The following is a 70,908-nucleotide window of genomic DNA, read 5'->3' on the forward strand; positions in this document are numbered from 1 at the left end:
GCATTTGTATTTCTTTAAATTTTGCTCCAACTTTGGTATCACTTTTTATGCAGGCCTTTTCCTATAAGAAATAGTTCCATATGTTTCTACTACATTTAACTTGTCAGATTTTCCTATTCACAAAGCTCATTGAAGGCAGGGGCTGGATCTTAGCACCTGTACATCCCAGGGCTTGGTATATAGTAAGCGTTGAATAAGCATTTCACTGAACGAATAAATTACTTTTATATTTTTGTTTTACATAAGAGCATGATATTTTGAATGGTGTGCTATAATTCATGCTTCCTGGACAAGTATAATATTGTTAGCACAATCCCCAAGCCAGGTAAGATTGTTTAGTTGGAGACAGTTATTGGAATGATCAGCCCAGAATGTAGTAGGACAGAGCCATATAGAGACATTGCTAAACTAAACTTATGAACTCCCAGGCTGTGCTGTAAACCCATTAGGCTGTGCTGCTTTAAACTCGGGGTCAGTCAACCAAAGGTGGATGCAAAAGACTTTAAACAAGCCTGCAGCTTGAGACTTGAAATAGAACAGAAAGGGAATTCACAGGACTCAACCTTGTCTTCTGGCTGGAGCCCTTGAGACCTGAGGATGCTGGCTGGGCTAACTCTGTTGAGATAAGAAACGGCAGCTTCTTTAAGGTTTATTTTGTTTTTGGAGCCACCAGATCCAGTGGGCGGATCATGCCTTGAAATAGAAGCATCTCGAAAGGCCTGTGAATCATTTCTTAGCGCCAGCCTGCGAGGTTTCATATCCTGTTCTCGGAGTTACCTTGGGTGTTGTGTGCGTGCATGTGTGTGAGTGTGTGTGTATTGTTTTCAGGGGTGTTTGCTTAGGATTGGGTTTTGAAACTTTTACTTTCTTTTAATAGCTTTTTTTTTAAGCTGGAGGAATTTTTCAAATGGCTTTTGCGAGAAAGTTCAAACCCTGGAATGACTAAGTCTCTGGAAGAATTTGGACTTTGTAAGGGGACTTTGTATCTGGTAAGATCACCCAGTCACTGATCTCTGCAGCTAGAAGATCTTTTGGAAAGCTTTTAGGTCAACCCCCTCATTGGACACATGGGGAAACTGAGGCTGGGGGAGGGAAAGGGGTTCAGCTAAGGCCACACACAGTGTCAGCGGAAGTGATGGGACCAGAACGCAGGTCTGACTCCTGAAGCCAGCTTCGGCTTTGCAAGAGGCTCTCAAGCACCCAGTCTACATTTAGGTGAGCACATCTTCCAGATCTGTAAAGGAACAGAAAGATAAAGAGGGTTCTGAGGAGGCAGAATTCACCCAGTATAGGCATAGAAGGATGGGAAAAGGAATGTATGGAAGTATCTTAGATGCATTACCTCATTTAATCCTCCCCAGATCCTATTAGAGCAAGAGTTCTCAGTCAGGGTTGACTGTGCCCCCAGGAGACACTGGGCAGTGTTTGGAGACATTGTCATTAGGAGGGGAGGTTGCCACCAGCATCTCATGGGTAGAGGCCAGGGATACGGCTTAACATCCTACAATGGACAAGACAGCCCTCACAACAAAGAATTATCTGGCCCCAAATGTCAGTAGTGCCAGAGCTGAGAAACTCTGTTATTTGGAGGGCACTCTTCTATAATACAACCCAATTGAACAGACAAGAAAGCTGAGGCTCAGAAGGTACAGCCATTCACTAAGTGTGTGGTCCTGGGAAAATTACTTAACCTCTCTGTGCCTCAGTTTCCTCATCTATAATATAAAATAGAGATAACAGTACTTCTGTCAATGGTTGTTATGATGATTAAACAAATTAATATTTGTAAAGTACTTAGAACAGTGCCTTAACACCTATTATTATATGAGTATTTGCTAAAAATAATAAAATAAAGATAAATAAACAAACTTGTCCAAAATACACAGAAAATAAGTGAAAGGATTGTGGTGAAATCCTAAAGACATTTAAGGGTATGGAAACTAGAAGATGGGAGACCTTCTGGGGGTGTAGGGCCCTGAGATCAGGTGAGTCATGTGGCCATCCACGTGGCATCCTACATCTCCCTGGCCACGAGGTTTTCCTTCTCAGACACTGCTACCTGAAATGCAACTTCATCGTTTTATGTAGAAGTGATATGCACTATTAAACATGAATAGTTTTGGCAAGTCTGACACGGTAAGCCAAAGCAGTCATAACTGTTCAGGATAAATTAGTTTAGCTCCCTCCCAGCAAGTCAGGCTACTGCCCACCCTCGGGACTCCTAACCTTCAGTCATGCCCATGGTGGCCAGCACCACCTCGAACAGGCCTCCAGCCTGGACCAACTCTGTGCCCTGTCCCACCTTGCACCCCACTTCAGGGCCTGCTACTGATCCTCCCACCTGCAGCTCTAGGGCCGTTTCACCCAGCCAGGGGCCTAGTCCTTGCTTTTCTGCTTTGACCCTCTAACCCTGTCCTCAATCAGGAATCAGATGGCTCCACTGGCTGCTGACACCTGCTAACTCTCTGAGTGTTCACCATGTACATCCTCCAAGACCTAGCTGCTCTCTCAGCGAGCACTGGGCTCTGGGAAGGAAACCAGGCAGAGGAGTGTTATGAGAGCAGACAGAGGAAAAGCCAAAGCAAGAACCCCCCACGTCTCCCCTCTGCCTGAGCCCACCTGACAAGCCTATTCCTTATAACAATCGATGGCATTTCTTTTTTTTAAGAATCAATTTTATTTATTTATTTTTTGGCTGCATTGGGTCTTCGTTGCTGCGTGTGGGCTTTTCTCTAGTTGCAGCGAGCGGGGGCTACTCTTCGTTGCGGTGTGCGGGCTTCTCGCGGTGGCTTCTCTTGTTGTGGAGCACGGGTTCTAGGTGCGCAGGCTTCAGTAGTTGTGGCTCGCGGGTTCAGGAGTTGTTAGGTGCCATTTTTTGAGCATCTTAAGCTAAGTGTCTTACATACTTACAAGAGCCCTTGCCTGCTGTGCCCCACTCCCCCATCCCCAGAGACCTAAGAGACCCCCCCCCATATAAACTGTATTAGTTTTCTCTTATTGCCATAACAAATTACTACATTTTAGCAGCTTAAAATGACACATATTTATTATCTTACAGTTCTGTAGATTAGAAGTTTGACAAAGATCTCACTGGGACAGAATCAAGGTGTCTACAGGGCTGTGTTTCTTTCTGGAGGCTCTAGAGGAGCATCCATTTCTTTGCTTTTTCCAACTTCTAGAGGCTGCTGACATTCCTTGTTCTGTGACCTCTTCCTCCATTTTCAAAGCAAGCAACATGACACCTCTCTGACACCCTACTTCCATTGTTATATATCTGACTCTCCTTCTGTCTCCCTCTTCCACTTTTTTTTTTTTTTTTTTGCGGTACGCGGGCCTCTCACTGTTGTGGCCTCTCCCGTTGTGGAGCATAGGCTCCGGACACGCAGGCTCAGTGGCCATGGTTCATGGGCCCAGCCGCTCCGCGGCATGTAGGATCTTCCCAGCCCGGGGCACGAACCCGTGTCCCCTGCATCGGCAGGTGGACTCTCAACCACTGCGCCACCAGGGAAGCCCTCCCTCTTCCACTTTTTAAGGACCCTTGTGATTACATTGAACCCAACAAAAAATCCAGGACAACCTCCCTACTTTAAGATCAGCTGATTAACAACCTTAACTCCATCTGCAAACTTGATTCCCGTTTGCCATGTAATGTAACATATTCACATAACATATTCATGTTCCAGGGGTTAGGAGGTGGATGCCTTCTTTTTTTATTGAAGTATAGTTGATTTACAATGTTGTGTTAATTTCTGCTATACAGCAAAGTGATTCATTTATACATATATACACATTCTTTTTTTATATTCTTTTCCATTATGGTTTATCATAAGATACTCAATATAGTTTTCTGTGCTATACAGTAGGACCTTGTTGTTTATCCATTCCATATATAATAGCTTACACCTGCTAACCCCAGCCTCCCAATCCACCCCTCCTCCAACCCCCGCCCCCTTGGCAACACCAAGTCTGTTCTCTATATCTGTGTCTGTTTCTATTTCGTAGATAAGTTCATTTGTGTCATATTATAGATTCCACATATAAGTGATATCATATGGTATTTGTCTTTCTTGTTCTGACTTACTTCACTTAGTATGATAATCTCTAGTCGCACCCACATTGCTGCAAATGTCATTATTTTGTTCTTTTTTATGGCTGAGTAGTATTCCATTGTATATATATACCACATCTTCTTGATCCATTCATCTGTCGATGGATATTTAGGTTGTTTCCATGTCTTGGCTATTGTGAATAGTGCTGCTCTGAACATAGGGGTGCATGTACCTTTTTGGATTAGAGTTTTGTCTGGATATATGCCCAGGAGTGGGATTGCTGGATCATATGGTAACTCAATTTTTAGTTTTCTGAGGAACCTCAATACTGTTCCATAGTGGCTGCACTAAATTACATTCCCACAGACAGTGTAGGAGGGTTCCCTTTTCTAGGATGTGGATACCTTCGAAGCAGCCACTAATCTGCCTACCACATTAACCAACAGGGAGTGGTGGAGACCATGACAATCCAGAGAGTACACACCCCTTCTAAAGGGGGCACCTACTCAGCCCCAGATGATCTCATCATTCATGCATGAATAGAGAGGTTCAGTGTGGCTGGATCTGCCAATATTTCAAGCTGGAAAATTAGATTTTTCAAGTGAAGTTTTCCAATTTTGAAATCACTGGGCAGGCCAAAAAATTTTTTTTGTGGGCTAGATTTGGCCTGAGGCGACCCAGGTGTGACCTCTGAATTCAGCTCCACCCGGTCAACCGTGGTGAGATGATGAGATGTTCTCTGGCATTTACAGGCTCTGCAGGCTCTGGGGGATGAGGAACCAGCTGGGTCTGGAGGTGGGAGGGAACGTGGTCAGGAGCATAGCAGACACTGCAGGGGGTGCCTCGGGGGAAAGTTTAGAGGGAGAAGGGACCAACCATTTCCCTACGAGACCAACCATCACCTGCAGGAAGCAGTGGTGCATCAAAGGGTACAGGAAATCAGACAGAGGCAGACCTGAAGAAATCAACCAGACTGAGGTAGGCTTTATGCCTTGTGGCTTCAGAACAAATCAAGCAGACCCTTTCTAATTTCAAAAGGTATCAGTTCTTCCCTTCCCCCTGAAAGCACTAGCGATACTGGCTGGCTGTGTGGAGACTGGTGGGCTGGGGCATGGCAGGGGTGGGGTGAAGAGGAGGCTTTTCATGAAAGATTTTTGAATTTTGAACCAGGTGAAGGTACTACCTATTTAAAACATTGAAGTGAAATCCTTTTATTCATTTAAAAATATTTTAAACTACTATAGTTTATGTTAAAGGTAAAAACATGAATGCAGTTGTCATGGAGACTCTACTGCACTTTCGTGAAGATGGGATGTGTGACCTCACTGCAGGAAGAAATGGAAATGTGAATAAATGTGAATAAATTTGGCCAATTACTTTGGATCCATCGTCTTTTTAAATTTTAATTAATTTATTTATTTTTGGTTGTGTTGGTTCTTTGTTGTTGAGCGCGGGCTTTCTCTAGTTGCGGCAAGTGGGGGCTTCTCTTCACTGCAGTGTGTGGGATTCTCATTGCAGTGGCTTCTCTTGCTGCGGAGCACGGGCTCTAGGTGTGTGGGCTTCAGTAGCTGTGGCATGCAGACTCAGCATTTGTAGCTCACGGGCCCTAGAGAGCAGGCTCAGTAGTTGTGGCCCACGGGCTTAGTTGCTCCGCGGCATGTGGGATCTTCCCAGACCCAAGGGATCGAACCCATGTCCCCTGCATTGGCAGGTGGATTCCTAACCACTGCGCCACTAGGTAAGTCCCCTGTATCCATCATCTTAACTGCTGCTTTCCTTATCCTCACACACCGGGACTCAGTAAACCAGATTGGTGTCTTAAGTTCTATTCTATTCCATTCTGAATTACAAAAAGCTAAGACTCTATAGAGTCAGTCAGCTTGCCCCTTCCACACTGGTGACCTTGAGTCAATGTGCTTAACCTCTCTGAGCCTCAGTTTCTACATCTGTAAAATGGGGGTAATAATGATACCAATTTCATGGGTTGTTATGAAGATTAATGAGTTAATGCCTGTAAAGCACTTGAAACAGCACAAAATCAGTGTCCAAAAATACTGACTCTTCCTATTAACTATTTTTACTATTCTCTTTTAACCTTGTTTCTTTTGAGTGGGGCAATTATTAAAACCATAACAACTTAAGACATGTAATATAGGTGATCTAAAATGAAGTGAGTTTAACCTTTGGTCCCCCAAATTCTTACAACCACACTCTGAAGGGAATATCATTGTCTCCATTTCATAGATAAGGAAACTGAGGCCTGGAGAATGTAAGCAAGTTGCTCAAGGACATTGAGTTTGGACACAGAGAAGATAGAGGCTTGAACCAGGATATCAAGATTCCAGTTCCCATGACTTTCAATTCAAGCCTGTCCTATGGTGTGATTATATGGTGTGATCATAAAATAACAGGGCTGAGTGGGGCAGTTGGATTTCAGTTTGTTAGTGGTTTGGGGACAGCCCCTCCCCTGTCATAGCCCCAGATCCAGTAGATTCTAAGGTGGGGGTCAGGTCAGGTCTCTGACGCACATTTGGGCCTCAGCTTTGGAGCCAAGTTCCTCTCTCCCCTGGGAGGGATACAGGGTTGGGGAAGGGGTGTCAGAGCATGGGGGTTGCCGTGGATGACCCCGGCCCAGCTGCTGCCTGAGCTTTCTCACGAAGGAGGCTCTCCCAGTGTCCCAAATCCACCCTAGGCCCTCTGCCGCATCCCCCCGACCCTCGTCATCTAAGGAGCAGTTGTTGCAGCTTGAAAACATGTCTGGCACCAAACATGGGAGTTAAATGCCCTGGAAAGATGGAAGGCACTGCCCAAGCCAACTTCAGGAAGTGGGAGCGCCCACCGATCAAGAGCACGGCCTTGTAGGTTTCCAACCTGGCTTCTCCACTTCCTAGCTGAGTAGCCGTGGGATTCACCTTTCTGAGGTTTCCACATATGTGAAATGGGATAGCCATGGTATCTATTGCAAATGTTTTGGGGATGCTTTTCTTTTTTAAAAGCACTTTACTGAGGTATAATTTATATACCATAATATTTACCTGCTTTAAGTATACAATTAAGTGATTATTAGCATATTTGAAGAATTGCACAATCATCACCACATCAGCCTTAGAATATTTTCATCACCCCTCCAAAAAAACCCTGTACCCGTTAGCAGCCATTCCCCTTTTTCTTTTCAGCCTTAGGCAACCACTAATCTACATTCTGTCTCTAAAATTTACCTTTTCTGGAAATTTCATGTAAATGGAATTATACAACATGTGGTCCTTTGTGCCTTGCTCCTTCCACTTAGTCTAATATTTTTGAGGTCCATCTATGGATTGTATATATCAGTAGTTTGTTCCTTTTTTTTTTTTTTGGCCACGCCACATCGCTTGCGGGATCTTAGTTCCCAGACCAGAAACTGAACCCAGACCCAAGACAGTGAAAGCACTGAGTCCTAACCACTGAACCGCCAAACTAGGAATTCCCTAGTTTGCTCCTTTTTATTGCTGAATAATATTCCATCATATGACTATACTACATTTTATTTATGCATTTATCAGATAGACATTTGGGTTGTTTCCAGTTTGGGGCTACAATGAACAATGCTGCTATGACTATCCCCCTACAAGGTTTTGAGTAGACATATATTTTCACTTCTCTTGGGTAAATACCCAGAAGAATTGCTAAGTCATATGGTCAATTTATAGTTAACTTTTTAAGAAACTGCCAAACAGTGTTTCAAAGTTTTACATTCCCATCAGTAATGTGTGAGGATTTGTTGAGAGAATTAAATGAGATAATTAACATGAAATGCTTAGCATTGTGCCTGAGTCATCAATAAATGATAGCTAGTATTAATAGAGGTCTTAATAGAATCAGCTGTAGTGCTAGAAACCACAGTACTGTTGCCTCCTTCCCTGAAAAGAAAGTGGATCTCCAAGAGGCAGTCACTCTGCAGTATTAATGCCCACATCCTATATGCTCTTAGCCTGGCATTCAAGGCTCTCCACACCCCCACCTCCATCTACCTGTCCAATCTTGGCCAGCATTCACTTTACCCTCTAGCTTCTGCCCAGCCAAGCTGATCAGCACCTCTGCTCATACCATTCTCTGCCCTCTCCCCCACTGCCTTCCTCCTGCCTTCTCTTTGAGTATTAAAATCCCACTTGGCTTTCAAGACTCAACTCAGGTGTCCTTTCCTCTCCAAGGTCTATCTTGACTTTCTAACTAACTAGACCAGTGCTGTCTACGGGCTGTTGAACACCTGAAATGTGGCTAGTCTGAACTAAGGTGTGCTGAATTATAAAATATACACCAGATTTTGAGGACTTAGTATGAAAATAATATAAAATTAATAGTTTTTTTGTATTAATTACATGTTCAAATAGTATTTGGGGTATATGGGTTAGGTAAAATACATTATTGAAATTAATTTCACTTGTTCTTTTTAAAAATGTGGCTGCTAGAAAACCTTAAGTTACACATGTGGCTCACGTCTGTGGCTAAATTTTAGTTCTACTGGACAGCATTGGTATAGAGTATCAACATCCTAACAGTCGCTATTTATTGAGCACCTAATTTCTTACACTGGTGTATCTGTTATCTGACATAATGCTCAGCGCAATCCTGTGGGGTTGGTATTATGAATATCTCCTTTTTACAGATAAGGATACAGAGGGAGGGTGTGACCTCCCCCAAAGTCACACAGCTGGACACTAGCAGACTCAGGATTCAAATCCAAGTTGTCTGCCTCCAAAGCCCATAGCCTTCCATGGGGTTTTGCTGCACAGACTACTAAAGCACCAAGGGCTTTGGGGGTCTCCTGGGGTGCCTTTGGCTGGAATTAGAACAGCTCTGCATGGTAATGAATCATGCTAATCAGAAACTCTGACTGAATGCTTGCCTTTCATAAATACAAAATGAGAAAGCAGATTAATTAGTATAAACAATGCATTTGGAATAAATCAGATCTTGGGACCTGTGGGTGTAGTAAAAGGTGGAAGGCCACTGATCTAAATATCTCATTTGACAAGTGGGGAACCTGATGCCCAAAAAGGAGAAGATTTGTCCAGGGCTGTCAGAAAGTGGGAGAGCCAAAAGCAAAAGCCCGGTTTCTAGGCTTCCAGGCTGAGTGTCTTGCATGTACCTCACTGTCTGTACATGGAAGGTCCCTGCCCCCAGCCACCTGGAAGCCTTTTGTCTTGAAGCAGCCCCCTTCCTCTCCCAAGCCTGTCCCAAAGACTAGAGAGGAGGGGGCCAGGAGACCCAACCCATTTCCCATCAGGGTCCCAAGGCCACCATCCGGTCCTGGGCCGGGAATTCCTTTCACAGACTGAATTAAACTGAGCCGAAAATAATTCTGAACCCTTGGAAGCCTCCAAGAGCTCCTATTCCTACTCCACCCGGGTCCAGCAGGCCAGGCCTCCCCAGATCTCCTCTCTGCCATCTTCTGGGCTCCCCCAGACTTCCCCTGCCAGCTCCCATCTCCACTCACACGTGTGTAGGGAGAGGGATGTTTAAACAGACTGCCCACATCCCTGTTCCCTCTTCCCAGCCTCTCCAAACAGGCAGGAGAAAGGGCGACCAGAGAGACGTATTAAACCCAGCACCATCCCTATGAGCCAACCCAGGAGGGCCCTAGCCAGAGGCACAGAGAAGGAGCCGCCAAGAAGCAGAGAGACACACACACAAAGGGGCAGAGAGTGTGTCCAAGACAAAGAGAAGAAAAAGGATGGATGTTTAGATCAAGAGAAAGGCACGGAGCGAGAGACGAAGAGACGAGAAATAAGAAAAAGTGGAAAAGGAGGCGGAGATGAAAAAGGGATGCCTGAAAAGGAAAATTAGAAGAAGGGAAAGTAGAGAGAAGATAGAGGAATTAGAATTTGAGGGAGAGATCGAAGGAACAGGGGCGCGATGGGGGAGAGTAGGAGGGGGGACAAGGAGAGCGCGAGGGGAGACGCGCAGCGATCTGAGGTGCCCTGGCCGCGGGGGTCCCGGGGGGCGGGCCCTCCTCCCGGCGCCTCTCCCCGCCGCGGCGGTGCGAGTAGCCACATTCCTCCGGGTTTCCCACACACTTGCCATCAAAGAGTCCCCAAAGCCCCGGCTTTTCCCGCGCCCCTCCCCCGCCAGGGCCGGAGAAACTATTTTTCACCCCCTCCTGGTCTTTAATCTGTTGTGGGGAAAGAAAGCGGCTTTTGTTGGGCAAGGGGCTGCGCGGAGGGCGGGGCGGGGGCGCCGGCGATTGTGTGTCCCGCAGCTGCGCGCCTGGGGCCGCCGGGGTGGGGCCGCTGGGGCGCGGGGCCGGAGCGCGGGCGCGGAGGGCCCGGAGGTCGAGCCGGGCAGGGGTGGGGCGCAGGGGCGCGGGCGCGGACGGCCTGGGCAGGTCGACAGGCCGGAGTGGGGGCAGCCGGGGCGCGGGGTGCGGGCGGGAGGGTCGCAGGGGCTGAGGGGGCGGAGAAAAAGGCCACCCGGGCGCGCAAGCCCATTGTCCTCTTGGCCCTGTTCTGCACCAGGGCCGGAGATTGGGGAAAAATGGACACTCGTTGAAAGGGCAGATGGGCAGAAGGCTGCACACCCGGAGGAGGTCGTATACTCAGGCAGGGGGCCACGAGAACTCTGGGAAACACACCACACATTTAAGCAACAATCAAGGAGACAAACACACACACACACTCACTCTCTCTCACTCTCATCGGGGACACAGACACACAACCCTGAGGAAGGGTCCCACAGCCAGAGAGAGGCCAACAACACACACTCAGGGAGGAACACACATTCAGAGAACAACCCACTTACTCAGACACACACACAGACACACACACACACACACAGCCTAAAACCATAAAGCTCTGTTGAACAAAATGGATTTCCGATATGAATTTCCTTCTCCTTCCAACCCCAATTTCTCCTTAAGACAGGCCCCCATTCTCCAGCATTTGCTTCCTTTCTCCCTCCAGTTGGTAGCCTGGCTCATGCTTCAAAGCACAAGCTCTGGACTCAGGCAGCCCTGCTCTGCCTCCCAACAGCTGTGTGACCTTGGGCAAGTCACCTCACTACTCTGAGCTTCAATCGATACGAGGGTTGAGAGAGAGAATATAAACAAGATGCCTGACTCGTTGTTGGCACTTGGCAAAAGTTATCCCTTATGAGCCTGCTGATGGCGTGGGCTGCTGTAATGATGACACTCAAGGGCGGCTTTGGCCGGCAGGAGGCTCTCTGTGCTGCAGCCTCTGCCTCTGCTTTCTGGCACCCCTGCATTTCCACCTCAGTGCCCCATTGGGCATGGGGGAGACTTTTCCTCTCTGACAGGGTCAGCTCTGTCCCCAGGCCGGATCCCTCCCATATCTACCCTCGCAGCTTTTGAACTGCTGCTGGGATCTAGGCCAACACAAGACAATATCTGAGCAGGGTGAATGTTGCTTTTCAAGGCCTTTTTTTTTTGCCTTCATCTTTTCTTGCCTTGGATTCCATCATCTTTCTAAAGCCTTTCCTGAACCCCATTAGTGGGAGACCAAATCCAACTGTCAGCCTCTGTCTGCGACAAAGAACATCCCCTAAGTGGTCTCCCAAAAGTGATTACTGGGGTGGAACTTAATTCAGTACATCTTTACTAATTGCCCACTCTGTGCCAGGTACTGTGAGGGATACTGAGACCAGGAAGACAGATACGACATGATTACAAAGCAGGTGAGCTATAAGTCCCATATGGTGGTTGGAAGTGTTCAATGAAACCATGAATAAAAGTGCTTCAGAAATAGCAAAACCTCTGCAACATATTCTTTGCCTTTTTGTATTTGTTAAATCAGAGTTAAACTCCTACATAACTTACTGATGCTCTGCAAAGTCTAGAAGTTCCAAACTTTTCTTAACAGGGAAATGAGGTTGTCCCTGTCTGTCCTCATTAGCCTAGAAATGCGAGGGTGAGGAAACTAGTCCTTGTGTGTCTGGACGCTGTGTGCAGTTTGAATGTTTGTCTCCATCCTTGTATGCACCAGTGTTTGAGCCACAGGCTTGAGTTCAAATTTTGATTATTGGAGTTTTGTGCCTGCTAGCTCTGTGGACAAATCTCTATGACCTCAATACCTTTGTCATGATATCTACCCCCAAAAGACTCTAGAGAAGATCATATAAGACAGAATTTATAAAGCAGCAGCACAAGATAGGTTCTCAGAAAACAAACTCTTTTCCTACTTTCCTGTGGTTGTCCACCCACACACACCCCAGATGCCAAGCCAGCCCCTGGACATCCCATGGTCACTGCCTACCTGCTGACATAAGGGGTTAGTTAACTTCAGGGTGGTATGGCTGGACCAAGTAGTCTGGCTTTGGGTTGAAAGAAGGAGAGAGGGAGGAAACTCAACTCCCAAGTTGACTCCTAAAAACAGGAGTAGTCAGCCTGCACTTTGTTTAAGAATAAACATCCCTGAAAGCATGGACAGGAAGGTTTTTTAGGGGGGAAAATTTTTTCCAAGAAATTTCCAATGCTCTCTGAGTCTCTCTACTTAGAAGACATTTCCTAATACCTTAGTGTCTGTCTTCCAACCTAATGCACGCTCCCCCTTGCTTTTCTCTATCCGGTGGAATAAAACCCTCTCAGGTCCAAACTACCTTCCTAGGAGGTCCCTTGAAAGGGCAGAAGGAAAAGCATAAACACAGAAAGATAAAAGTTTTGAGACGGGCAGACCTGGGTGCAAATCTTAGATCTGCAACTTATTAGCATGTGACTGTGGGCAAGCACATTAACCTCTCTGAGCCTCAGTCTCCTGGTGCGTAAAATGGGTCAATGAGATAATGTATGAGAAGGCAAGTGGGACCTGGCAAATAGTTAAGATTCAATGATGGATGATGATGATGATGGTGGTGGTGGCGGCGGCAGTGGCGGCACCAAGTCCTCTGAACTGTAGAGTAGCCCATCTTGGAGACCCCTGAAATCCCCATTCCTATAAGGACTCATGCCTTAGATCCAGATGCTCACCATAGTCCCCTTCGCAGTATTTCACATGTTCCTGAGACCAGACTCAGCAGGAACCATTAAGCTCCCTTGGTACCACCTATCTCACTCACTAGGGGCTACATTATATCATAGCACATGAAAATAACGAATTGGTTACTACAGCACTTTCCATCCCTTGTCCTCTTGATCCTCCCAGCTGTAAATAAGGTCGGTGGATATTATTTTTCACCCCATTTTACAAGGAGACAACTGAGGCAGAGGGACGAATAAGTAGTCCATCCAAGGGTTTGAGCCTTGATTCTGAATTCCCCGTGCTCTTCTTGTATCACATGAGTCTCAAGCAGTAGTTTGAGGTCTAGCCTTGCTTGGAGGAGGAGAAGGGGTATGTTCTAAGTGTATGGCTGGGAAGTCCTCCGCACACCTTTACATGTACTTTGTGAGCAAACAGTTACATATTAAAAAATGCAGCATCTGGGGATGTCCTGAGACCTCAGCAGACCACCCTAATGCTAAGGAGAGTTAGAGGGCAGAATGGACAGGAAGCCAAATGAGGGGGAGTTCTGGGTCCTGGCTACAGGTCAGCAACTGACATCCAGAGTAACCTTGGGCAAGATTTGGAAGTTCCCTTGATCCCCACTTTCAACATTAATGGCAAAAAATAGAAAGGTAGACAAATAGATAGAAGCTCAGTTTAGGCAAAAAGACATCTGCAATTCTCATCATCATTACTTTGGCTTTGAAATCGACAGCTCAGAGACCCCCGACCACTTTTCAAAATTTTAAAGACAAAGCAGTATAACTTAATAGTTCTGCCAACTCTTAAAAAAATCAGAGAGCACAACACTGACTTTTTTTCCTTTTCTTCTTCTTCTTCTTCTTTTTTTTTTTTTTTTAATTTTGGCAAAGAAAGATTCAGTTCCTGGAAATGCTTACAAAATGATTCCTGACACTGGGAGGAGATAGTTAAAAAAGGAAGAAGACGAAAACTTATAAACATATATAGATAAAGGCAGACGGTGGCAAGAAAGAGAATAAACAAAAGAAAGAAAAGAAAGAACTAAAAGAGATAGAGAGAAGGAAAAAAGACTTTAAAGGGCCCCAATTCAAGGAACGTTATCAAGTTCTCAGCATCTGCAATTCACAAGCCGCTTGCGGGTCGGGGCGGCGCAGACCCCTCCCCTTTCTCGGGTGTCGGACGCTCATTGGTGGGGACGGCAGTCGCCGGCCGGTGACTGCCCGAGGAAAGGTTGCCTGGGACACGCATCCCTGTGTGAACGCATGACGTCCCACCCTGGCGCCAGGCTGTCTGGGGCTGAGTCTTAGATCAACACAGCTGTGGGACCGGGACCCACAGCTGGGCAAAGGAGCGGATTCCTCAACAAAAAATAGGATTGTGAGAAAAGTTCTGAAACAAAAACAGCGCAGACAAAAGCCTTAATGACATCCTTTCATAAAAATAAAAAATGCAAGAGGGGGGAAAAAGCTGGTAAAAGGAGCAGAACTGGGAACAGAAAGTTCAGAGGCATTTGGAATAAGAGACTGAGGCCCCACCACCGCTAAACAAGTTGCAGAAGGCCTGAGCTAGCCCTCCAGTCCGCTGTTGGGAAAAAGAAGGCTTTTGGGCTCAAACTTTATTCAGTGTTCTCAACCGTAACCCATTTCTTTCAGAATTAGATTCGTACATTGGAGAGCACCCTTAGAGGTCATTTGTTCCCCCCTCCCTCAATTTTACAGAAAATGAAGCCCAGGAAGGAAAGAAATTCTTCCAAGGCCACATTGCAAGTTACTGACATGACCAGGTCAGAATTCTGCTTGCTGATCCCGGCATCCCTCTCCTGCCTATGTCACCCAGCTCATCATGCGCATTTCACCCTGAAAGTATCTTGGGAGATAATGTGAAGGTGCTTTGCAAATGGCTGCACAAGCCTGAGGCAGCAGTGGGTAGTAATGGGGGAGGCAAAAGGAGAGAGGGGAATCTGTGTGGTCCTGTGGACTGAGCACAGACCACTCAACCGGCCACTTGCTGGGTCCTCGGGCACCAAGGAGACTAATGGATGTGAGGGAGAGAGTATGTCAAGCGCCTTGCAGAGAAGAGGCGTTTAGTGATTATTTGTTGAAGGAATGAGGTAGGTCTAGTTAGCTCCATTTTATAAATTGGAAAATTGAGGCACAGAGGTGACTTACCCAAAGTTCACATTATTAGTAAAAAAGAATGGGAATTTGAACATAAATCTGCCTAGCTCTGAAGGCCGTGATATTTTCCAGGACCTGGGCTTGACTATTTTGCACAAACCACGGAAGTCTGCGTGACAGAAAAGTGTTTTCTATTTGGTCATTCAGGAGTCCACATAGCCACTATATTCCCTTCCCAAGACCAAATAGCTGGCATGCTCTTCACTTGACATCTGTAGCCTATATAGACTGATCTGTCCATTCATGGGATATTTTCTTATACCAAAGAGGCTGTCCTGGAAAACGTTTATATTTCAGGAAGAAGTCTTTCGACTCTTTCTTGGGACGCAGAGTCCTGTGGTATGACAGCAAAGAACAAGGATTCAGGGTTGGCTCTATCATTACTTGTGGTGTGACCTTGGAAATATTTTATAACTCCTTTCTGTACCCTTTACCATCCCACACCTGCCTGTCCAAATTTCATAAAGCATTAGACTTCTAGAGCTGGAAAGGATTTTAAATAATCACTTAGCACCATTTCCCCATTTTGTTCACAAGGCGACTAAGGCCAGGGTACCTGGGCTTATTCAAGATCACATGACAAATTATTGGCAAGGCTGGTATGTTGAAGCTAGGATTCCTAATTCCCAGTCCAGTGTCCTTTTTACTATGACTATTTTGAGACTCTCCTAGCTCTGAGCTCCCATTGTCCTGTTAATCAGTGCCACATACTATAGAACTCTTAATTGTTTCCTGTGTTAATCTTGTCTCCCCAAATTGTGAGATTCTTGAGAGCAGGAGCCACTGTTTTATGTGAAGCGACTCCATAAATATTTACCAACTGACTGATTAAGGAAGCAACCATTGGGGGATCCCACCTGGCCAGTTCCATGATGGAAACCAGCATTCTGAGGCTGCAGAATCCCAAAAGTCCTTGGAAATGACAAGATGACAAGCAAAGAATACTGAATGCAATGTCCCGTTGCGATACGGGGCTTACTTGCCTGTCCCGTGGTCCCTTTCCTGGACTCTCAGATAGAGCTGGAGCCATTTCAGCAAGGCTAAGAATAATCCAGTCCAGGTGGCCTGCCCTTCCATAGCAGAGAGGGATAGACAATAGAGTGATGAAATTACCAAACTATTGTTTTCCGCATAGAGGTGTGTGGAGAATGGGGGAAGGGAGAAGTGAGAGTTAAAAGAGATTTGCTGACCTAACGGGAACTCCTAAAAAGGTTATTTAGAAATCATCCCTTCTGCACCCCAACTCAAAACCCTGTCCAAAATTCTAATCAAACTCGCTTCCAAAATATAACTGGGCATATATTTGGCTCCTTATGGAGTGCATGGGGCCAGAGAATGGGAGCTCTCTTCCTTCCCCATGCAAAAAGCACGATTCAGGCTGCTTTCTTTCTTTTTTTTTTCTTTCCCCCTGTTGCTCAAATAAATAGTGTTCTTTGCTCAAACCCCCTTCCCCTCCTCCTTCTGCAATCTCAGCGCCTAGCCCAAATCTGTTTTCTTCATTGTAACCTCAGCTTCACCGCAATTAATTTTTTTCCCCTCTGGTCACAAGATAATTCCTGACGCCAGTGAGTCTGGAGGTCAGACGAACAGCAAATTGGGGAACAAGGCGGCACTAATTCCTTACAAGTTTCCCTTGAAAAATCTTTTGCTTACCAAAAAAAAAAAAAAAAGCTTCTTTGCTGTTCGGGGATTTACGACCTCGGAGGACTGTGAGTTCGAACCAGTGTTGGGCTGTGGGTGGACTGGCAGGGGGCAGGGGAGCTCTAAGATCTGGGGCGCTGCCAGGAAAAGGCAAATTCTTAAAGTTAATGGTTTTAAGTGATTTTTTAAATCCTTTCTGGCAAAGAGGCCCGCCTCTCCTCTGTATCAGCGCTTCCTCATTCTTTGAATCCGCGGCTCCGCGGTATTCGGCGTCAGACCCGCCAGAGGAAGCCTGTTTGCAATTTACCCGGGCTGTGAACGCCTAGGGTCGACGGAGGCGGGGCCAAGGCGGGCTGTTTTGCATAAGGGGGCGTGCCTTCCAGGCGGGCTCTATAACTGCGGACCTCCGTGAGAGTGCCCGCGTTGCTAGCTGCTCAAGGGATTCTTTGGCTTTTTGCTTCTTTCGGCACTTCCAACCTCATTCCTCAATATGAAGGCGCTGAGCCCGGTGCGCGGCTGCTACGAGGCGGTGTGCTGCCTGTCGGAACGCAGCCTGGCCATCGCGCGGGGCCGCGGCAAGAGCCCGGCAGCTGAGGAGCCGCTGAGCCTGCTTGACGACATGAACCACTGCTACTCGCGTCTGCGGGAACTGGTACCCGGAGTCCCGCGAGGCACTCAGCTTAGCCAGGTGGAAATCCTGCAGCGCGTCATCGACTACATCCTCGACCTTCAGGTGGTCCTGGCCGAGCCCGCTCCTGGACCCCCAGACGGCCCGCATCTTCCCATCCAGGTGCGCGTGGGCGTGCTTGGAGCAGGGGCGGGGCTGAGCTCCAGGGCTGGGATGCTGCGGGACCCCTAGAACTTCCTAGCGTCGTGCATAACTCTCCCGTTTTCCTTCTCTCAGACAGCCGAGCTTGCTCCGGAACTTGTGATCTCCAACGACCAAAGGAGCTTCTGCCACTGACCTGGACGTCCTGGCGCCTCCAGGTGAGTATCCACGCCTTCTCCCGGGAGCGGGGAAGGGGAGCAGCTGGTGCTTAAGTGGCAAATCCTGGAGTTGGTAGGCCTTTTAAGGGATTACCGCGCCCCCTCGGTTTAGGCAAACCGAGTCCAGAGAGGTGCAAGTGACTTGCCCGTGGTCACATCAAATGAATGACGGAACTAATTCCCATCCAGTGTTCGTTTCAACCTTAAACACACGGTGTCCCTGCCTTCCCTAGTGGCCAAAGACGCGAGAAAGTAGGCGCGGGTCCGACTAAATAAAGTAGCCAGTCTGTTTGTAGCTTGGAGTCCTTAAAGGATCCGTGTTTTCCTCAGCCCCCTCCCAGCTAGTGTTAATTCCAAGAGGGAGGGATGGTGCAAGCTCCGCCTGTGGTCCTTTGGCGCCAACTGGGTGGGGGCAGCGTGGGGCGCGGAGTTATCAGCTGGAGGTAGAGACCAAGTTTCCTCCTTGGCGCCGGCCAGTCTGCGGCCGGCCCCCGCCTCGGCGCGCTCGGCGGAAACTGACGGCTCCCTGGTCTTCTTTCCTCCCCCGCCCAGAACGCAGGTGCTGGCGCCCGTTCCGCCTGGGACCCGGGACCCTCTACGGCCGGAAGCCCGAGGGCATGGATGGGCCCCAACCTCGCCCTGCCCACTTGACTTCCCCAAACCCCTGCCTCGAGGCTGGACCTGCGCCCGGGAGCGAAGGACTGTGAACTTGGGTGGCCTAAAGAGCCAGAGCTAGCTCTGGGCACCAGCTGGGCAACCTCCCCCAGCCCTCACCCCACCCCCAAGTTTAAAGACTGTCTTTCAGTGTGTGGAGGTGTATGGGGGGCGGGGCTGGCTGCTCTCCAAACTCTGGCAAGGCAGCGGTAGAGCTGGTCTTCTGGTCTCCTTGGAGAAAGGCTCTGTTGCCCTGATTATGAACTCTATAATAGAGTATTTAGCTTTTGTACCTTTTTTGCAGGAAGGTGACTTTCTGTAACCATGCGATGTATATTAAACTTTTTATAAAAGTTAACATTTTGCATAATAAACGGTTTTTAAACACTTGTGTATGTAATTTGATTCCTTAAGTGCTAACACTTTCTCACAAGACTGAATTTAGGGGGACTAAATTAATGTCTTGGAGCTTGGGAAAAGCAAACTTGCTTATTCCCTTAAAAGGGAGATGGGAGAATACCCAGCTAAGGCCGGGGAAGGGGGGGAGCCCCACATCCATTGGGTGCAAAGAAGAGCCTTGTCCTGTCTCATTTAACAAGTGAGGGAAGACTGGAGAAGGGAAGTGACTGGCACAAGCTCACCCAGCAAGTTGGGGGCTCAGGATAGAAATTGGGTCTCCTGAGTCTCAGTTCTTAGGTATTTTGAGAGCTGTTTTGCTAACTAGCAGATGGCTGTCTTCTTCAACGCCATTAACTATTCATGATGTCTTTCTAGCAGGGGATGTGGAAGAGAAGCCTCACCTGGTGCCCAGGCAGGGTTGGTGGTTGATAGACCCATTTCAGAACTGAATAAATGGATCATTGGGCTTGGTTTCATTTCCCTTTTCACGTTCTCTGTTTTAATTTTTTCTTGGGCTTTCAAAGTTGGAGAAAATAGGAGAGGGGTCTCTTCCCTCAAATCCTCAGCCAATCTGATCAGGATTTTGGTGCTGGTTGGGAAATATGGGAACAAATCCCTCTACCACCAGGTAGTTGAAGACTCTGAGCCTAGACTGGGAATTTGAGGAAGAGGCCCTACAGCCCTTATTTCTGGTATATCCTCCTCGTATCTCCATTGGGAGCCTATTCTGTAAGCATCTTTAGCCCTATTTCAGAAATGGAAAAATTGAGGCTCATGGATAATGGGTTGGAGCCAGGTTCACACAACCCCTTGAGAGGCAGAGATGGGATTTTAACCTTAACTACAGTGACTATGATAGCAGTGGACAGGAGCAGGGTCTGAGACTGGCTATTCCATGGAGCCAGGCCTGAGAGGCAGGCAGAGGGCAAGACCCCCAAACCATGCCATCCTCCTTTGCCCCCACCTGGCACTTCCCCAGGTGGGTTCCACCAGGCACCTGGCCTCACGAGATTCCCGTTTATGATATGATCTCATGTGTGTTGGCCACTGGCATGAGTTACTTCAATATTCCATAACAAACAGGTCACGTCATCACCCACCTTCATGCCTTAACCCTGGTGAGCTTTCAGGGGCGAACAGGGGCACGTGGAGGGGAGGCAACCTTTGTCTCTGCAAACCACCCTCCTAGCTGACCAGTGTTCTTAGCCTGTTTCCTGGTCTTCTCTGATGATCTGATGTAAGGTATGAATGCTCTCTTCAGAAGATACACACACACACACACACACAAACTTTGCAGAGCAATAGTATACCTCCAATGCCCTGGGAAGCCCTCACACCCCATGTGAGGAACTCTTGCTTCAAACCAAGTAAGTACAAGACCCAGGCTGGGTCTACCTTGGATCATTTGTTCGGTGTCCTCTGGTGGCTCTGGAGTCAGCCACACAAGGGTGCAAATCCTTGTCTGCCACATACTAGCAGTTTGACTGCAAGCTAGCAACTGCGTCTATTCAGCCTCGGTTTCCACATCTGTATGAGAATGCTGATATTGAGAAAACAATTCTGAGGCACCCGGCCCCACATTACACCATTAATTGCAGTAAAGCCAGGCACTGAACTCAACGTCCTGTGCCCTTTCTGCCACAGTATGCTGCTTCCTGCTCGGAAGTTGCGGGACTGTGGAAGGCTAGGAAGAGCTGAATCGCTCATCTGCCATGTGAGCTTGAGCAAGACACCTCACCTCTCCCAGCCTCTCTCCTCCCTTGCCCAGCAGCTGGCGGTTCTTGCACTGCTACCTCCCTGGACAGAGATAATGGTGGGAAAGTCCTTTGAAATGCATCACACACCTACAAGGTATTATTAAGCTAATTCCAAGGAAATTGCCTGTAAGGTCCTCCGAGACTGAGCTGGTCAGGTGGCTGGGACAAACGTTGAAACCAGTACACCAATTCATTAGTCATTAGGGAGTGAAAGCAATTTGACCTTAGGTGAGAAAACTCAGGATAGTTGTCTTCTGCCATAAACACCTATCAAATGCCTACCAGGTGCCAGGCTCTATTTTATCTTAATTTTTTCTAATCCTCACCACAACCCAGCAAAGTGGGTATCATTATTCCCATTTTACAGAGGAAACAGATTCAGAGAGGCTGATTAACTTGATCCAGGTCACAAAGCAAGGGAGTGCCACAGCAAGGCACCATCCAGCACCATCTAGTCCATGTTCTTACCTCTACTCCAGGCCAATTTTTTCCCCTCACCATTCCCTTTACCTGGCACATATTTGGTCCCCAGTAAGTGCTTGCTGAATGAAAGACCTAAGCCCACCCCAGGTCTCCCTCTTATTTGTGAAGTGGGATGATGGTACTCCCTTTGCAGGCCTGTGGTTCGGATTAAAAATAACATGCGTAAAGCATCTACCAGGCTCCCTGAAAATACAAGATTCTCTATTAACTGAGTCTTACAGTTCACTATTGCATCAGCTCTGAAAAACGGACTTTTGGAAGGGATTCTTACTGTGTCAATAAAAAAACAGGTTCAGAACAGGCGAAGTAACTTGCCCGTGGCCACACGGCTCCTAAGTAACAAAGCAGGGATTCAAATTCATGCCTGTGACACTGGAGATGGTGCCCTTTCCGAGAAGGCCAGTTACAGCTCTCCTTAGCTGTGGATGTGCCGGACAACCGTCAATTATCTGTCTTCCCGGTCTCATCACCTCTCATGGCTACCACTCTTCTCCATTCCCCAGGCTACACCCTAAATCCTCCTTTCGCTCTCTCTTTCTCGCAGAACTGCGCCTTCGGGTCCGCTCGGCCCGCTCCCTGCTCTACTGGGAGAGGCGTTCCCCTCAGCCTCTTCTCTGCGCCGGGGCAGGGGCGGAGGCTCGGCCCACGTGGCCCAGAGCCCGGCTGGGCGGAGCCTAGCTGGCCCCGCCCCCGGCCCGGCGACCCGCGCTCCCCCCGCGGGCCCTGGGGGCCGCTCGCAGGTGTTCGCTGGCGCCCGGATGTCTGAGCGCTGGCTCCGCTCTGGCTCCGGCTCCGGCTCCCTCCGCAGCCTGCGGGCGGGGCTCCCAGCCCATCCGGAGCCTCGCGGCGCCCCAGCCACTCTGCCAGCAGCGCGGCCTCCCGGTTCCCAGCCTCCCGGCCTGGGGGGCCCCCCACCCAGCGGAGTTGCTGACCCGACTGCTCTCCCGCTGCCCCCAGCTGCGCTCGGGCCGCTGCAGCCTCGGCGCGCCCCCACCCCGCTTCCTGCCTCGGCAGCTTTGCCCGGGCCGGGCTGCCGCCCTGGATCGCACCCCGTTCCTTCCTTCCTTCATTCTTTCAGGCAACTCGCATTCCTCGAGCGCCTGCGACGTGCCCCGCACAAGGCCTCTCTGACCTTCCGAGTGTGGCCCCAGGCCCACCGGGGTCCTCCGGGAAGCCTGTGCCCTCCGCCAAGCCTCTACCCTCCGCCCAGTCTCCCTCCCCACCCCGCCCGACTCTCCTCCCTGTCCTATTTTACTTAGAGTTTAGCATTTAATTGTTCTCTGATTATTTCTGCTGTTAAGGGTCAGTCAGTGGCAAGGTCAGGGGGTCACTTTGTGACCGAAATCAGGGGTCAGTCTGAAAGCAGAGTGAGGGGTCAGAGTGTGGCCAGAATTGGGGTTCAGCCAGACTGGCAAGGTTTGGAGATAGAGTGGGTAGAAGTTGGCAGCCGTCAGTCTGTGGCTGGGCTTAATAGACAGGGTGTGAGGGTTAGTCTGAATAGCATCAGCGGCCAAGGCTAGTGAGTCAGTCTTTGGGTAGAGTCAGTGGACAGTCTGGATCAGGGTAGTAGGTCACCCAGAGACCAAAATTTAGGGGTTGCCTTTGGTAAGCCAGATAAGGGGAAGGCGGCGCTGTAGCTCTCTGAACTCGGATTCATATCTCTCCATGTCTGGGGGCTGACCATAGCCTCTCCCTGCATCACCCAGGCTGTGGAGCTGCCCATCCATCTGGGACACTCCCTGTCCTCAACACCACCCTGCTCCTACCTTGTGCCAGAGCCTGGAGGCAAAACCCTCCTTGGGCCAGGCCATGGTCAGACTGGCAGTAACACTGGCCGTGGCAGGGGGGCCTTGGGCTTCCAAGGGATCCGGCCTTGGAGCCACCCATGTTTAACAGGTAAGTTGATGCTCTTCCCTGTACCTTTCTGTCATTTGTTCATAAACCTAAAGGCTGTCAGGAATGGAAGGACCCTTAGAGGTCACACATGTGGCCCAAGAGGGGAAGGAGCCTGCTCAGGGACACACAGCAAATTCGTGGTCAAGACAGAACTTGAGGGAATTCCCTGGCGGTCCAGTGGTTAGGACTCAGCACTTTCACTGCCGTGACCCAGGTTCAATCCCTGGTGGGGGAACTAATATCCCGCAAGCGTGGCCAAAATAAAAGACAGGACTCGAGCCCATGCCTCCTAACTTTGTATCTAGGAAACTTCGTGTGATACTCTGCCTCTCCAGAGCAAGGATTGCTATTCCCACTTTAGAGATGGGGCAGCTGAGGCCCTGAGAGGCTTCAGGAATCACACAGCTCTCACAGAGGGACTGCCAGGGGCTGGTGGACTGCGCAGATCCTCACCTGAGGATCTGGAAATGTGAAGTCAGGGAATGGTGACTCCCTAAAGCATTGTCTCCTTGTCATTGCCACCCAGCCCCCTCCCTCGCGCCCTCATTCGGAGCAAATGAAACAAGGGTGGCCAAGTGAAGCCAGGGAGGAGAGAGAACACTTTTTAAGAACTGCTGGGGAAAAGCTTAGCTGGGTTCTTATGGAAACATATGGAACTCATTACCCTAAGTTGAGGTGGTCGCTGGCCAGCTGGCAGTTGGTCAGTTTGGGGCTAAAAGTGTGTGTTGTGTGGCAATGAGGGTACCCAAGGCAGACTCCCCAGAATAACCTGCCCGCTCACCGATCCAGGTTCTTCCTGAACCTGGTTTTGTTTCCAGCCTATGCCATTTTTAGCATTTAAAAAAAAAAAAAAGGTTTCAAGACACTGGGTACTTGGCCACTATAGGTTCTGAGGGGAGGAGACAAGTACTTAGGGACCATCAAGACAGACAGTCCCCTCCACCACCGCTCACACACGTCTCTTCCCTACCATGGTCCCTGGCAGTTCCTGCTTTGGGTCCAGATGCATGAAGGGTTGATCCCAGCTTCCACCCAGGGTTCATCCAGGTGGGCCCTGAGGGGCCTAAATGTTGGTCCTGACTCCTGTCCATCACATTTCCCTCAACAAGTTTGACTCCACATTCAAAGACAGCAGAAAGAAAGCAAGAAAGGCCATTCACTAGTACACAGCATTTTAGTCTATGTGGTAATGCGAGACCAGGGGACTGCCTCCATTTCACCCCTGTGAGGCTCACAGATATTAAGGGACCTGCCAGAGGTCCCTGGAGTAAGTGTCAGAGCCCAGGTCTCCAACATAGCTTCCACATCCAGTCCTGTTGATGTCTGCAGTTTTTAATTTTATTTAATTTTATATATTTTTTGGTCGTGCCCCACGGCTTGCAGGATCTTAGTTCCCCAGCCAGGGACTTAGAACCCGAGCCACAGCAGTGAAAGCGCCGAGTCCTAACCACTGGACCGCCAGGGAATTCCCTGCAGTTCTTTTAACTTTGTACAAACCAATGGTCACACAGAATTGGCCTCAGCCAGACCCCACAGCCCTCCCGTAGTTTCTGTGAGTTTGGGAATCAGAGAGATGCTGGCTGAAATCCTAGCTTTGTCATGTGTTAGCCATGCCATCACAGGTAAGTTATTTATCCTCTCAGAGCCTTAGATGGCTGCTGTGATGTTTAAAGCAGACGACATATGTAAAGCGCCTGGCACTTGGTAGGCCCTGGGTGACATCATCCGCAGAGCTTGCTGGGTATGGTTGTCAGATTCCTCACATGATTCCTCCCTCATCTTTCCGGGTGGCAGTATTGTTGGCATAATCCAATCCCAGCATCTCAGCACTGCCTTTCTAGCATGTGTGTTCTTCAGAGGCCTTTCACACACACACAGGAGTATCTGATCAGCAGGACAGCTTGGTGCCTTGAGAAATAGTGCACGGACTTAAGAAGCAGGGCTGCAGTCCAGCATCTCCACTCCCAGGCTCTGCCACCTTGGACAAGCTCCTTTCCCTCTCTGAGCCTCAGAGAACCAGCACAGAGCCACCACAGAGTCCTGCTAAGTATTTAGTGAGGCACTAAAGGTAAAGCACTGAGAAGCCTGCCAGCACATGGAGGCACTCAGTAAGTCACAGATGGAGTTAGGAATAGTCCCGTTTCACAGATGGAGAAACTGGAGTCCCAGAGGGGGTAAGCAACTCATCCAATGTCATAGAGAAAGACCCCCTCACAGACCTAGAGATTAAAAACCAGATCTTCACACTCCCAGTCCGTGCCCAGCTACTACTTTCTCATTATTGGGATTTGTAATTATTTCATGACAAATGTGTTTTCAGCTGGTAGAAGGACAGAGCTTTAGACCCAGGCTCAGCCTGAGCCAGAGCCAGCTTACTCATGAAAGCACCCCTTTTTAGAAGAGAATGGGGGTTGGGGTTTGGGGTAGGAAGGACATGACCCAGAGGCCAGAGGACCTGGAGGCTGAACGTGGCAGGAGCTTTGTGATCAGACAGACCTGTCTCTGCCACTTCTTAGCCGTGTGACCACCTCTCTGAGCCTCAGTTTTTCATCTGAAACTCCCAATAGTACCTCTTTCATAGGGTTGTTGTAGGAATTAAATAAGACAGTAGAGATAGAGCACCTGGCACAGATGAGATGCTTGAAATTGGCAGCCCTCATAATTTTTTTTTTTTGCGGTACGCGGGCCTCTCACTGCTGTGGCCTCTCCCGCTGCAGAGCACAGGCTCCGGACGCGCAGGCTCAGCGCCATGGCTCACGGGCCCAGCTGCTCCGCTGCATGTGGGATCTTCCCGGACCGGGGCACGAACCTGTGTCCCCTGCATCGGGAGGCGGACTCAACCACTGTGCCACCAGGGAAGCCCAGCCCTTATAATTTTATCAAGATCCAGTGGGGCAGGAGCCACATGCTTCTTTGTCATCATCCTCATCTGTGAATCTTTTTGGATTTTTTTTTTTTTTTTTGTCCCCGCCTTGCAGCATGTGGGATCTTAGTTCCCTGACCAGAGATCTAACCCGCACCCCCCTGCCTTGGAAGCATGGAGTTTTAACCAGTGGACCGCCAGGGAAGTCCCTGTGAATCTTTTAGTAAACTTTCAATTGAACCTACAATATTTGGCTACTGAAACGCCTATGAGTGCCTGCAGTCCCCCACTAGCAGCGTGAACTTGGGCAAATTCCTTAGCTTCCTTCATCCGCAGTGTCTGCACCTATAAAATGGGGATAATAAAAGTCCCTACTTTGTGAGGATTAAATTAGTTAACACACAGCACTCTCAGTCTAATGCTTGACGCGTAATAGGAACCCCCCAAATGCTAGCTGTCATTCCTTATCTTAGCATACCACGTGAAGTGTGTTCTCATACATTCTATAGCCACCTGTGCTTTTATATAGCATTGTAATGTCTCAATTTTTAAAAAATAAGATTGACATTTCAGGAAGACGTACAGATCAATCATATGGTTTTGTGAGACCCAGAGCCCAGCCAACTGCACACACAGCCACACATGTGCGTGTACACACACACATGCATGAGGACACACGCGCACACACTGTGAAGAAGGCCATGCTATGCTGTGCTGCTTCCTCTTACCTTGGAGAGCTGCCTGCACCTCCCTCCCACTCACCGTGCTCTGTGGAGGGAGACAAGAAGCTGTGCTCACCTCTCAGCAGGAGATTTCCTTGGCAAAACTGACCTGGGAGGAAGCCCTGGCTCTAGCTCATAACCTGAGCATCAGAGCCCAGGTCTCAGTACTCGTTCTCACCCCTCCTTGCTATGCACTAGCTTCACCTCTCTGAGCTTTGGCTTCTCATCTGTGAAGGGGGGCTAACCGTTTCTACCTTTCAGGGTTGCTGTGAGGATTAAAGAAATGCACAAAAAGTGCCTGGCACGTAGTCGTTGCTCCATGAGTGAGAGTTCTTCAAAGCCTGGCTGTTTTTTTAACTCGGTAAGAGGTATCTTTTTTATATTCTTTAATAAAACCGGATTATGGTCTTTGTGCCTTATATAATTAATATACTTTATTGCTTTGTTTTTCTTTATTGCTTTTTAAACACATCTGTTCATCCAATAAAGGTGGTTTTCCTCCTAAAATTAGTTTCTTTCCTCTTTTATTCATATTTTACAATGTCTGGGCAAGTCATTGGAGCCCACTGAGCCTCAGTTTCCTTATCTCTAAAATGGGAAAAATGCCTTCCTCATGAGATTGTTTTGAGAATTCAGTGAGATGATGCATGTAAAAGTGGTTTGTACATTGTAAAGTCCAGCAGGTGTAAGAGATTATTTTTTGCACCCCCCCTTTCCCTCTCAGTAAGCTGAATTCCTCAAAGACAGGAGGGAGTTTTATTTACCTTTGTATCCCCTGCATTGAATGTGTCGCAGTAAATTTAATAAAAACAGTAGTGGTGATAAGAACTTTCATTTCCTGAATACTTACTGTGTGCAAGACTCTGGGCTAAGTCATCTTAATGGAAGGATGAGTGATAGACATTTAAAAGTTTTTGATTCCCTCTGCTGATTATTTATTTATTTTAAAAATATGTATTTATTTATTTATTTGGTTGCACCGGGTCTTAGTTGTGGCAGGTGGGCTCTTTAGTTGCAGCATGTGGGCTCCTTAGTTGCAGCATGCAAACCTCTTACTTGCGTCATGCAGGTAGGATCTAGTTCCCTGACCAGGGATCCAACTTGGGCCCCCTGCATTGGGAGCAGAGTCCCATTCACTGCGCCACCAGGGAAGTCCCTCTGCTGATTATTTAAAGGTGAAGGGATTGTTTTACTTTTCCCTTGAGCAAGTTCTGTCTTCCATTCTGCAGGCAAATTATTTTTATTTTGGGGTCTTATACATTGGTTGGCCAATCCAGTTGAATAACCATAATAGCAATCTTTAGTTTCCTTATCTATAAAATGGGGCTAACGATCAACTTAGCCTCATTTAAACGTGTCCCATAAGTGACAATAAATTTCCCTTACTCCTTCCTTTCCTCTCCACCTAGACACACCCTTTCCTTGGAGAAGAAGCTGGTGACAGGACAAGGTGATTAAACTGGGTGGCAGAGAGCTGAGTCCCTTCAGTTCTCTGTGCTATTTTTTTTGGGGGGGGGCTGTTCCCCGAGGCTTGTGGGATCTTAGTTCCCCCACCGGGGATCAAACCTGTGTGCTCAGCAGTGAAAAGCACGGAGTCCTAACCACTGGACCACCAGGGAATTCCCTCTCTATGCTTTTGTTTCTTTTGTTAATCAGTGTGGCAGATCTTTCTGGAATAACTCCCTGACTCTGAGACCCTGCAGGTCCCGCCTCCTAAATAATCTCCCTTTTCTGCCGTAGCTCCAAAGATTCAACTCACCCAAATGCCACATGCCCCCTATGATCATGTGCTGTATATTACAAGTACCTTTAAGTCCTGGAAGGCAGAGTTGTGTGTTCAAGGTTTGATTTCTATTTTTCCAAGCATTTTCTTATCATCATTTCATCTCATCCTTGATAAACCTTTCAAAGTCCCCAAGTCACACATGGGGCAGCTAGGGCCCAGAGAGGAGAAGGGCCTTGGTTAAGGCCACAGAGTGAGTGACAGAGCTGGTCCTATGACCCGGATATGCTATGAGCCCGTCTGAGCTCAGGTCCTCTCTGAGCATCTTGACACCAGGCTTTGTGCTTAATGCTTCCTCACAGTAATTTTATAAAGCAGGTGCTGCCCCCACTTTCCAGATGAGGAAACTGACACTCAGGCAGGTAAAATAACTTGTCCAAGTCAGAATCATGATACAATCAGGGCTGACTCCAAAATGTGTGCTTTTTATTGAATACCCTGTGGCCTCTGCAGCTTTGTGTTTTGGAGCCTGAAAGATGGCCTCTCCCAAGTCTCTGCAGCAGTAGTGTTGTACCCTAAAGCAAGGAGTGATTGCCAAGGCTGACCCCCATGCCCCAGTCTCTCAGCCCCAGAATCCGGGGTCAGGAGATTCACAGAGCAGGGCACACAAGGGCCCTGCTGCAGCAGTGATCTGCATGGAGGGCCCCCCCATCCCTAAAGCCCATTGTCTCCCCACGAGACAATACAGATAAAGGACCCAGCCTAGTGGTCTGCCGGCATCAATCTGTAACCATGGAAATCCCTAGGGAGACAATTTCAAAGCCCTCCCTGCCACCCTTCACCCTGCAGCTGTGGCTCCAGGAGCCCAGCCTCCAGCAGAAGGGGCACTCCTGATAATCACCACCCCCCACCACTGCCACCACCAAGTGGGACACAGCTGGGCTCCCCACAACATACATCCTCCCAGAACTGGTGTTGGCAAAGGGGCCTTGGATGCGTTTAAGGCCTAAACCTTATTTCTTTTGCAAGAAGGTTAGTTCTTTGAGGTTCTGCACTGGTGAGATGTCATTGATTACAGGGTTGGGCACAGGGAAAGTAAGGTCTCAGCGGAATTGTTAACCATGGAACCAGGGCCTGGGAAGGTATTAGGTCTTCAGCGCATGATTTCCCCCTGGTGGCCAGTTGCTGCAATTGTCAGCTTCGGCTCTCAAGAGGAACAAAAATTATTACCTCTTTTTCCTTGGTATCTAGAGACGCCCACACGCAGATCTAATCCTCACAGCCACTCTGAGATGTGGGTGTTCTTATCCTACTTATACATGCTGAAGCCAAGGCTTTCAGACGATATCCAGAAGGAAGGAAAGGTAGCAGAGTGGTTGAGAGGGTGAACCCAGACTGCCCTGGCTCAAAACCTGCTCCACCATCACCAGCCCTGTGATCTTGGGAAAAGTTCCTAAACTCTCTGAGTCTCAGTTTCTTCATATGTAAAGTGGGAGTGATAACAATACTTCATAGGGATGTTATGAGGATTATATAAAATAAGATTTATAAGCCTTCAGAACAGTGACTGGCACATAGTAAATAAAATTCTGTGCCCTGACACTTCTTAAGCTGTGTGCCTTCAGGCATATCTTGAGCTACTCCTGGCCTCAGTTCTTTCACCTGTAAAATGGGGCTAATTGTGGCTTCTTCTTAGGGCTATGGTACCACTTCATGGTAACTGAAGTGGATTTGGGGTATGAATATACTTGCTTTACTACTATTTGTATCATTTTTATCTGCATTTTGGGGGAGGAATGATCATGGGGGCAGAGGGATACTTCTCCTCTCTCCATAAACCAGGAATAAGATATACCTGAGAATTCTGACCCTGGCGACCTCTTTGGCTTGCAGAGTCACAGAGCCTCTGACAGTGGCCAAGTAGCCTCTCAACTATTCCAAAAATCTTTCACTGAGTTCAGTTCAATAAGCAATTCTTGGGCTTCTACTCCACGATGGGCACTGGGCTGGATACTGGGGTGTGAAGATAAAGAAGACAAGGAGTGACTTAAATCTGGTGGGGAAGGACAGAACAGAAAAACAATTACAATATGAAATGATGACAGATTGAGATTCCTAACAGGAGGTGGGGAGCAGGGATCAGAGTCAGCTTCTGAGAAATGGGTGCTGTAAGCTATCACCACACATACTCATACTGTGGCCAATACCACTTGGACCCCAAAGACTGAATGTCTTGCTTATTTCAAAATACTTCTGAGTCTTGTTTTTTTATGTTAATAATTGATCTGGATTCTTAATGTTGCTGTCCCAGGCTTCAATTCTGTTCAACTAAAGAGTTAAAATACACCCATTTAAAAATTTTTTTTATTTTATATTGGAGCATAGTTAATTAACAATGTTGTGTTAGTTTCAGGTGTACATCAAAGTGGTTCAGTTTTACATATACATGTATCTATTCTTTTTCAAATGCTTTTCCCATTTAGGTTATTACAGAATATTGAGCAACGTTCCCTGTGCTATACAGTAGGTCCTTGTTGGCTATCTATTTTAAGTATATCACTGTGTACATGTCAATCCCAGACTCCCAATCTATCCTGCCCCCTGGTTACCACCTTGCTTCCTGGTAACCATAAGTTCATTCTGTAAGTCTGTGAGTCTGTTTCTGTCTCGTAAATAAGTTCATGTGTATCTTTTTTTAGATTCCACATGTAAGCAATATCATATTATATTTGTCTTTGTCTGACTTACTTCACTTTGTATGATAATCTCCAGGTCCACCCATGTTGCTGCAAATGGCATTATTTTATTCTTTTTAATGGAGGAGTAATATTCAATTATATATATGCACCACATCCTATTTATCCATTCATCTGTCAATGGAAAATACACCCATTTTTACTAAGCATTGTTTGAGATCACATGTGCATATGGGGTATACAGCATTCTCAATGAGCTGTGTATCTGAGAAACTTGTGTCTGAGAGCAGACTTCTTTTCCTGGTAGAAGAGGTGGAGAGAAGCATCCCAAGCAGAGAGAATACCGTGGGCTTACGGGGTGAGCAGGGAGGTCAGAGGGGTTGTCAGAAAAAGTGTGTTTTATGAGAGCCTAAGGTCCCTGTGTGAAGGAGGCTGAAGATCAGAGGGGCTGGCAGGGGGTGGGGTGGTCAGGCCATGCTGGGAGCTATTTGCAAGACCATAAGCAAATGTGTGTTTTAAAGAGTTCCTTCTGGGGGACTTCCCTGGTGGTCCAGTGGTAAAGAATCCACCTTACAATGCAGGGGACGTGGGTTGGATCCCTGGTCAGGGAACTAGGATCCCACTTGCAACGGGGCAACTAAGCCCGCGTGCCACAACTACTGAGCTCACTCACCTCAGCTAGAGAGGCCCCATGCCTCAAACTACAGAGCTCACACGCTCTGGAACCTACACACCACAGCTGGAGAAGAGAAAACCCGCCGCCACAACTAGAGAGAAGCCCACGTGCAGCATCGAAATATCCCGCATGCATCAACAGAGATCCCGCGTGCTGCAACTAAGACCCGACGCAGCCAAAAATAAATAAATAAAATAAATAAATAATAAATAAATCTTTTTAAAAACCTAAAGAGTTCCTTCGGGAAAAGGAGGGAATAAATTGATAATCCCATGAATTGTAGGTTGTGCTTCCCCAAGCTCCTCTGGGCACCTCTACAGGGACCTAAATCCGACTGTCCTCCTCCAAAAGACTCAACATCTGTGAAAAACATCTACAGGGTCTGGAAACATCTGGAAAGAGTTTGGCCAATCTGGTAGCCCTGGCCTTCCCAGCGGGGCTGCATCTTTCACATTCTTTTTCCCCTCCCTAAGTCCATAGGGGGTTAACTTGTTAATAGATAGCCTCGCAGGCTTTTGGCAGGTACTGGAGTTCACCGCTAGATGGCAGCCTTAACCCTTCAACCCCACCAGCTTCCACCCAAAGGCTAGAGAGAAGGGAAAATGAACTAACAAATATGAAGGATGTGCAATCACCCTTTCAGGTGCTCGTCATCACCTCCATTTTATAGATGAGAAAACTAAGCCTCTAGGAGGTGAAGCCACCAGTCAAAAGTCACACAGATAGGTGGGCATAGTGGAACTTAGCCTCTCTAAGCTTCAGTTTCCTCATCTGTAAGATGAAATCGACCCACACGGGCAGCACTAATCAACTTTCTGTCTCTATAGGTTTGCCTACTCTAGACATCTCACGTAAATGTAATAATATAATATGTAGCCTTTTGTGTCTGGTTTCTTTCACTTAGCATAATGTTTTCAAGACTCAACCACACTGTAGCAGGTGTCAGTAGTTCATTTCTTTTTTGCTTTGTTTTGTTTTAATTAATTAATTTATTTATTTGGCTGCCTCGGGTCTTAGTCACAGCACGCAGAATCTTTGTTGCGGCATGCAGGATCTTTAGTTGTGCGTGTGGGCTTAGTTGCCCAACGGCATGTAGGAATCTTAGTTCCCCAGCCAGGGATCGAACCCACATCCCCTGCATTGGAAGGCAGATTCTTAACAACTGGACCACCAGGGAAGTCCCCTTCATTTCTTTTTATGACTGAATAATATCCCTCTGTATGGATATACCACATTTATTTAAGCAGTCATCAGTTGATGGACATTTGGGTTGTTTCCAAGTTTTGCTCATTATGAATAATGCTGCTATGAAAACATTTGTCATCAGTTCTCTTGGGAATATATCTAGGAGTGGAATTCCTGGGTCATATGGTAACTCTGTGTATAGCTTTTTGAGGAACTGCCAAACTGTTTTCCAACGTTGCTACATCAATTTACATTCCCACCAGCAATATATGAGGGCTCCAATTTCTACATGTCCTGGCCAATACTTGTTGTTGTCATTCTTTTTCATTATAGCCATTCTAGTATGTGTGAATCTTGTTGTGGGGTGTTTTTTTTGGCCACTCCGCGCGGCATGCAGAATCTTAGTTCCCTATCAGGGATCAAACCCATGCCCCCGGCCGTGGAACTGCGGTGTCCTAACCGCTGGACCACCAGGGAAGTCCCTCTTGTTGTGGCTTTGATTTTCACTTCTTAATGTCTAATGATATTGGGCACCTTTTTATGTACTTATTGGCCTCTGTATATCTTCTTTGGAGAATTGTCCATTCAAATCCTTTATCTTCTCAATACATTTTGGTAATATTATGCCAAACGTACACACACACACACACACACACACACACACACACAGCACATTCTCGTATCATCCCGGATTTACTTCAACTATCACAACAGCTCTATGAGGAAGCCATGATTTGCCCCACTTCTCAGGTGAAGAAACTGAGGCTCAGAGTAGTGCAATGATATGCCCCAAAGCCCACAGCTTATGGAGGGTCAGGGCCCAGAGTTTTACTTACTTAACAAACATTCATATAGTATTTACTATGTGCCAGTCCAGAGCACCTATGAACCTCACATTCCAACAGTTTTCCAGTGAAAGGATCATTATCAATAGCAGAACTTCCCTGAAGCAGCAACTTATTTCTTTTTTTAAAAAAAATACCTTTTTCTCTCCAATTACCAAAGTAACACATTTTAGAATAGTTGGAAAAGACTTTACAGAGAAGCACAAATATGATGGAGCAGAGATTTTTTTCCCTCTTCCTTCCCACAGCTCTGATTTGGCTTCTGTCTGATTTTGGATTTATGTGAACAGTTAACACACTGGGGAGCCCCAGAACAGGAGGCCTGTGCCTTCAAGAAGTTTCTATCAAGCATTTTATATTTTGAAAAGTAGGGCTTTGAGTAGAGGGAATCAGAGGCATTTTTTCAGGAGAAGATATACCAGGGATGAGGTACACCAGCTGCGATGGAAGTTTGCTTTGGTTTGGGGGCTTTTCTAGGGCTTTTGGGTCTGGCTGGAACAGGGCTTTCTCCCTTACCAGCTGTACCGTCTCATTTAACGTCCCCCGTGCCTCAGCTTCCTCATCTGGAAAATGGGACTAAGCATCCCTAACTTATCTAGTTGTGGGCACACTCCTCCCACCCCCAACGATGCCTGCAGTACTGGAACTCTGGGTTCACTGGCAGAACATACCCTCCTTCAGTGGGGTTGGTTCTGGGGCTGAGTTCTTTGTTCAGAATGGCTCAGTGCCTTGGGAGATAGAGATCTGAGTTCAGATCCTGGTTTCCTCTTTAACCAAACCTTGCTCAAATCCCCTACATGTTTGAGCCTCAGTTTCCTTATTGTACCTACGTTATAGGATAGTTGGGAGGTTTCAGTATAGTAATGCATGTAAAGTGCCTGTCTGGTGCTTTACACTGAGGAAGTGTTCAGGAAACGTGAGCTCTTAACACCATCATCACTTCCTGCAGACCTACTGTGTGCCCGGCACTCTCAGGGAGGAGGGCATGAAGGTGAAAACACAGCATGGGTTGTGTTCCCAAGGACTGAGAAGATGTCTGACTTCAGACTCTTTGTTCCTGTCACTCCACCATTTGAGTTGGGCCTTGAAGGGTGGGTCAGATTTGTCACATGGGGTTGGGAGGGAGAAAAGGCCTTGTGGATATGGAGCCGTGGATGCCAAGCCTGGGAAATGGGAGAGTGTAGGGCATGAAGGGAAAACTGCAAGTATTTTAATTCAGTTCCATGTGAGGGCCTCTCCAGTCCATCTCACACAAATCTCAGTGAAAATATATTAAATACCTGCTATGCACCCGTCTGAGGACTTTATAACCAATCCCTTATTGAATCTTCATGGTAAATGGAAAGGTCACTTTTGCCATTCCCATTTCAAAGATGAGTAATTTGAGGCTCAGAGAGATCCAGCAACCTAAGAGCCCTACGCCAGGAATGGATGTGCCAGGAATTCACGTTCAGGGTGACCCAGTGCAGATCTGCCTCTCACACCTCTGGCAGGAATTAGTTCCCAGGCGGTGAAACTCTAAAGCCAGCCCCAGCTGCCCGGCTCTCAACCATGGAGAGCTGGCTCACGGCCCCCTTGCTGGCTCCCTTCTTTCGTCCCAGCCCCACCCTGCCACCTCCATTTCCCTTCCTGGCCCTGGGGCCCTGCTCCTTCCCCAAACGTACGCTGCCACAATTCCTTCCAGTTTCCCTCATTTGTAAAATGGGGTTAATAATAGTGCCTGTCTCAGAGGGGCGACGTGAGGATCAGAGGAGATGCCCAAGTGCTTGGAGCCCAGCACACAGTAGGTTCTGTAAATATTAACGGTCATCATCACCATCATCCTCTTAATGATAACCCTGAAGTCCTGTGACATCGGCCAAGTGGAAGCATTATTGATATTTGATGGTTGAGGAAATTGATGTTGAGAGGTAGAGCAGCAGCCTGTCCAGCGGCGCTCAGATGGCAGGTGGGGAGTGGGACTTGAATCTGGGCCTGCTGAGCCTCTGACTTCAAATCTCATTAACTTCTGCCACTCTTTGCTGGGAAGATGAATGAATCATTTAATCAATATTTATTTCCCATCTTCTGTATGCCACGCCAGGCCGTAGATGCTGAGGGGCATTCAGAGAGAGATACCACCTGGTCCCTTGAGAGAGCTTAGAACCCAACAGATAAACAAGGCATGAAAACAAAGCCTTGTTTTTTGAGGCAGAACACACGACGTGTCCAAAGAGGGCGAGAGGCACTCTGACTGGGAGAGGGGAGGCAGGCAGGGAAGGCTTCCTGGAGGAGGTGATGTTTAAACTAGGCTATGAAGCTTTTTCCCATGTGGCCACTGAGGAAAGAAGGCATCAGAGACACCATCAGCTGTGTGGGCAGGGCAGCAGCGCCTGGAGGCCTGTCACCAGGCTCTTCAAGGTGCAACAGAGCCTATGAGTTGAAGGTGAATGAAGGTTTTCATGATAAGTGTTTTCCAAAAACTTGTTGTAGAGGATGGCTGTGAGAAAACCACTGGGAGCACAACTGCATGTAATAAGCGTATAGAGACTTGCAGATGAATGTTCAAGTCCCCGGCTGTGGTGTTTAAAACTTCTTCATTGCCTGAAGGGTGTGGCACACAGTATTTTGGAAAGAAAAATGACGAATTGGTCAAGAAGACATGAATTGAAGCAAATGATGAAAATTAATATTTTAGTGAACACTGATCACCTCACAATAAGTTATGTAGAAAAATACATGTTCAAATGGTTTTAACTGCTGGGCAATAAAGTCTATTTTCTTTCAAATAAAATAATAATAATAATAAATAAATAAGCTGGGCCATGAAAGACCAGTGAAATGTGTAGACAGGAGTAAAGGGGTCTGTGTACTGGAGATAAGGCTAGAGATGTAACCACAGCTGCCATTTCTTGGGGTTCCTCATGACCCACACTCTGTGCTGAGTGCTTTACATGCATTATCTCATGAGATTTCCCCACAACCTTATGAAGTGAGTGGTAAGGGATAAGAAAACCAAGCTCAGAGAGTTTACAAAACTTCCCTGGGGTCACACATTTAGCAAAGTGGCCAGGCCTGGATTTGAACCCAGGGCTGTCTACTTCAAGGTCTGGGTGCTTCACCACTATGCATTATTGCCACCTCACCCTCCAGATCTGAGGATCAGGTATTAAGCTGGGGACTGACTCTGGAAGTGCTCTGAATGCCAGGCTCAACCTTGCAGAAAAATCACACAGCACCAGGCAGGAATCAGCAGACCTGGAATTAAGAAGCAGCTTTTAGCAGCTCTGCCACTCACCAGCCAAGGTCACTTCTCTGAGCCTTGACCTCTCTCTAAACTGGAGAGATGAGGAATGTAAATGTATTATCGGCAATGAGGGAGGGAAGACCTGTGACAAAAGGATTGTTGAGGAGAAACCTGGAGATGTTCAAATATTTACTGAGTGTTGGGCTCTGGGAATACAACTGCGAACAAATCAGAACTGTGCACTCTGGACCCCCACCCAAGCCTGCAAGGGGCACAGCTTGGGCGAGCAGGGGAGGAGCCTCTTATTGGAACAAGCAAGGGCTCAGGACCGGGCCTGTCCCAGACTGAACTGCCAGATCTCACATCAGTGAATCTCTCTGTGTGACCCTGGGCAAGTTACCTAGCCTCTCAGACTGTCCATCTTTACCACGAAGATCATCTTTCCTCTTCTGACGACTGTTGATCAAATTAAATAAGACGCAATCATCTCCAGAGTGCTAGGTATACTGTGGGCACTCACTTGACGTTAGTATCCCCCTATGAAGAGGTATAAACGTTAGGCTCCGTCCCTCAGCCCCCTTGCCAAGAAAGAGAACAGTTTCCTGGCTTTCATTTTAGCGGGGGGAAAAACGATATAAATACCTATATGTTATCGTTGGCTGAGCTATAATGCAAACTAGCAAAAGGTCTGTGGCCTGGGCAATGTACTGCTGGGTCTGGGCTCTGGTCAAGACTCCGCGCCAAAATGTTCCCCCCACCCCCCAGGGAATTCGGGCCCAGTCCTCAGCTCTGTGAGGGAACCACCCTCCCAGTCTGTTTCTCTGGCTGTCAGCGCGGGCGGGCGCCGGGCGACAGCAGCTGTGGCGTCCCCTTTAAGTATCCAGCTCGTGTTGCAATCACCGCCTCGGGGACGGGTCCTTCCGGGGGGTGGAGCCTGTGCCTGTTGCAGCGACCAACCGAAGCGCGGCATTTTCCGCGGGAGATCCGAATTTCGCGGCACGCAGTTTCGCGCTAAAAAAAAAAAAAAAAAAAAAAAAAAGCAGAAAAAAAAAAAGGCAGAGAAAAGCTCAAGGACTCGAGAGCGAGGCGAGAGGGAGTCGGTGCAATCGGTCCCCCTCCCCCGTCCGAGCGCATCTCGTTTCTGCTGAGCCCGTGGGCATCCCAGAGACCACTCCCGAACGGGCCAGACCCCAGGCGCCGAAGCCTTTGGGGGCGCGGGGCCCTTGCTGGTCGCAGCAGCCCTCGCGGCGGGGTATCCCCTGGCCGTTCCGCCGCCGCCGCCGCCGCCGGCGCGGGGCGATCTCCAAGCGGCGATCTCCAAGCACTGCCCGGCTCGGCGGCGGGCCAGGAGGGGAGGGTCCGGCCTTGCCCGGCCTCCGCGCCATGCCGCGGGCCGTGTGAGCCGCCGCGGGCTCCGAAGCCCGCAGGTGCCGGCGGGCGCGCCAGGCCCGGCTGGGGAGGGGGGCGCTGCGCTCGCCATGCTGCGAGGGCCGCGGGACCTGTCTCCGGCCGCGGGGCCACCCCCCAAGGGGCTGCCCGCGATGAGCCCCACGGAGCTGTGGCCGCCCGGCCTCAGCAGCCCTCAGCTCTGCCCGGCCACCACCACCTACTACACCCAGCTGTACCCGCAGACTGTGCCTCCCGCTGCGGCGCCGGGCACCTGCCTCGACGCCACCCCCCACGGACCGGAGGGCCAAGCTGTGCGATGCGTGCCTGCTGGCCGGCTGCCGGTAATGCTGGGGACACCCCCCCCGCCCCCGCACCGCTTCCCTCTCTGCTTTTACGGGTGTGGGAAAGGCGGGAGGGACGCCTGGGAGCTAGTCTGAGTGAGGCAGGTCGAGTCTGGGGAGGGAGAAGGGGAGCTTTCAGCTTCCAGAACAGCCCATTGCCCCAATATCTAAGTAGAAGAGCCTTTCATTTTCAGACTTGGGATGAAATAACCTCATCCGTTGGGGTGGAATGGAATGAGCACTGGATCAGGAGTGTGGAGACCCAACGCCCTACCCCCGGTGCACCCTGTGACCTTGGGGAAGTCTACGGAGTCAATTTGCTGTCATTCATTCATTCTTTCATTCATTGTTTGGCCCAGAAACCAGTACTGGGCACCTGCTATTGTCCAAGCACAGAACTGAGCCTGGGGATACCATGGGGGCTTTAAAATAGGGGGAGGTCTCTCAGGTCCAGTTTGGCTGAGACTCCTAATTTTCCATCCAGCCAACTCTTTCCCAATTATCTGCCCTAGGTCCTCCCCCAGGCCCAGTCCTGTGTCCCAGACAGCCAGTAGCAGGTGCAAGGTGGGGGCAGCCCTCTGAGGTCCCTGTTCAGATTGACTGCTCTTTTCTCAAAGCCGCAGGACCGTTGCCAGGGAGGGCCCAACGTGTGGTGGCACCAGGCACAGGGTGTGTTTTTTGGGAGTGGAATTCCTGGAGCCCATGAGAATCGAAACAACCATAGGGTGGGGTGGAGTTGGAAGAGCCCTGGGAGGTGGGGGTGATAGTTACGGAGCCTGATTTCTGGTCCTGATTGCCGCTAATTCACTGTGTGTCCTTGGACAAGTCTTGGCCCTGGTCTGGGCGTCAGTTTCCTTGTCTTGAAAATGTGTGCGTGCACGGGGTAGCTGTGGGACTAACTCATCTCAAGTCTCTTCCAGGTCCTGGGTTTTGGAAGCAGGATCCAGGAAGGGGAGATGGGGATGTTGTAGGTTGGCTTTGTTGTGAGTGGTGAGTTAAGTTCAAGTACAGGGAGAAGACCAACCCCTCTGCCCTAGAGGCACTGATCTGACCTGTGTCAATCAGCAGCCTTGGCCTCCAGCCACCGCTGGCTGCAGGCAGAGAGCCCCACTCCCTGCTACTGGAATCCTGCTTTGCCAATGCTCAAGGCTTTAAACTTTCAGAACCCCTTCCTGTACATTATTTCCAACTAGGAGGAAGGCAGCAGGAGTGCTATTCCTGTTTTACAAGTCAAGCAGCCAAGGATAACCGGGAGTTTTTACCTATCTTTAGTTAAGCATTTTACAGTCTAAAATAGACTGGTTCTACCCTATGAAGTAGATGGTTTTAGTAGCTCCATGTTGCAGGGGGAAACTGAGGCTCAGAGAGGGGATGTGACCTGTCCAAGATCATATAGGGAGATATATGACCCACAAGGCAGGTTATCATTAGTCTCTTCTCTGCAGCCTTGACTTTCCCCAGTACCACGTGATTTAGGAGCTGGGTGCCCCCAGGGAGGGTGCTCAGTGGTGGGCCCAGTCTCTCCTCTGGCCAGCTGCTTTCAGGAGACCCGGCAGAGTTTCAGTAACAGCTGTGGTTTTGAACTGCTTCCCTCCCAGAGGAGCTGAGTGCATCTGTCTGTACCTCCCTCCCGGAGGGGCTCAGTGATCACAGCAAGAATGGCTCTTTTACTGAATGCCTCTCGTGTGCCAGGCACTGCTTGGCACTCTTCACATTCCTTATCTTGGTCAAGATGCCAAGATGCCCGGGATGAGGTATCTTACAGATGAGGAACCTGAGCAGAGATGTGAAGTCACTTGTCCAAGTCCTAAGCCAAGACGTGGGAGCATCTCTTTGCATCAGACCACTCTAAAGGCCTCTGGGGCCCAGAGCCCCCTTTCCTGTCAGTCCCCGGCTGCCCTGTGCCCCCAAACCCGGTGGGCAGGCCTTGGCCCCCTGCTTACTCATTTTAACAGGGTGTGACCTGGGGCAGCTCCAAACCCAACCCTGGGTGTGGCCACTTGTTTTGTGCCCAGGCTGCAAAGTGCAGGGTGAGCAGGATTTGTTGGGGAACTGCTGTTTAAAGGGACCTTAGGCACTGCCCAGGGACGGCGACCAAGATCAACGGCAGAGTGAAGGCGGGAACCCAGGTCTCCTCACTCCCTGACTAGAGCTCCTTCCAGCACCTCTGGAGGAGGCGTGGGATGCTCCTGCCCAGCCGGGCACATGGCCTCGCTCTGTGTCATTCCTACAGGAACCTGTGAAGAGGGTGGGATTCTGCAGAGTTCTCCTTTTCTTTTCATTGTCTGTCTTTTCCAAATTTCCTCTGAGCACCAGGGAAGAAAATGAACATTTTAATGAACAACCGTACAAGGTGGGTCAGATGAGGAAATGTAGGCTTAGGGAGGCAAGGCAGCGAGTCCCTCCCAGGCCGCCGTGAGGCGGATCTGGAAGCAAGGCTCTTAACTCCTTCCACTGGCTCCTACCCCCACCGCCTAACTTAGGGCTTAGGAGAGACCTGGCTCCACTCCCTGTGTGATTTCCGGCAAGTCACTTCCCCGCCTCTGAGCCCCGGTTACCTCACCTGGCTGCCTGCAAGGGGGTGGTGTCTGGGGCCTCTGGCCCTGTCACTTCTAGGGCTGCCTGAGATAGGAGCTCCGTTCTTCTCCCTCGGGGTTGGCATGGTGGGCTTGAATCTTAACCAGGCCTTTAAGAAACAGCCAAAGGGGCTGCCTAAGAGGGTCAGGTTGGAGTCGAGCTGGCCTTTGCCCTCAGCACGTCCCCCACGCTTGTCAGCTCAGCCCTGAACCTCCCCCTCGCTGGTGGCCCTGGTGCATTAGTGATCGCAGCTCCCCCGTGTGAGCAAGCGCCTTGCTGCCCCCTCACTGAATCCTCCAGGAGGGAGGAGCACAGCAGCCCCCTTTTACAGGTGCAGCTCAAGAGGCCAGCGGACTTGCCCAGCTCACCCAGCCTGGATGGGAACCCAGACAGCTCTGACTCCAAGGCCTGTGCTCAGCCTCTCCTTGGTCCTTGTCCTCCTAGGCTTGTTCTCTGCCACTTCTGTTCTGCAGGCTCAGGCCCATCCATGATGAGCTGACTTTTCTCTGGGCAGTGCTCAAAGGTGTCAGAGAGATGTCCTCAGGTGGGGGACAGTTTTCTGCTTAGGGACCCTGAGAGTGCAGGATAAGGGTGAAGGAGAGGAAGAAGAGGGAGGGGGCCAGTGTGTGTGTGTCTGTGTGAAGTAAAGTGATGGGGGCAGGTGGACATAACCAGGCCTTGGCTCAAATTTCAGCAAGTTCTGGGGCAACGTGTATGGGATGGAGCTGAACAGCCTGATACCTGGTTTTGGAGTCAGACAGATCTGGGTTCAAACTCTGGTTTTGCTCTTTGTCTGTGTGGCCTTGGGCACGTGGTGGCTTAACCTCTATGAGTCTCCATTTCTCATCCACCAAGAGAGAGTGCAGTGCTGAGTTAGGACTGATGAGCACGTGATAGGCCCTGCGCAGGTACTCTGTTCAAGGTCCTCCCCTGCTCCCCGCTCTGCAGGTAGTGAGGTTCTTCCTGGTGTGTTCTGTGAACTCAGTAGGGGCTGGCTTCCGTCAGGTGAAGGTGAGTGGGGCTGGGGCGACTCTGGGCTGCCACCTCTGCCTCAGGTAGAACTCAGCCTGACTTCCCTTCCTCTCCTTGTCCTGGGCTCACCAGGTCTCAGTTGCTTCAGCTGTAAAATTGGGATTCGTGGCGTTGGGAAGATTCAGTGAGGTGATGAACATTGGGGCTTGGTCTAGGGCAGGTGGAAGGTCTCAGTGAATGATTAGGACTTTTCCTCTAAACAAGATGGGACTAGAGCAGGTCACTTTCCCTAGAATCTAGCATCTCACCGGCTGGCAGGTTAGAAAAGGAATATTTTCCAGAAGGACTTAAAGAGGAATGAGCAGGGAGATGTGGTGTTTGGATCATGTCCAGGCCTGGGTGGAGGTGGAGGGGAGGATCCTCTTATCCAGGCTCCTCCAACCAAGGAGCAGGGCTCCTCAAATCAGTCCAGGAAGACTTCCTGAAGGAGGCATGAGAAGGGGGAAGGGAGCTGACAACAGGAAGAGCCATCACTACCTCCCACACGTGTCAGCCCACCTGTGCTCAGCAGCGGTTAGAAGTCTCAGCCCTGCTGAGCATGACCTCACCATCAAAAGTTAAAATAGACCTCTCTGTCCCAACTAAGGTAGGGGTGTCTGGGTGACTGGGGGAAGGGAAGAAGAAGGAAATGGGCTCAGTGACCCCCAGAATAGTTTGTCTAGGAAGAGGCCGAATTTGGATTTTAGGGAAGGGACTCTGCATTTCCTGAACACCTACTGAATGCTGAGCCACAGGTTGAGTGCTTTACAAAAGTTATCTCCTTGAATCCTTACAACAGCCCCTGGCAGTAGGTATTTTCCACCCCATTTTACAGAGGAGGAAACTGAGGCTCCTAGATGTGGAGCATTTCCTCAAGTCACACAGCGAGCCCGTGAAGGAGCAGGGAGATTCACGCCTGGGTCTCTGACCTGTGCCCCAGTGCCCCAGCCCTGCCTCTGACCAGCCCTAACAAGGAGAGAGGCCCCTTCCGGGCCAGCCCAGAAGCTGGGCGTAATTGAGGCCGGGTGGCAGTGGGGTGGAGAGGAGCAGATGGGTCTGTGGTTTGATTTCCCCAGCAGGTGTTTCCCAAGCTTGGCGGGAACAGGGAGGGGGAGCAGGGGGACCTCAGCTGCTTGTCCTTAAGACACAGGGGAAGGATTCATTGTCTGCCCCTCTCAGCAAAGAAAGAATGGCAAATAGAGTCTATTCAGGAGGCCCTGGGGCCCTTGAGCTGGAGCCCAAACGGGGGGTGGGGGATGTTTGCACTGCTTCCCGATGTGGACACCTCCCTGGGGTGTGGCACTGAGCCAGGAAGTCCCCTGGGCCTGGGCGGATGCCCAGCCCCACCCTGATAAGGGCCAGCTGTGAGGCTGTGATGGGCACCCAGTCTGGCTGAGCCAGCTGCTTCTGCAGTGGAGATGCGGGGGCTCTCCCCGGCCTGATGTGCTTTAGGCCCTCCCCTCTCCTTCCTCCCTGTATCATCCTGGGGGAGGGGGTTAGAGAGGCGGGTGTCAGGTCCAGTTATTAAGGAACCCTGAATTAAAACCCAGACTGGCTTTGGTAGTCTCAAGTGCCTGGGCCTCGGAAGATGGGAGTGTTGTGTGCCCCTCAGAAAGGACTTCCTTCCCCTGAAAGCTGATTTTTCAGGTCACTGATATTTCCTTACCAGGTACAGTGATTTTTGTCACCCAGGACTGGTGGCAAATTGAGGCAGGCGGTGGCTGCTGGTGGCCTCAGTGCTTTGGCCCCAAGTCGGGGAGAAGCTAAAGGACGAATGATTCTCAAACTCTGCCTCTCTCCCCTCTCTCCCCAAGGCCAAAAGAAAGCTGGACCTGGAGGGGATCGGGAAGCCTGTGGTCCCTGAATTCCGAACTCCCAAGCGGAAGTGCATTAGAGTGGATGGTCTCCCCAGCCCCAAAAGTAAGCCACGCCGATGGGTCATCTAAGGGCAGGTTCAGGAGACTGGAGGTGGGGTGGGGAGGGGCAGAGGGCAGCAGCCCTGCCCAGATCACCAGGGCTAATATTTGTAGCACACTTTCTGGTTTACACAGCAGTTTCCTGTGCCTTCTCACTGGATCCTGCCAGGCAGGTGGATTATCCCCCTTTTACTGATGAGGCAACTGGAGACTCAGAGTTTCAGTGACTTACCCAAGGTCACACTGCTAGTCAGTGGAGTCAGGACCAGGGCCCAGTTTCTGCCTCTTGATATTTTCAGTCAATATTCTGGTTTGGGAGGGAGTTTAAGCAACTGCGTTAGGGAGGAATTCTAATTTGGGGGGACAGAGACCTAATAAAGAAGGTATGTTATTGGGTGGTAAGCTTGAGGGTCTGGTCACTCCTCTTCTGTGAATCTTAGCTGTCTCATCTGTAAAGCAAGGCGCAGCTAGATCAGGAATAGCAAGAAAGTTTCCTCTCCAGCTGATTAGTAGAGGCTGCCCAGAGCTCTTTGTTGAAGGATCCCAAGTGCACTAATCAGTTAGTAATGTCTGCCATGAATGCAAAAATTGACAACACTGTCTGCGTGCCAAATACTTGCTGTCTATCTATTAAGGGATTCTAAAGTCCCCTTCTAGAGGAATCTGAGACTCTCTAAAATTCAGCTTCCAGAACTAGTTTAGCCATTAACTTGCTATATGACTTGCAAGTCACTAGATTGCAAAAGTCTTCTTGTGGTTTAAGATGCTGCAGCTGAGATGTGGTCTTGTGACATCGACCTCATTAAGAAAGGGACCTTTTTCATGAACCTGCCACATGTGACATAACAGGACTGATTCCTCTCAGATAATCATTGCATGACACATAGAAAGAAAGAGCAAGTCTGTATGTCAGTGCCGTATGTCAATTATATCTCAATAAAACTGGAAGGGAAGAAAAAAACATGTCTATAAACATGTTGTTGTCATTCCCTCCCTACCCTAATTCCAAATTCCTGACATAACTGGCAGGATAGGGTAATGGTTAGGAAGGGAGACTCTGGAGCCAGACTGCCTGGATTTAAGTCCCAGCTTTGCCACTTTCTAGCTGAGTGAGTTGAGCAAGTTACTTAATCTGTCTGTGCCTCAGTACTCTCACCTGTAAAATGGGGATGGTTATACACCAAACTTATAGGGTGCTGTAAGGATTAAATGTGTTGTATATGGAAAGTGCTTAGAACAGTGAGCTACACACAGTACGCATTTGTTGTTGTTAGTGGTGGTGGCGGTATGGCTGCCCTGAGCTTTGGTGGAAAGGTGCGAACCAAGAGTTAGAATATTTGGTTTCCAGCCCCGACGCTGCCCCCGATTGTGAAACCTTAAGCAAGTCATTTTGCCTCTCTAGTTATCAGATTCCCTGTTTGAACAATGGTGGTGAATGACCCCCTCCCTCCCAGTGCTCTGTAAACTGGAAAGTGGGTGCTTACATGGAGGGTGTAAACTGGAAAGCGGGTCCAGGTCAATGGAGGAAGTTCCCCAGGGGGCCCCCTCTGAGCAGTGGCTGAGCGCCTTTCCTCGTCAGCCCCCAAGTCGCCTGGGGAGAAGACTCGCTATGACACGTCGCTGGGGCTGCTCACCAAGAAATTCATTTACCTCCTGAGCGAGTCTGAGGATGGGGTCCTGGACCTTAACTGGGCTGCTGAGGTGCTGGACGTGCAGAAGCGGCGCATCTACGACATAACCAATGTGCTGGAGGGCATCCAGCTCATCCGCAAGAAGGCCAAGAACAACATCCAGTGGGTGTGAGTGCCTGGGCTGGGGCCGATGGCACCAATGAGTGCGCGTGCTGTGGGTGGAGCCAGGGGCAACATCCTGAGGTTGTGAATGTAGGGGGTGGGCCTGAGAGCAACATCCAATGGGCACAAGTGCTGGCGGGGGAAATGAAGGGCAACATCCAATAAGCTTACATGCTGCGGGTGGAGCCAATGTATTTAAGGGGGGACGGAAGAGCAGGTGTATATGCTGAAGTAGTATTAGGAGAGCATGGCAGGGTCGGAGAATGATTTACAGGACGTGTAAAGGCTAAGAGGACCCCAGATCCTCTTTAGTCAGGGGTCCCAATATTGCCCTCTTCTAACTTAGGAAAGTCCTCTGGGATCTGCGCAGTAGTAACCCAGACTCCTTCCAGCTGAGATATAAGTACTACAGACTCCGTTCCTCACTTCTATAAGGTCTTAAAGAACAGACCTGCAACCCCTGGCGTGAACTCTAAGAGAACACAGGCAGAGAAGTCAGGAGTGAGGTCACTCCAGCTCCCTGCCATTTGGGGGAGCCTGGGGCATAGGGTGGGTAGAGTTGAAAGCCCCCCAAAAGTGGTGTCAGGCCCTGACTTGTTTCTTTTCCCTAACCCAACCCCCAAACATCAAGTTCCAATCCCTGGCAGCTCCCTGGGAGCTAGGCAGGACCACTGATTTGTACAAGCCAGGAGGCACCATCATAGACCATGTGAATGGCCTCTTCCTGGAGTTTTGCCCACACCGTCTGTGCAGCTTTGCACAGCAGCCCTGGGGTTGGGGTCCCTGGATGTAGACTGAGACTGACACTGGGGGACTGCTCTGTCCCCAGAGGCAGAGGACTGTTTGAAGACCCCACCCGGCCTGGGAAGCAGCAGCAGCTGGGGCAGGAGCTGAAGGAGCTAATGAGCATGGAGCAGGCCTTGGACCAGCTCATCCAGAGCTGCTCTCTGCACTTCAAGCACCTGACGGAGGACAAGGCCAACAAGAGATATCCTCTTTGGTTGGGAGGAAGGGGTCCGGGAGCAGGGGGCCTGTTGCATGCTCATAACTACCCAGAGTTGATGCAGTACCTCCCTGCAGGGACTGATCCACCCTAGGGTTCTGGCATATCTGTTTCTTCCTTCCTCAGTGGCTTTTCCTCTTGGGTCTCTTGAAGTTACTTTCTCATTATAAAAATAAGACAAGTACATTTCTGTAAGTCTGGAAAATGGAGAAAAGGAAAAAGAGCTGCCACCCGAACACAGCCATCATTCCTTAGCTATACACAGGGTGTGTGTTATTTAAATACTGTGTGTACCTGCTGTATACAGCGTTTTATATTCTGCTTTTCTCTACTTAGTATACTACCATAGGTGGTTTTTATATCCTTCCTATTTGGTTGATCCACATGAAATTGCTGATATTGGACCTTTTTTCTTTTTCACTTATAAAAACAGCAGTTTCGTATCATTTGACATCATATATATTTTTGTTTGTTTGTTTGTTTTTGTTTTGCCACACCACACGGCTTGCAGGATCTTACTTCCCCGACCAGGGATCGAACCCGTGCCTCCTGCAGTGGAAGTGCAGAGTCCTAACCACTGGATCGCCAGGGAATATTTAAGTGGTTTGAGAATGTCCTACTCAGACCACTATGGTTTGTTGATAAGGCCTAGAATGGGCATTTAGATCAATCCTAGATTTCTGTTTTATAAAGCAACATTGTGATGAATATCTTTATTTATTTTTATTTTTTTATTTTTTGGCTGCGCTGGGTCTTTGTCGCGGTACCCGGGCTTCTCATTGCAGTGGCTTCTCTTGCTGCGGAGCACGGGCTCTAAGTACCCGGGCTTCAGTAGTTGCAGCACATGGGCTCAGTAGTTGCGGCACGTGGGCCCTAGAGTGCGTGGGCTCAGTAGTTGCGGCACTCAGGCTCTAGGGTGTGCGGGCTCCAGTAGTTGTGGCGCACGGGCTTAGCTGCTCTGCAGCATGTGGGATCTTCCCGGACCAGGGCTCGAACCCATGTCCCCTGCATTGGCAGAAGGATTCTTAACCACTGTGCCACCAGGGAAGTCCCAAATATCTTTATAGATAGAAACTTTTCCCAAGTTTTTTACTTATTTCCCTAGGTTAGATTCCTAGGATTGAAACAATGAGGTCAAAGAGCATAGACTTGGCAATGGCTTTACATATACTTTTTCCAAATGGTTGGACCATCTAATTGGTATTTGGATCTGACCTTGTATTTCTGGAAGGATAGTAGGCATTGTGAGAAATATAAAGAAAAAAGACACGTCTTCCTGCCCTCTCGGAGCTAAAAATCTAGCTTGGCAGATGAAGCCTTTATGTAAAAAGTTGATATAAGGCAGCATTTTTTTTAATGATTCATACCTCCATTTCTAAAGGGGTCCAAGGTAGCTTATGAGATTAAAAGAACAGGTTACAGTTTTGGGGTGTTCAGAGTCTTTGAGAGGTGGGTTAGATCCCTTCCGGGTAGGCCGGGAGTTTTAATTTTGACCAGACAGTCACTTCTCTTGACTCTCCTGCCCCTACACTGGCCTACGTGACTTACCAGGACATCCGTGCTGTGGGCAGCTTTAAGGAGCAGACGGTGATCGCTGTCAAGGCCCCTCCGCAGACGAGACTGGAAGTGCCTGACAGGAGCGAGGTAAGAGGGGAAGCATTTAGCGGAGAGCAGGGTTAGGAACATTCCAGACAGCTCTGCAGGCTCCGTTCCTGGCACTGCCTAGTCCCAAGCTTCCCTGGTCCATGCTGGTGGCCATGGCAAGACTGATGGTCTCCGAGCTGGGGCAGAAGTGGCGGAAGCTGGAAAGGGTATCAGGCATTAGGTACCAGCCTGAGAAAATCTCTGTTCCTGGTTCCTCTCCGCATCCCACCAGCCCCTGCGTTCCCATGTGCATGCACACGTGCACTCACGCACAGCAGTGTCAGTACTCACAGTAATCCTTCCATGTTAACCTAGTTTAAAGACCAAAATTCTTACACTCCCTATGAGGCTGTCTGTGCTCTGACCTCACCCACCTCCTCTCGCATGCTGACCCGCTTCTGTCTCTACTTCAGCCACACTGACCTGCCTGCCGTTTCCCCACCACACTAAGCTCGACCTCAGTACAAGACCTTCTCACACGCTATTCCCTCCAGCCGAAATGCTCTTCCCTCTCTCTGCCTGGTTTACGGCTATTCATCCTACAGGTTGCAACTTGAACATCACCTCCTCAAGAAGCCTTCCATGATTACCTCCAGACTTCATAACCACGTGTTCTTTTCCATCGCACTTAACCTCCATTTGCCGGGATATATTGGTGATTATGTAATTATGTTCTGCTTCATCTGTTAGAGTGTAACCTCCACAAAGCCGTGTTCCACCCATGTGGTACCCCCAGCCCAGAGTCTGATAAAGGCTCCAGAAATAATTTGTTTAGTGGAAAAACATTAAGGCCCGTAGGGGCAGGCAAAGGGACTGCCTGGGCGCAGGCGTGGACACCTGAATGCGATCGGCAGCAGCACGTGCGTTGCCGGCTGTGGCTCAAGCTGCGGGTACGAGGCAGGCAGGAGGCAAGGGCAGGAAAGCCAAGTATCAGTCTTTTGGTTACAAATAACAGAAAGCCAACTCCGACTGGCTTAAGTGAGGGGGACCCGGGGGGAACCAAGTGACAGGTCCAGGGGGAGATTTGGGGATTGCAGGCAAGGCTGGATGCAGAGGCTCAAACCGTGTTGTAAAGTTGGCCTCACACTCTCCATCTCACTCTGCCATTTTCTGTGCCAACTCCATTCCCAGGTGGGCTCTCCCCTTGCCATGGCAAAGATAGCTTTTATGATACCAGCTCAGGCCTGAGAGTGGGGGAGGAGTGATTTCCCAAAGGAAAATCAAGGCACTCTCCCTAAAAGAAGGGGGTCTCGGGGCCAGACAGATGTCTACCACAGACCACATGGGGCAGGCTCAGCACCCAGCTCAGGAGCCGAGCATGCTCATATGGACGGTGAGAGCCTCATGTGTCCGTCCATACCCACTGAGCCATGAGTAAGTCCAGCTGCCCAGAGCCATGACCTGGCTTCTCTTCCTTCTCCAGGAGAACCTTCAGATATATCTGAAGAGCACGCAGGGGCCCATCGAAGTCTACCTGTGCCCAGAAGAGGTGCAGGAGCCCAACAGTCCTGCCAAGGAGCCCCTCCCCTCCACCTCCGCCCTCAGTCCCAGCTCTGACCCCACCCAGCCCAGCAGCAGCATCAACCCTGGAATCACGGAATCCACAGCATCCTCAGGTGAGACCCTCTGTCCAGAGGGACAAGGGATGCCGAGAGGGACCAGCCTTAGAGTTTCCCTCTTCCATGTCAGCATTTGTTGGGTACCTACCTTCTACCCAGCAGGAGGGGATACAGTCCTTCTCCCACACACGTGTGCATTGCCCTTTACACTTTATAAAGCACATGCACGTTCCTTGTCTCAGTGGGGAGACTGTTGCTGCTCTGGGCAGAGGGGCGCCTGGGTTTGAATCCCACCTCTTCCACTTACCAGCTATATGATCTTGGACAAGTTACTTTACATTTCTTTGCCTTAATTTCCGCATCTGTATTTTGGGCATAGTAATTAATAGTACCTACCTCATAGTTTGTGAACATTAAATGAGTTAATATAGGTAAAGCATTTAGAACGGTGCCTGGCAATAACTGTTAGCTATTATTATCATCACTACGGCCACCGCCACTAGCACTGCTACTTCTGTAACAGCTCCTGACGGCAGCTCCTGACACTCAATAAGCCCATAGTAAATGGAAACTATAGATTTTCTGAGGAAGGCTCAGCACTTTCTTAGGAGATAATAGCTAAGGTGTTTTAGCCACGACTGTGTACCAGGTACATCCATTATCACATTACTCCTCACAGCGGTTCTTGAGGTAGGTTTTATTTTTCCCAGTTTAGAGATAGATAAACTGAAACAGAGGTGATGTGACCTGCCCAAGGCCTCCTAGCTGGGAGGCAGCAGAGATGTGTCTTGAACCTTGGTCTCCACCCTCTAGCCCAGGGCTCTCTCCACGAGGCGCAGAACAGATCAAGGAAGGACGGTGGCTGGGAGGTGGGTGGTAGAGCTGAAAGCTGTCTATGCCGGGCAGGAAGTAGTATGAGGCCGTTGCCAAGGAGTAAAGAGGCAGGAGAGTCCCCGAGGTCTCCCCAGGGAGACTGGGAGTTGGGCAAGAGTAGAAATGGGAGCCTATGAAGGCCCCTCCCCCAGAATGGTTTTTGCCCTTTACTGAGATCAGGTTAGATCAGCAGGATCCTTCGAGGCCATGTAGGCCAGTGTTCCGCTTTTGTTTTCTTAGCAGCAGAATTCCCCTAAATAGAACCCTAGTGTTTAAACAAATGCAGAGCTAGAACTGGTCTGGGGGAAGAGGCTTTTTGTGTGTGTGGTGGTGGAGGCAGGTGTCCACAGAACCCAGATTGGATTCCATTTCTTTAACTCAAGGGTTAATAAAACTATTGCCTGCAGGCCAAATCCGGCCTGTTTTTATATGACCCATGACCTAAGAACAGTTTTCACATTTTTAAAGAGTTGGGGGTTCGGCGTAGGGCAAGTGACTATGTGACAGAGACCATACGTGTCCTGTAGAGCCTAAAATACTATCTAGCCCTTTACAGAAGTTTGTTGACCCCTGAGTTAACTCAACACTTCATTTTACACATGAATAAACTGAGGCCCAGAGAGGGCAAGTGACTTTCCTAAGGTCACACAGCAAGTTAGTGGCAGAGCTCAGACAGGAGCCCAGACTCCCAGTTCTTCTCTAGCGATCTCTCCTGTGTTCCAGCCTGGTCCCAGGACCAGGGCTCTCCCTGAACCGACCATCTGTCCCTCTGGGAACCTCCCAGTGCCTATCTCCCAGTCCAGACCTGTGCCCCACCCTGTTCTCCCTCCTCCTCCCCCGCTCTGCTTTCTCGCTCCACTGTCAACATGTGCACGGCTCTCCAGAGTTAGAACCTTCAGTTGTCGTCTGAGACCTTGGGCAGAGGTGGAGGACCCTACCGCGTAAGCAAGGGCAAGGATTTTACCTCAGTTGTACAAGTCAAGAGGCTGAGGCCCGAAAAGCCTAGATAGAGGCTTATGGAACAGTAGGTGGAGGGGCCAGCCCAGAATTCAGCTCTGTGCCAGGGCCCATGCCCTTGCTGCCCCTCTTCACCCTTGCCATGTGGTCTCTTAGTGATGTCCCTGCTGAAAAGAGCAGGAGGAAGTTTTCCAGAAGGTGTACACACACACACGTGCACTCACACGTGCTCCATGTTCTGGCCTGAAGCAGGGTCATTCTGAGATACAAGCACCAAGGGCCTGGTCCAAAGAGGAGGCCACTACAGTCTTAGGACCCAGGTTCCCGTCCTAGTTCTGGTGCCACCAGGGGAATCGTTCTTGCTTGGAGACCTCGTTTCCCTCACCTGCAATGGGACGAATCTGAACCTGGGTCATTGAACATCCCTCCGGGCTGTGACTTTCTGACTTAAACCTACATGTGGCTGAGGGCACAGGAGCTGCAGCTGGGACACTTGGGTGTGAGTCTGCATCTCACCTCCTATGATGGGGTGACTGGGGGGGAGTCACTTTAACCCCTCCAAGCCTCTGTTCCCACATCTCCAAAAAGGGGGACACTAAATAAAACCCCCTCGTGATTATTGGGTGCATTTCAGGTGATGATACAGCGTGAATGTGACTTTTTAAAAGCTTGTGTGAACTGGACACCTATTATGTGTGGGTTTGGAGATATTTAAGTGAATATGAGCCATTCAGGGCGCAGTGGAGGCACAGATGTTACAAAGAGCAGTTCTCTTCTGGATGTGATACACAGTGAGACAGAGAAAGAGGGAGAGAGGATGGATGGATGGATGGATGGATGGATGGATGGATGGATGGATGGATGGGAGGGGTCGGACCTGAGGTAAAGGCTCTCACATGTGATAGCTCAGTTGCTGCTTCCACAACTCAGGGTGGTGGGTCCTTATTTCTCCTGCTGGGAAAACTGAGGTGCTGGGTCCTATAGCTGGTGAGGGGCTAGGGACTGAGCTCCCAGCCTCTTCCTCACTCCCAAGCCAGGCTTCATACTCTAACACGCGCAGGCCTCTGCGATGTGCTAAACAAACTGATTTTTTTTTCATTCAAATACTACATTTAATTGGCTTCTTTGAGCTCCAGTTTCCTCATCTATAAATAGACATAATAACAGTGCCTCCCGCTGGGGCTTCTGGAGTGTCCAAGGAGGTGAAACAGGCCTCTCCTTGAGATCAGAGCTGACGGAGTAAGCCCTTGGGAAATGGGAGCTATTTTTGTTTTTAAGAAGGGCGGCCTGCAGACCAGCTGTTCTTTATCTGCACTTACCATTTAAGCCCCTCAACCGGAGGCAGGTATAATCATCATCCCCATTTTAGGGGTGAGGAAACGGAGACCTATGAACGTTGTCACTTGCCCACAGTTACACAGCTAGCTCGAGGCAGTCTGGCACACTGACATGGTTGTATTTTCAAAGCAATGCTTGGCTGGTAAGGAACGACCCAGGTGGTGAGATTCTGGGCGTCAGGGTATATTTGGCAGGGGATTTCCGGCGCCCTGCTCCACATGCCTGTGTAGGGAATCACGTCCTTACCTCTAAATGGAAATGAGCTGGTGTGCTGAAGAGTAGGTGATGGCCGGTGTGTCTGGAGAGGTGAGCGTGAGCTATGGGAGGGAGGCGGGAGAGGGACCAGAAAGGGAGGCCGGAACCAAGTCACACCGGGCCTGCTCAGTCCTGGTGGGAACTTGGATTTTATTCTAAGCCACCTTTTTTTTTTTTTGGCCACGTCACTTGGCATGTGGGATCTTAGTTCCCCGACCAGGGATCGACCCCGCGCCCCCTGCATTGGAAGCGCGGGGTCTTAACCACTGGACCGCCAGGGAAGTCCCTCTAAGCCATTTTTAAGTCAGAGCACAGACTGCAAGGGCCAAGAGTTGAAGCAAGGTGACTGGTGAGAAGGCTTCTGCAGGGGCCTGGGTGAGAGGAAGGGGCGAGCTGCAGATCACAGCAGCGGGACTGAAGAGAGATGGGCAGCTTAGAGGGTTGATTTGGTTGTGGAGGTGACCGAACTTGCTGCTGGGTCAGATGCGGGGAAATGGCAGGATTACAGGTGATTCTTGGGCCTTCTGGTCTAAACAACTGTGTGGGCGGGGCTTCATTAAATACAATGGGGAAGACTCAGGTTTGGGGGAAGACCAGGAGTTTGTTTTTTTTTGTTTTGTTTTGTTTTGTTTGCGGTACACTGGCCTCTCACTGTTGTGGCCTCTCCCGTTGCGGAGCACAGGCTCCAGACGCGGAGGCTCAACGGCCATGGCTCACGGGCCTAACCGCTCCGCAGCATGTGGGATCTTCCCGGACCGGGGCACAAACCTGCGTCCCCTGCATCGGCAGGCGGACTCTCAACCACTGTGCCACCAGGGAAGCCCCGGAGTTTGGTTTTGACATGCTGAGTTCTGACCTAGTGTAGCCATCAAGTAGAGATGTAGCAGGAACCCAGAGCCAGGAGGTGGGGTCTGTGCCAGAGGCATCCACTTGGGAGCAGTAGATCTGGAGACAGATTTAAAGCCATGGGGCCCGCTGAGATCACCTGGCGAGGAGTGCAGCCAGAGGAGAGAAGAATCGGAGGATGGAGCCCCTGGGCTTCAGGGTTTAGAAGTTGAGAAGAGGAGGAGGATCCAGGAAAGGAGACCAAGAAGAAGCAGCCAAAGAGGTAGGAAGAAAACCAGGAGAATCTAGTGCCTCCGAAGCCAAGTGAAGATGTTTCAAGAAGAAGGGTGTGAACGACTGCATCAGATTCTGCTGGAATGTCACATGGGATGAGGCCAGAGAACTGACCCCTGGATTTAGCAACATGGAGGGCACTGGTTCAGACAGACCCCAGGTTGGAGTGGGTTGAAGCGTGAATAGTGGTGGGGAAGTAGGGAGTGAGCACGGGTAACTCTTAAGAAACTTCACTGTGAAAGGGAGCAGTACAATGGGCTGGTAATTGGAGAGAGTCATGAGGTCAGGGGAGGATGCTCTTTAAAGATCAGAGTTATTAGGGACTTCCCTGGCGGTCCAGTGGTTAAGACTCCATGCTTCCAATGCAAGGGGCGTGGGTTTGATCCCTGGTCGGGGAACCAAGATTCCACATGCTGCGTGGTGAGGCCAAAAAAACATAATAAAGATAAGAGTTATTAGAGGATGTCTGTGTGTTGACAGGAATGATCTAGGAGAGTGAGGGGAATTGATGATGCAGGAAAAAGAGATAGTGGCTTCAGGGGCAAGGACCTTGACGTTGAAAGTGTGTAGGGTGACTGCAGAAGCTGGGGGTGGGTGTGGAGACAGGAGAGGGGAGGGGAGAGAGTGTGGGTGAAGGAGGGGGGCTGCTGGAGCTGGGGCGGGAAAGGGCAGGGTGTCCTGTGCTGTCAGGCGTGAGCCAGGGTAGGAGAGACCAGAGGCTGTTTTTGTTCTCGGAGGTCTGACCAGAGGCTTTCGGACACCAGCATCAGGCGTAACCCTTGTCGATTTGTCTCCAGCACCAGCGCTGACGTCCCAGCAGGTCCTGCCACCACTCCCGCCATCCCTTGTCCCCCTGGAGGCCACCGACAGCATGCTGGAGCTGCCGCACCCACTCCTGCAGCAGACGGAGGACCAGTTCCTGTCCCCGACGCTGCCGTGCAGCTCCCCTCTGATCAGCTTCTCCCCGCCCTTGGACCAGGATGACTACCTGTGGGGCCTGGACGGCGGGGAGGGCATCAGTGACCTCTTCGACACCTATGACCTCGGGGACCTGCTGATTAACTGAATGGCCCCTGCCTGCCCCCCGGCAGCCCCTCCAGTCTCTACCTCCTCACAGGCAGACTGACAGGCCCTCTGCCTGCACAGGATGTGACACGAGGTGCTGCCCTCAGGGTATGGGGGTCCCCCCTTTTCCTTTCCTACCTACCACCTGCCAGCCAGCGCTGTCAGGGAAATGTGGAGGATACGGGGGAGGAGCCTGTCAGGGGTTGGGTCCTGTCCTTCTTGATGGAAACCGGGCCTGGGAAGACGCAGCCAGTCTTCTGACCTCTGATCTCATGTGAAGGGCCACAGGGGAGGTGACCAGGTCCAAGGAGAGTTCCTGCAATTGCCTTTAGAGGGGCAATTAGGACCCTCAGTTTATCAAGAAGCACTTAATGCCTTTGTATTTATTTCAGGTTGAGTTTTGTTTGTTTGCCTTCCCTGAGTTTTAGCAGGGAGGTTGTTCTAGTTCCTAGGAAGACGTCTCCTCAGACAGGTCCAAGGGCAGGCAGGGGCTTGCAGGGGCCCAGGCCAACTCCCTGACTCCCCCTAGCAGTGGGGGACTGGGCCTCAGGGGACCATCCAGTCTGCTGGAATGCCAGTTGCACTTCAGCCTCCTAATTCTCTCGAGCGGGGGCTGCAGGATTCCTGGTCTTCTGTGTCCCAGAGCTGGTTCCAGGGAGTCAGCCCAGAAGAGCTCCCGGGGAAACTGGGGCACGAACATGGAAGCAGCTGTCCGCTGCTGTGGGCACCTTTCCTCCGTTGTTGCCTCTTGCTGGGACAGGGGCTGTTTTACACTGAGGACCTGGGCGGTAGAGATAGGCCCACTATGGACAAGGGTGAGCATAAAATAAGAAACTGCCAGAAAGCACCTCTGCTGGTAGCTGCTGGTATCGTCCTCCCCTTCCCTGGAAGGACATTTTTTTGCTACATCTGTCGAAGGGGGTGATTCTTTTAGGACCTCCCCTTCCCCCCAGCTCTCACAGAGACCCCCAGGGACAGAAGTGACCACGGCTTGATGGCATGTTGGCTCCTTTTGTCACAGGATGCTGAAGGGGTGACAGGGAAGAGTCTTCATGGCAGACCAGACGTTGGCAGCTAATGGGGAGATGGGCTCATGTTACCTCTTCAGGCTTGGGGTCCTAAGAAGGTCTTTTGGCCTCACCCCATCCCCCAGAGGCTTGACCATCCCACATTGTCCCCATAGCCCAGCTGGGTATGGGGCAGTCAGCTCTCCTCCCCCACCCAACTTGGGGTGGGTGGGGGGCTCTGGGCTGAACCAAGGCTGTGCCTTCCTGAGAGAGGCAGCCAGGGGTGGTGGTCTGAGAGACCCACCACCCACCCTCAGGGAGCTAGGTTTCCTCAGGGGCTCAGCTGGGCAGCACTTTTATTTTTTTAAGTTTGTAGCATTAAGTTGGTTTCAAATATGAAGTTGGCTCTATGGGATTGCTCCTGAGCTGACCTACTGGCTTCTGAAGCTTGGAAGGTGGGCTTCTTTGGGGGTGGGGTCCAATGTGAGCTAATGTCCAGCCAGGGACAGTCAGGCCTTGTCATTTGCTCAACTTCCTGGGTCCCCAAGTTAGTGCCCTCTCAGGAATGGTCACAGATACCCTGCTCTATAAACAGGGCTAGTTTTTTTATGCTTTACAGAAGTGACTTTGGTCTCTACTCTCTAAACACAGGGGTCTCATCAGAAGGCAGTTGTTTTTTTTTTTTTTTTTTTTTTTTTTGCTGTACGCGGGCCTCTCACTGTTGTGGCCTCTCCCGTTGCGGAGCACAGGTTCCGGACACGCGGGCTCAGCGGCCATGGCTCACAGGCCCAGCCGCTCCGCGGCATGTGGGATCTTCCCGGACCGGGGCACAAACCCGTGTCCCCTGCATCGGCAGGCGGACTCTCAACCACTGCACCACCAGGGAAGCCCCAGAAGGCAGTTTTGAAGCCCAGCATGCCTAGGGCCAAGGGACCACCTTGGCCCTTGGGTGGGGGGAAGGGGTGCTGCCTGAGATCTGGTTTGGGGCGGGTGGGGCTGGAGATGGCATGGCTGTTGTGAGGTCTCTGCTGGGCTGCCATCTAGCCATGCGCCATATCTGAGGACAGAGCTGTCTGACTTCCATGCCTTGGACTCTGTCTAGAGCTTTCTCCTAGAATTAAATCATAGAAAAGGGAAATGAATTTAGTGGTGAAATCCAGCCAGAATTGAAGCTCATTCCCCAAAGCCCAGCCAAAGGGCTGGACAGAGAGGCTGTCCCTTGGGCCCATGGCCTATATCCAGAGCAGCTGGCGCCCCCACCGTCCTGTCCCCTCCACACCTGTCCTGGCCCAGTGGCGGGATCACCAGGCCAAGCCTCAGGCTTGGTGTAGGAAACAAGCTTGTGCCTCTTTCTTCCCGGTGATTCCTGAAACCTCCCAAGTTCCATCAAGTACTTTAAGAAACATTTTGAGTGGAATTCCCTTCAGGGCCCAGGTAAACTTTAAAACCAGGGTAGAAGAAAAGCCAGTTTCTTTCTGAGGTAAACTATTCCTGCCAGGAAATTTCCCAGCCGCTCTGGCAGCCCCCACTCCACCCCCGTCACTCATGTTCCCAGGGGCATCAAAGGCTCGGGGACTCCCGGGAACCCAGTAGTATTAAATTGTGCAGTAGTGTTGGAGATTCAAAGAGATTTCTTAAAACCAGAGTAGCATCTCTCCTCCACAGCCACGCTGTGGTCTGAACAGTGCGGCTACAGGGAAGAGGAGGGGGAGGGCGGAGGGTGTTAAAACTGGCTGGAGCGTGGTTTTGACTTTATTTCCTCTTTCCAGGTGTTCAGCCTCAGTTCTGCGCCGTGTTTAGTTTTTAGTGAAAGAGTTTGGGTGCTCCTGCGTCCAAGCATTGTGTGGCTTAAAGCATTTGAAGTGAAAGACTTTGGGGGTTGTTTGAAAGCAGCTTTCTGGTTCTTATCACTGTGTCCTGAGGTCCCCACCTCATCCTAGGACCCTAGCCTACCATGGGGACTCTCGGTGAGCAGAAGCCCAGCCAGCCTGCTGGCTCCTGGATAAGTGCTGAGGCCTTGTATGTGACACATGTGTCTAGAAGGACCCTGGTCTCTGCTGGGATTCCATTCGGGTCACTCACCTCTGGCCGGGTTTCTGGTTTTGCCCTGTGTCCTGCCTTGATGAGCACCATGTAAACCTCCACGTGTTGTGATGATTGGGCATTAAATGACAAACCTGGGCCCCTTGTCTCTGTTGTGCTTTCTGAAGGTCATTACCAAGTGTGGGTCTGGCCCTCCCAGGTCGGGGGTGGAAACTGTTCTGACCAACTGGCTGATCTATGCCCAGAAACAGCCTCCCTTCCCCACGTTGGCTTAGTACCATGCCTGAAATCTCACCAATAAGACCCTGAAGTTAGCAGCACCCAGATCTAAACTGTGAGCCCCTGCCTTGCGTCTGCCTCCATCACCTCTCACCTGAGCAATTTCAGTAGCTTCCTTAATATTCTCACTGCTACCCATTCTTCTCCACCCCATCCTCTATATCAGTGGTTCTCAAAGTGTGGCCCTCAAACCGGCATTCCCTGGGAACTTGTGAGAAATGCATATTCTCAGGCTCCACACCAGACCTTCTGAATAAGAAATTCATGGGGTGGGACCCAGAATCTGTGTCTTAATGAGCCTTCCAGGTGATTCTAGTGCAGGTGAAGTTTGAGAACCATGACCCCACTAATCCAGAGAGATCCTTCTAAAACACAGCTCTCATCATGTCACTCCCCTTCTTAATGGATGGCTTCCCTCTGCCCTCAGGGTGAAGTGCCCTTTCACTTGGTGTGAACGTCCATTTCTAACCTTGCAACTGGCTTACCCTACCTTTCCAGCCTCACTGGCCCCTCCTTCCCACCACCCATAGCCACACTGGACTTCTTTGTCAGTTCCTGAAAACAACATGTTTTCCCCCTTCTCTGCAATTCACCTGAGTAGGCTCCTGCTTACTCTTTTTTTATAAATTTATTTATTTATTTATTTATTTGGCTGAGTTGGGTCTTTGTTGCTGCGCACGGGCTTTCTCTAGTTGCGGCGGCGAGCAGGGGCTGCTCTTCGTTGTGGTGCGCGGGCTTCTCATTGCAGTGGCTTCTCTTGTTGCGGAGCACGGGCTCTAGGCATGCGGGTTTCAGTAGTTGTGGCTCGCAGGCTCAGTAGTTGTGGCGCATGGGCTTAGTTGCTTCGCGGCATGTGGGATCTTCCTGGACCAGGGCTCAAACCCATCTCCCCTGCATTGGCAGGTGGATTCTTAACAACTGCGCCACCAGGGAAGCCCTCCTGCTTATTCTTCAAGGCCCAGTTCAGTTTTTTTATAGAGTTTTTCCTTGACACTGATATGTAACCGTTAATACTTTGTACACGGATATGGCCATTTATGGGTTATTGAATACCTACTGTGTGCTAGGAACTGGGGAGATAGAGATAAATAAGAATAGTCCCCATCCTCAGGATGCTCACAAGACACAGACACGTAAAAATATAATTACAGGGCTTCCCTGGCAGTCCAGTGGTTAAGACTCCATGCTTCTACTGCAGGGGGCTTGGGTTCAGTCCCTGGTTGGGAAACTAAAGATCCTGCATGCCGTGCAGCATGGCCAAAAAAAATTACAAATGATGTGTCAGTTGCAATAATATACATTATAAGAGTTGGGAGGGGCAGTCATTAGGGAAGGCTTCCTGGAGGAGGTGATGCCCAAAGTATGTCTTAACAGATAAATAAGAGTAGCCTGGAGTAACAGTAAATGAGGGATGGGAGACTTCCAAGCAGAGCAATCAATACCTTCTGTCCTGCCATCCAGCAGACAAGGGTGGCACCACAGAGCACTGCCTGCCGCCCCAACTCTGCCAATTTGGAGCTCTTGCCCTGGGGAAGCCTGCTGAGCCAAAGTGGTTGACACAGACCTTAAGTGCAGTGGGATCTGGAGACTAGGTCTGGGGGTCCTGTTAGACCACAGGGGACTGATTAATGAGGAGGGTCTTGAACTTGACACCAAGATGTCAGTTTACATGGAGGGCATGAAGACAATCTCATCCATGTAAGCAAAGCAAGGGCTGAGGTTTGAGACATTAGCATAGACAAAGGAACAAAAAAGACGCCATTTTTTAAGCCTTCACATGTGTCTGGATACAGCAGTGTGCTCAGTCCTTCACACATGATAATTTCATTTAATGTTCACTTTATGAAGTCAGTGTTATTATTATCACCACTTTATAGATGAGGAAACACTCAGTTTGAATAAGTTCCCAGGTAACACTTGTACTTTGCTAGTAGGGATGTAAGATGGTACAAGCTATTTTTGAAATTTGGCAGTTTCTCAAAAATATAAAACTACCGTAGGACCCAGTAATTCCTCTCCTAGATGTCTGCTCAAGAGAAACGAAAACGTGTCCATGCAAAGACAAGACTTGCACATGAATGTTCATAGCAGCATAATTCATAATAGCCCAAATGGGAAATATCTAAATATCTATCAACCAGTGAAGAGAGAAAATATTTGATCTAGACAAAGGAATAGTATTCAGCCACAAAAAGGAATGAAGTACTGATGCAATATGGATGAGATTGTCTTCAAAAACAGTATGCTAAGTGAAAGAAGCTAGTCACAAAAGAGCACCTGTTGTTAATTCCATTTGTATGAAATGTCCAGAATAGGCAAATCTATAGAGACAAAAAGTAAACTGGTGGTTGCCTGATACAGGAGGTGGGAATGAGATGAACTGTAAATGGGCACGAGGGCTCTTCTGAATAGAAATGTAAAAATCCTCAACAAAATACTAGCAAACCAAATTTATCAACATATAAATAATGATTATATACCATGGGATTTATCCCAGGAAGGCAAGGTTGGTTTAAAATCTGAAAATCAGTGAATGGAATACACCATATCAATAGAATAAAGGTCGAAAATGATCATCTCCATAGATGCAGAAAAAAACATTTAACTAAATTCCACACCTCTTCATGATTAAAAAAAACAACAACTCAGCACACTAGGAATAGAAGGAAACTTTCTCAATCTGATAAAAAGCCTCTACGAAAAACTCACAGCTAGCACCAGACTTCATTGTGAAATACTGAATGCATTTTTCCCATAGATCAGAAACAAGACAAGGATGTCTACTCCCTCCATTTCTATTCAACATCGTACTGGAAGTTCTAGCCAGGACAATTAGGCAAGAAAATAAAAGGCACCCAGATTGGAAAGAAGAAAAACTAGCTTTATTTGCAGATAACATGATCTTGTGTATAGAAAATCCTAAGGAATCCATTAAAAAATATAAAACTAATAAATGAGTTCAGTAAGGTTGTAGGATACAAAATCAGCGTACAAAAATAAGTTATATTTCTATACACTAGTAGTGTACAATGCAAAAAACAAAATTAAGAAAACAATTTCATTTAGAATAGCATCAAGAATAATGAAATACTTGAGAATAAATATAACAAAAGCAGTACAAAACGTATGTTCTGAAAATTACAAAGCATTGTTGACAGAAATTAAAGAATACCCAAATAAGTAAAAAGACATCTCATGTTAATGGATTGGAAAACTTAATATTGTTAAGATGGTAATATTCCCTAAATTGACTTATAAATTCAACCCAGGCTCCATCAAAATTCTAGCTGGTTTCTTGGCAGAAATCAATAAGCTGATCCTAAAATTACCATGGAAATCCAAGGGACCCAGAATAGCCAAAATAATCTCAAAAAAGAAAAAAAACAGCGTTGAAGGGCTCACACTTCCCAATTTCAAGGCTTATTACAAAGCTACAGTAGTCAATACAAGCATGAGGATAGACATATAGATGAATGGAATAGAATTTAGTGTCCAGAAATAAGCCCTCACATTCACAGTCAATTGATTTTTGCCAAGGATGCCAAGACAACTCATTGGGGAAAGGAATAATTTTTTCAACAAATGGTTCTGGGACAACTGGATATCCATACGCAAAAGAATGAAGTTGAGCCCCTAACACACACCATCTACAAAATTTAACTCAAAGACCTAAATATAAGGGCTAAAACTATAAAATGCCTAGAAAAAAGCATAGGCATAAATCTTCATGGCCTTGGATTAGGCAATAATTTCTTAGATATGACACCAGAAGCACAAGCAACAAAATAGAAAAAAATAGACAAATTTGACTTTATCAAACTTTAGAACTTTTTTTTTGTTGAAAAGGACATCATAAAGAAAGTGAAAAGACAACCTACAGGATGGGAGAAAATATTTGTAAATCATATATCTAATTAGGGACTTGTATCCAGAATATAGAATGAACTCTTACAACTTAATAATTAATATATATATCACCAAACTAAAAAAAAATGTACAAAAGATATGAATAGACTTTTCTCCAAAGAAGATATACAAATGGCCATTAAGTGCATGAAAAGATTCACAAGATCATTAGCCACCCATCAGGGAGATGCACATCAAAACTAAGAGATACCTCATACTTACTAGGATGGCAGTAATCAAAAAGACAGATAATAACAAAGCTCCAGTGAGGATGTGGAGAAATTGGAACTCTTGTACACTGCTAGTGGGAATGTAAAATACTACAACCACTTTTGGAAAAAGTTTGGCAGTTCCTCAAAAGTTTAAACATAAAACCACGATGCAACCGAAGTAATTCCACCCCATATATACCCAAGAGAATTGAAAACATATTCACACAAAAACTTGTGCACAAATGTTCATTGCAGCATTATTCATAATAATCCAAGAGTGGAACAACTCAAATGTCTATCAATTGATGAATGGATAAATAAAATATAGTGTATTCATATAGTAATGGAACATTATTTAGCAAATAAAAAGACATGAACTACTGATATATGCTACAACATGAATGAACCTTGAAAACATGCTAAATGAAAGAAGCCAGACACAAATGACAACATAGGATATTATTTCATTTATATGAAATGTCCAGAGTAGGCCTATCTAGAGACTGAAAGTAGATTAGTGCTTGCTTAAGGCTTGGGAGGAAGGAGGAAGAGGAGTGGCTGCTAATGTACAGGGATTTATTGAGAGGGGGCAATGGAAATATTCTAAAATCGGTGTGGTGATGATTGCACAACTCCATGAATGCCCTAAAAACCTCTGAATTGTATACTTTAAGTAGTTGAATTGTATGGTATATGAATTATATCTCAACAAAGCTATTGTTTTACAAGTGGACATAGGGACATGAAAATTTATGGTAATAGTTGTAGTTACTTGACAAAATTTCTAGATATTAATGCACTGTACACCCAAAATAGGTGAAATTTAGATTATGTAAAATATACCTCAATAGGGCTTCCCTGGCGGCGCAGAGGTTGAGAGTCCACCTGCTGATGCAGGGGACACAGGTTTGTGCCCCGGTCCGGGAAGATCCCACGTGCCGCGGAGTGGCTGGGCCTGTGAGCCATGGCCGCTGAGCCTGCGCGTCTGGAGCCTGTGCTCCGCCACGGGAGAGGCCACAACAGTGACACAACAGCGAGAGGCCTGCTTACCGAAAAAAAATATATATATATATGTGTGTGTATATATATATACCTCAATAAAGTTGTTTTAAAAAAAAGAGTTCCCAGATAACACAGCCAATGAGAGGCAGAGCTGAAAATGTGTGTGAAAGGGAAAATTTTCTAGAAAATAATAAATTTACGCAAACTGGCTCAAGAAGAAATACAAATCGTTAAGTAGCTTGAATGGGCATTCAGGAGTTTCTGACTCCAAATGATACCAGAGCCAGATGGAGTTTACAAGTTTTATTAAACCTTAATCTTGAACTTACACATTTTTCAGAGAATGAGAAACAAAAGTCATTTAATGTGTTTCATGAGGCTAGGATAATCTTGATCCCCAAACCAGACAAGGACAACAATGCAAGAAAACAAAATGCCAGAGGAATTCTCTCAAACGTAGAGACACAAATCCTAAATATATATTAGCCAGTTAAATATAGCCTTGCAAAATAAAAATAAATCACAGCCAACTTGGATTGACCCCCGGCATGCAAACATGTTGTCAGCACATTTGCTGCAAAACTCCAAGCTTTTCTTATGTGTAGAATATGAGCTAGAAATGCTACTTTTTTTGGAAGTTTTCCTAGGAATCTGTTCCTCATTTATTTATTCAGCAAACATATTTAGGTGCCTATTAAGTGCTGGGTGCCGTTCTGACACCATGCATAACATAAACTCCTGCCCTCAAAAATGGAAAGAAAGCAATCTATGCAATCCCCATGTTAACAAACTAAAGGAAAAACCCATGTAATCATCTCCATAGATACAGGAAAAACACTGGAAAAATTCAACACTCATTTATGGTTTTTAGAAACCCGATAGGTAAATCAGAATACACAGTAATTACTATTCCTCAGCAAAATATCCTACTTAAGAGTAAAACCTTAGAAACAAGACCAGGACACCTACAACTCAACATCATCCTGGTGATCCTGGACAAAGCAATAGGACAAGAGGGAGAAAAAAGCCCAGATCTGATGGCTCAAAACCCATGCAATTAACTACAGTGTACTCTGCCAGGGTGCCAGGGTAGGGTCATAACTACTGCTACTTCCTTGTCAAGAGTGTTGACCTGCTTTAGGAACTGGCTTCCTCTTTCCATGAATGGACAAGGCCTGGAAGGTGTGCGTCTGCACACAGAACTCTTAAGGTGCCTGAAGTTCTAGATTAGAGCAGGGATAGAAGCCCAGACCTCTCAGGGTGTTCTAAAGGAGAATTTCTAATGGGGCTTAGCAGTATGACAATACTATTTTGTTATGTATATTCATATATTTCATTTGCCTCTTGATCCTTCCATCAATCCTGGGAGAGAGGACAGGTAATAAAACTGAAATTTGGGAAGTTTAAGATACTTAGAACCACAAAAAGAACTGGAAGGGATTTTCACTTATTTGTTTTGCAAACATTTTCTGAGCACCTACTATGTGCCCGCATCTGCTAGGTGCTAGGGAAACCATGGCCCCTGCTGCCTTCATGGAGCTTACAACCTATTCTAATCCAAATCACATATTTTACAGGTTGGTACATCCATTTAAAGAAACACTTCTGAGCCTCTATGTTCTAGGCCAGTGGATCACAAACTTTAGCACACATCAGAATCACCTGGAGGGCTAATTAAAGCACAAATTACTGGGCCCCATCTCTAGAGTTTCTGAGTCAGTAGGACAGGGGTAGGACCTAAAAATGTGCATATCTGACAAGCTCCAAGGTAATGCTGAGGCTGCTGGTCAGGGGGGACCCTACTTTGAGAACCATTGCACTAGTAACATGCCCACACTGGGTTTCAGGCATTACACAATATAAAAAAGAAAGAAAACTTCCTACCGCTGAGAAGCTTACAGCTCCATGGGGTTTGTTTGTTTGTTTGCTCCTAATTTATCCCTCCCCACCTCCCTTTCCCCTTTGGTAACCATAAGTTTGTTTTCTATATCTGTGACTCTGTTTCTGTTTTGTATATAGATTCATTTGTACTATTTTTTAGACTCCACATATAAGTGATATCATATAATATTTGTCTTTGTCTGACTTACTTCACTAAGTATAATATTCTCTAGGTCCATCCATGTTGCTGCAAATGGCAATATTTCATTCTTTCTTATGGCCGAGTAATATTCCATTGTGCGTATATACCACATCTTCTTAAACCAGTCATCTGTTGATGGGCACTTGGGTTGTTTCCGTGTCTTGGTTATTGTGAATAGTGCCGCTATGAACATGGGGGAGCATGTATCTTTTTGAATTAGAGTTTTCTTCTTTTCCAGATATATACCCAGGAATGGGATTGCTGGATCATATGGTAGCTCTATTTTTAGTTTTTTAAGGAACCTCCACACTATTCTCCACACTGTTACAAGCCAATGTAACTTGGCTTTACCAAGTTACATTCCCACCAACAGTGTAGGAGGGTTTCCTTTTCTCCACACCCTCTCCAGCATTTATTATTTGTAGACTTTTTGATGATGACCATTCTGACCAGTGTGAGGTGATATCTCATTGTGGTTTTGATTTGCATTTCTCTAATTAGTGATGTTGAGCATCTTTTCATGTGCCTGATGGCCATCTGTATGTCTTCTTTGGAGAAAAGTCTATTTAGGTCTTCTGCCCGTTTTTTAAATTGGGTTGTTTGGGGTTTTTTTAATATTGAGTTGTATGAGCTGTTTGTATATTTTGGATATTAAACCCTTGTCAGTCACATCTTTTGCAATTATTTTCTCCCATTGCATAGGTTGTCTTTTTGTTTTGTGATAGTTTCCTTTGCTGTGCAAAAGTTTTTAAGTTTGATTAGGTTCCATTTGTTTGTTTTTGCTTTTATTTATTTTGCCTTGGGTGACTGATGTAAGAAAATATTGCTGAGATTTATGTCCAAGAATGTTTGCCTATGTTCTCTTCTAGGAGTTTTATGGTATCATGTCTCTCTCTCTCTCTCTTTCCCTCTCTCTCTCTATATATATATATGTCTCTGTCTCTGTCTCTGTCTCTCTCTCTCTCTCTCTCTATATATATATATATATAATTTTTTTTTTTTTTTGGCCGCGTCAGGTCTTAGTTGCAGCATGTGGGATCTTCGCTGAGGCATGCAGGATCTGTCGTTGCAGAGGGTGCTCTTCGTTGCGGCATGTGGGCTTCTCTCTAGTTGTGGCGTGAGGGTTTTTTTCTCTCTCTAGTTGTGGTGCGTGGGCCCAGAGCGTACGGGCTCTGTAGGGTGCAACACGTGGGCTCTCTTGTTGAGGCACATGAGCTCAGTAGTTGTGGCACGCGGGCTTATTTGCCCCATGGCATGTGAGATCTTAGTTCCCTGACCAGGGATTGAACCCCCATCCCCTGCATTGGAAGGTGGGTTCTTTACCACCGGACCACCAAGAAAGTCCCATATTTAGTTCTTTAAACCATTTTGAGTTTATTTTTGTATATCGTGTGAGGGAGTGTTCTAATTTCATTGATTTACATGTAGCTGTCCAGCTTTCCCAACACCACTTGCTGAAGAGACTGTCTTTTCTCCATTGTATATTTTTGCCTCCTTTGTTGTAGATTAATTGATCATAGGTGTATGGATTTATTTCTGGCCTCTCTATTCTGTTCCAATGATATATATGTCTGTTTTTGTGCCAATACCATGCTGGTTTATTTTGTTTGTTTGTTTGTTTTTAAGTATAGCTGATTTACAGTGTTGTGTTAGTTTCAGGTGTACAAAAAAGTGATTCAGTTATGTGTATATATTGAGCATCTTTTCATGTAACGTTTGGCCATAATACCAAGCTGTTTTGATTACTGTAGCTTTGTAGTATAGTCTGAAGTCTGGAAGGGTTATACCTCCAGCTTTGTTCTTTTTCCTCAGGATTGCTTTGGCAATTCTGGGTCCTTTGTGGTTCCATATAAATTTTAGGATTATTTGTTCTAGTTCTGTGAAAAATGTCATAGGTATTTTGATAGAGATTGCATTAAATCTGTAGATTGCTCTGGGTAGTATTAATATTTATCAATGTTAATTCTTCCAACACAAGAGCATGGGATATCTTTCCATTTCTTTGAATGATCTTCGATATCCCTTATCAATGTTTTATAGTTTTCACAACTCCATGGGTTTTAATAGGCATTCACTCACTCACTCATTCATTTGTTCATCAAACCAGGGCTTTGCATTCATAATATTGTGTAGTTTTCAGGAAAACCCTATGTGTTGAATATTGTTATTAGCCCCATTTTACAAATGAGGAAACTGAGACTAGGAGAGGTTAGGTAATGTGCACACAGTTACACAGTAAGTGACAGAACCCAGGCTGCAGGTCCCCAAGAGTCCTTACTCTTAACCTCCAGTTAAACTGCACATAAGTAATTTAATGGGTGTTCTAAATGCTACCATTAAGGAGGCAATAGAGTGTTTTGGGAACCTAGATGGACCCCATCTATGGAAGAATGAACTCAGAGAGGGCATGGTGGGATGGACCTGAATAGGACATTTGCCAAAGCAAAGAGGGGGAAAAGGCTGCACAGCAAGCAGAAGGAACCACTTTGGAAAAGGCCAGGTGGCCCCATGGTTAGGGTATAAAGAATAGAATGTCCCAGTAAATGCCAATTCACTGGTCTCAGGCTCATGCCGATCCTCAAGTGACCACAGAGGAGAGTGACCAGCAGGATGCTCATCTGTTGGCCAGTGGCTGTGTTGACCCAATCAAGGCCACATACCTTCCTGGTGTACGCGTGTGCAGATGTGTGTGTGTGTGTGTGTGTGTGTGTGTGTGTGTTCCTTCAATTGTTCCTTCAAAGGAATCACAGATCATCAGGCAGGTTATTTTCCCAGCATGGGGACCACTGCCCTCTGGTGGCCACTCTGCCAAAAGCCGAAATTGGGGAAAAAACTCTCCCTGTGGAGACCATTCAGGACCGGTTTTGTTTTATCTCCCCAAAACCTTATAGAATAGGTATTATTATCCCCAGTGAGGCTCAGGGAGATGAAGTTACTTGACTGAGGTCACACAGCTAGATGTAGTAGACAGGATTGTGACTAGGGTGAGGCAAGGGAGAAAATGGGATGGGACTGGAATCTGGTCAGCTGAACTCCAAGACTCACGGTCTTAACCATCATGTGCCCAGTCTCCTGACTGGCATTGTGGGGGCTGCATTCTGACCTTGGATGTTTCCTTTGTATGTACAATGCTAGATGCTGGGGAAACAGACACAGCCCTTTGCCCATGAAGATCAAGACTTGTGTCCGGGTCTTCCCTGGTGGCACAGTGGTTGAGAGTCCGCCTGCCGATGCAGGGGACACGGGTTCGTGCCCCGGTCCGGGAAGATCCCACATGCCGCGGAGCAGCTGGGCCCGTGAGCCATGGCTGCTGAGCCTGCGCGTCCGGAGCCTGTGCTCCACAGCGGAAGAGGCCACAACAGTGAGAGGCCCGCGTACCGTTAAAAAAAAAAAAAAAAGACTTGTGTCCGACAAATGTAAGTCGGGAGAAGATGCTCTGCACCAGGAGCGGCAGCAGAAGCATGGTTGTGTGTGTGTGTGTGTGTGTGTGTGTGTGTTTGGCATCCTAAGGGAACAGGTCCTCAGGGAAGCTTGAAGGCAATGTCCCAGCCACAAGGAGTCTTCTTCTCCAGGCAGTGCATCCCCTGAGCCAAACCAGTGGGCACCAGGCTGGCTCCTTGGAGATGCTGGGGAAGCATGTGTTGGATAAATGCCCATGAACTTAGAACACAGTTGATCTGCAGTCCGTCGTGACGATACACATGATTGTTATTGTACTGTGTGGTCACCAGTCATGGAAGGAAAATGCTCCCCAATGTGAAGGTAATTAGGATTCCTTTGACCCAGACATATGCAACTTGGCTATTTTAGCTATTCTCATTTTGCCAACATTCTTCATCAGGGTCCAAATCAGTAGTTTTCCCTAAAACCAACTCACAAGTTTTTACTGAATACCCACTAGGAAGCCAAAATACAGGGAGAGGGAAATTATAGACATAGAGCTCTATGCCATTTACTCAGTACCAGAAAGGTGCATAGCACTGTCCTAAGCCTGTTACTCCTTACATCAACCCAATGGGGTAGGGAGGGAATCCAAATGCAGGGAATCCTTTTAGAGATGAGCGAGCCGCTCGGAGAGAGCAAGGAATGTATCCAAAGTCATGCAATGAAAGGCAGAGCTGAGATCCAAGTCTAGCCTCATGCCACCACCTCAACTTCCATGCTTGTGGTCCTTGAAGTGTGTTCCCCAGACCAACAGCATCAGGGTCACCTGGGCACTTGTTAGAAATTCAGATTTCCAGGTCCCACTGAAGATCTATTGAATCTGAAATTCTGGATGTTGGGCCCTGAATCCTGTATTTTAACAAGCCCTCCAGGTGATTCTGATGCACACTCAAGTGTGAGAACCACAGACCGTTGCTACAGTAGTCTCTGTACTTCAGCTGCCCACAGTCAGATGGGGACCAACCCAAACCGGGACATAACACAAATAACTCCAGTCCAGACATTCTGTAATAGTGTCAGTGGAGGGAGAGTTGTTCTGGGGGTTCTGAAGAGGTTTCATGGAAAAGATGAGATTTGAACTTGGCGATGATGAATGGAAGGATTTTAATGATCATAACTGGAAGAAAAGGCCTTTCAGGTAGAGCAGAGGCAAGGAGACCAG

At 48.4% G+C, this 70,908-nt stretch overlaps 2 protein-coding genes across 2 annotated transcripts; both read left to right on the forward strand.

Moving 5' to 3' along the window:
- The first annotated feature begins 17,212 nt into the window (after positions 1-17,212).
- Positions 17,213-18,846, forward strand: ID3 (inhibitor of DNA binding 3). Its single transcript, XM_081224189.1, has 3 exons — positions 17,213-17,608; positions 17,723-17,805; positions 18,358-18,846. The coding sequence occupies exons 1-2, from the start codon at positions 17,309-17,311 to the stop codon at positions 17,780-17,782; spliced, it is 360 nt and encodes a 119-aa protein (XP_081080315.1). The 5' UTR covers positions 17,213-17,308; the 3' UTR covers positions 17,783-17,805; positions 18,358-18,846.
- Positions 18,847-38,397: 19,551 nt separating this feature from the next.
- On the forward strand, positions 38,398-59,052 carry E2F2 (E2F transcription factor 2). The gene is made up of 7 exons (XM_081225634.1): positions 38,398-38,660; positions 44,063-44,168; positions 45,744-45,963; positions 46,787-46,945; positions 48,490-48,604; positions 50,028-50,220; positions 55,503-59,052. Exons 1-7 carry the CDS (start codon positions 38,409-38,411, stop codon positions 55,769-55,771), a joined length of 1,314 nt encoding a protein of 437 aa, XP_081081760.1. The 5' UTR covers positions 38,398-38,408; the 3' UTR covers positions 55,772-59,052.
- The last annotated feature ends 11,856 nt before the right edge of the window (positions 59,053-70,908 follow it).

The sequence above is a fragment of the Mesoplodon bidens genome (assembly GCF_964165515.1).
Source record: "Mesoplodon bidens genome assembly, chromosome: 2".
In the NCBI taxonomy this organism is placed as follows: domain Eukaryota; kingdom Metazoa; phylum Chordata; class Mammalia; order Artiodactyla; family Ziphiidae; genus Mesoplodon; species Mesoplodon bidens.

What these genes read in the sequence shown, in the direction of transcription:
- ID3 (XM_081224189.1), top strand. Translation starts at nt 17,309, where the DNA reads ATGAAGGCGCTGAGCCCGGTGCGCGGCTGCTACGAGGCGGTGTGCTGC. An exon ending in GCCCGCATCTTCCCATCCAG is followed by an intron (nt 17,609 to 17,722) that starts GTGCGCGTGGGC and finishes TCCTTCTCTCAG; the next exon opens with ACAGCCGAGCTTGCTCCGGA.
- E2F2 (XM_081225634.1), top strand. Translation starts at nt 38,409, where the DNA reads ATGCTGCGAGGGCCGCGGGACCTGTCTCCGGCCGCGGGGCCACCCCCC. An exon ending in AAGTGCCTGACAGGAGCGAG is followed by an intron (nt 48,605 to 50,027) that starts GTAAGAGGGGAA and finishes TTCCTTCTCCAG; the next exon opens with GAGAACCTTCAGATATATCT. An exon ending in GGAATCCACAGCATCCTCAG is followed by an intron (nt 50,221 to 55,502) that starts GTGAGACCCTCT and finishes ATTTGTCTCCAG; the next exon opens with CACCAGCGCTGACGTCCCAG.